This window comes from Homo sapiens, chromosome 13 (assembly GCF_000001405.40).
Source record: "Homo sapiens chromosome 13, GRCh38.p14 Primary Assembly".
Lineage (NCBI taxonomy): Eukaryota > Metazoa > Chordata > Mammalia > Primates > Hominidae > Homo > Homo sapiens.
In genome coordinates, this window is record NC_000013.11 from 67,888,563 (window position 1) to 67,960,651 (window position 72,089).

The 72,089-nt window shown below is 36.0% G+C and overlaps 2 pseudogenes; both read left to right on the forward strand.

Moving 5' to 3' along the window:
• OR7E111P (olfactory receptor family 7 subfamily E member 111 pseudogene) lies at positions 13,682–14,662 on the forward strand (annotated as a pseudogene).
• OR7E33P (olfactory receptor family 7 subfamily E member 33 pseudogene) lies at positions 22,348–23,555 on the forward strand (annotated as a pseudogene).

Here is a 72,089-nt window from a genome sequence, read left to right on the forward strand (position 1 = left end):
CCTGTTCTTGCATGCATGCATAAATTATGTATGTGTGCAGTCATGAGTGTGTCTCTATAATTTTTCTTGTTATTTTGTTATGAGAATTTTCAGATGTAAAGAAAATTTTAGGGACCAGGCGCGATGGTTCATGCCTGTAATTCCAACATTTTGGGAGGCTGAGGCAGGTGGATCACTTGAGGTCAGGAGTTTGATACCAGCCTGGGTGACAGAGTGAGACTGTCTCAGAAAAAAATAAAAAGAAAATTTGGAAAAAGTTCTAAACAACTGACATTATGCTATGTTTGCTTTATTACATGTCTATCTGTCATGTCTTTATCCTCCAGCCCTCTGTCAAATCATTTTACCCTTTCAATGCATTTTAAGCTATGATGCAGATATCAGTATACCTTGTCCTTAAACATTTCGGCATGCAAATCATTACTCAGGGTTCAATATCTAGTCACTATCCTTTCTTTTATAATTTTAAAAGTAAGATTTATTAATGCATAATTTAGATACAGTAAGACTTACTCTTTTAAGATGTATAGTTCTATGAAGTTTGACATTTCTGTCAAACTCAAGTTGTAGGATTTTCCCATTACCCCCAAAAGTTCCCCTGCTATCTCTTTGTATTTAGTTATTTTCCCCATTCTTAGCTCTAGCAATCACTCTTCATTTTTTTTCTTTTCATTTTTTGTTGCTGGGTCAAATAAATGAAGTCATAGGGTATCTATGTGCTTTGCCACATTCTGAAATATGAACTTTGTATTCCCTAAAATCGGCTTGTGTAAAATTCATTCTTTCATTTTCAGTAATCTGTTAAAATTTCCTTTTAAATTCTCTCTGTTCAATTCTGCTTTCCATTTAAATCCAGTTCTGTTTTCATACCACTACCTAGTTTTTACATTTAAGTAAGATCTCCATTATAATAGGATAAAGCCCAGCTTTAAAGGCCCTACCAGCTTGCTTTTGCCTTCCAATCTAACCAGAAAAATTTGTATTTCCTGAGGGCCATTATTGGTTTAGCTCTAACATCTTATAACTTTTATTCAAGACAGCCTATAACTTTTCATTGTCTTGGTGAATCTCAGAATGCTTTGTTTTGCATTCTGATACCCCTTGATGAAGAGGAGGATCTGTTCAGTCTGTTGGGGGGCTGAGGATCTTATTTTTATTTGTCACTATTCTTTATTGAGGCAGATGAGATAAACAGTAATACCCACTGTAAGGTTTTAAAAGTTTGCAAGGATCTACACATTTTTCTAAAAGCTAAATTTCATCCAAATTTTAGACTACAAACTATATTTCAGTAAATCCACATAGTAATAGTGACTATATATATTTAAGTGAATGGATACCTTGTGCATAATTTAGGAATTTGGACTCATAATGTCAAATAATGACATGTACATTCTTAAAGATATGATCATTTATATATGAAATTTTATTCATATTAGCTAAAGATAGTTATGAGAAAGCAAACCTTTAAATAGTTATCATATATTAAAATGATATTTCCATTGGGTTTTGTCCATGAGGCAAAAAGACTCAGAATCGTGAACAGTCAGCAAACAGATGAAGGTGGGATTTGGGGGAAGCTGTAATAAGTTAAAAGCCTGGTGCACATATGAGCATGAAAATAGGACAGAAATCTCAATAAAACCAGGAATAGGTTTGAATTAAGTCAAAAGGCCAGAAATCAAATGGAATAGGTGGTTGTCAGAAGAAACACTATACAGATTCAGGAGTTCATAAATAGGTTATTGAGTTATAATCTTTACAAAGTGTCAAATTTTGACACTGTGGAAGAGGTTTGGTCTATAGAATTAACAATAACAGTGGGTAAGAAATTGTAAGTAAGATTCTAGAGTAAATTTTATTTGCCTATTGACATTTCCTTTTCTCTTGCACAGATTTTCTCCTTATTTCTTTTTTTGTTTTATTCACACTTTGTTCTTCAATATTGCTATGTATTCTCATTAGTTTAACATAAGAATAAAATAATTTTGTTTTTTCAACCTACAGAAATATGAGTATACAATTGTAGAGTATACAAATATAAAGCAATATACTATTAGTAAACATCGCAATTGCACAGAGAGTACCTTCCTTTTGATAATTAAGAATTACTTTCTAGGTTGAATACAATTAGTTTTTATTATTTAGTATTTCATTAGGAAAGGACATTGGTCTATGAAACACCTCTATCAATTGTGAAAACTGATAATTGAGTGTACCTGCATGGTTTGATAATTGTTATCTAGGAATAACAGAATAATAAATTCATCTGTCTTCTAGAAATTTTTATATTTGTGCTTTTCCTGTTGTCAATATGATATCACTATTCTCAGCATGACCACAAACAGAAAAGGCAAAACTAAAAGGACATTTTACCTGGCTTACTTTAAGTGCGTTTTCTTTTAGTCATGTTGAGATATCTGTTTCTTACTTTTTCTATATTATGTGATTTGGTAAAAATTTATGTACCTCCACGTACCTATAGTTACAAATTATGGGCATGGTATGAATTGCAACTTTAAAAGAAAGGCACAGTAATGTAAGAACTTTTGTAATCTTTTCCATGCCTTTCAGGTTAACCATAAAAACAAAAAAGAACTGTTTACTAAATTTTAATTGAACTTATTTGCTTCATTGTATTGTAGTTTTAATAACGTAACAATAAACAATTTTAGAATGAAAATCATTATTGCAAAGCATAGAATACCAAAAATCATAATATATTTTAACCCTATAATTCTACAGCTGAACAGCAACAAGATGCATATTAATTCCTGTTGAAAATAAGCTCTCTGAGGTACTGAAACATGATCTCCTGGGTCCATGCTTGGGCTTGGGCCACAGTGTCCCTTGCCTTCTGTTTCAGTCAGATGGCTGCCAGTATTTTTAAAAGACAAAAAAACTGAAGTGATGATAATTATAAGTAATACATTCAAATAACACAATCAAATTTCACTTAAGTAGTAGCTTTCTGAAAATACACTCACTAACTAGAAAAAGCATAATCATAAACAATCATTAGTGACTCTGTAAACTAACCTGTGTTTCCAGCATGGCCAGTTGTTTTTTGCTAAGTTTTGGATACACATTTCTTTATTAACTTAAAGAATATATCTCAGTTATCATAGATTATAGTGAGCTGAAATTAGGTTAAAATTAACAAGGTATGATAAAGGTCATCCTATCTAAAGAGTCAGCACTAGCTAGGCACTGGAATTGCTGAATCTGTGGAAATCCAATCCACAGAAGACTGGAGTGGTGATTGTCAACAGAGTCCCTAGCAATAGGATGGTGATTTTCAATTAACCTAGAACAGCAGGGATTTTAGTAACTATGCAAATTACTTTATGGTGCAACTGAAAAGTTGATCTATTTCTTATTTGTGTGTGTATAATATACTATACATACACATGCACATAAATGTATGTGTGTAAATACATGTAGCGTGTGAGATAAAAATGTAGACCACAAAGTATTTTCCGGCTCTGTGTTAAACAATGCTAATAATTAGAAATAACTTATCAACTTGCTCCAGGAAATAACTATTTCTAGAAGACAAGTAAAACAACAAACAGCTTACCTGTCAGATACATGTGCTCACCAAGACTGAGTTCGAGGCCCTCTCCTCTCTTTTATCTTCAATCCAAAGATATTATGCCAAATTCTGACCATCTCAAATAATTGTTTTCCCCTCTAAGACTCTCCTTAAAATCATCCACTCTTGAATCTAAAACCCAGTAAACACTTTTTCCTAACCTTTTTTTATTTTGAAACATTTCCAAGATTATGTAAAGGTGTTCTTCTCCTAACTGCAGTAGATTGAATACACACTGCTTCACTGTTGGATTTTCATGTTTTCAGGGAGATTGTGTGAATGAGTGTGTTTGCATGTATACATATATTTATATATTTTACATATGGCCATATTTAAATATAACCATAAATAACAGCTAAAACTATATGCATGTATTGAATGTTTATAAATTGCCAAAACACATGCCCCACACTTTGTCTCTTTAATTCTGTCATAAACCTTATCAAGTAGGTATTAATGTTACAAACATTTTATAGATGAAAAAATTTAGACTTATAGATGTGAAGTGATGTGCCTACTATACCAGGAATACATGCCAGAATTGGTGTCTAAGCTTTGCAACTCTAGAGTCCAAGTGTTAATCCGCACATCCATTGCCATGAAGAAACATAACAGTAGCCTGGGGCAAAAGGAAAAAAAGATGTGTCTTCTGTGTGTTTATTGCCACACTATTACAATTGCAAAGACATGGAACCAACCCAAATGCTCATCAATGATAGGCGAGATAAAGAAAATGTGGTAAATATACACCATGGAATACTATGCAGCCATAAAAAAAGAATGAGATCCTATCCTTGCAGTGACATGGATGAAGCTAGAGACCATCATTCTCAGCAAACTAACACAGGAAGAGAAAACCAAACCCCACAAGTTCTTACTCACAAGAGGGAGTTGAACAATGAAAACACATAGACACAGGGAGGGGGGACAGCACACACCGGGGCCTGTCAGGGTGTGGGGTGCAAGGGGAGGGAGAGCATTAGGACAAACACCTAATGCATGTGGCGCTTAAAACCTGGATGACGGGTTGATAGGTACAGCAAACCACCATGGCACATGTATACCTATGTAACAAACCTGCACCTTCTTCGTAAATATCCCAGAACTTAAAGTAAAATCATAATAATAAAAAAAGAATGCATCTTCACTTAAAATTTTGATATTTGTTCATCATGGATACTTTTATTGATTTTTACTTTTAAAAATACTACATTAAGTATTTACATTGATAATTGAATTTAGCACCCCATTTTTTTTAAAGGACTCTCATGTACCTCCTGTTTAAAGTACATCATTAAATTTTGTGCCCAAAGCAAATGCCTCATTCACTTGTCTTGCCCAACCCTAGTACTGGCTCCGTGACATATTCACTGCCATTGGCACTGGAGGAATGAAGGAATCTCATGGAAGTTTCTGACCAACTACTACTGGTGAATGATTATGAGCAACTCATAAAACTTACCTGGGCCTCAGTTCCTTCATCTAGGAATTGAGAGTCATAATGTAAAATAGACAATGTCACTATGGAAATTCAATCTGTAGTATAAAGTGCTTTATACAGATTACTTAAATATTATGAATTTAATTTTAACTAGATCTAATAATACAGTAAAAGAACAATGAAGAAAGGTGGGTTTGCTGGTCATTAGCCCTTACCTTTGAGCATTATCTTAGCACACTAAAATAAACCCTAGAAAGATTTCCTGCATGGCAGAATGAGGAGTACTATGAACCTGGTCTCCAGTGACATGACCACAACTGTTAATATTATAAAGACAAAGGTAAAACCAAGCAGTAAAACTCTCTGAAAACTGTCCTTAGTGTATACACCAAACAAAAAAGTATTTATTCAAGAAAATGTACTGAAAATAAGTTAATTGGAACTTTTGTTATTGAGCTGCAACTCACTTCCCATTGCCTAGCTCTGCATGAAAGATAGTCAACTTCAAGTGAATACAGCCAAGGAGATGAAGATATTTCTGCCCTGAGCTCTAAGTCAAGGGCTACAGTGTCTTCCTGGAAGGGGCAGACATCAAATATTTATTATCTGCTGCAGTTCACATGGCAAAGGCTAAATTCCGGGATAGTGCAGCTGAGAGGTATGATGATCTCTTTTTTCACTTAGCCTCCCTGGTAGGTAAGAATTTCTGTGCCAGGCATGACAGTCCAAGAGAACTGGAGCAATAATTTTCTTACCAAAGCTTGTTCATTAATGTAGAGTTCAACGTAGGGAGAGAAAGGCAATACTACCAGAGAATATCTCCCCTGCTCAGCACCCTACTCATGAAACAGGAATGTCACTTCAAGAAAGCTAGGCCACTATGCCTGCCCCCTGTCTAGGAGCAGTGGCTTGGAGATTTTTCCAATAAGAGAAAGGCCATAAGAATTGAAAGCTCGGAAGCCTTCCTGAAATGTATTGACTTTATTTGAAGAGGAGTGTTAGGAAGTTTATGCCTTAAGATGATATCAAAAACAATGGATATTTTTGTGAGATGGACATAAGAAAATATGGGTAGTTTCATGACAGCAATAAGCTAAACTGTAGTCTTGTTAGTTTACCAAACAGAACCAGGGAAAGGTATTCCTAAGAGGAGACCTTCTGGGGTCAAAGCAAACTTTAAAGATTATTCTCAAAAATTATTCCTGAAAAGTAGTATGACTTTAATTGGGTCAGACTGTGGAGAAATTTATACCCCAGTGCATTGATAAAAAATAGAACAATAAGCTGGCAATTAGTGGAGCCTAACAGCTGTGTGTAAGACCAGTGGAAAAGATGGCTTAACAGAGAAATCAGAGAAAAATAAAGTCAAAGAGAGCCCTGCTAACAAGTCATCTCAGGGCAACTGTGCACATGTTCAACGCTATCCTCGGAGAAGCAACATCAGATGTTTCACACTGCAGGGGAAAAATTGCCTTCTCTAAAATAAACCAGTTAAATTACGAAGGAAATGCATTTTTAAACATTAACAATAAAGTTTGAAGGTATGAAAATCAGTATCTAGAAGTATTAAAATATATTATCTAAAATTTACAGATTTCAGGAAAAATATATGGATATGCAAAGAAATAAGAAAGTGTGAGCCATAAACAGGAAAAAAAACAATAAACAAACAAAAACAATAACAAATCACCACCACCACCACAACAAAAAATACCTCAAGCAACAGAAGATGCCTGTGAGAGGGCATAGGTGCTGGACTTACACAAATACTTCAAAGCAGCTATTATAAATATGTTCAATAACTAAAGAAAAATCATGTTTAAAGAAGTAAAAAAAAAGGAAAAATAAAGAAGTAAAGGAAGTAAAGGAATTTCTGGCAATGTCTCATCAAGCAGAGAACATCAAAAAAGTTATTTTTAAAGAACTGGAAATTCTGTAATTGAAAAGTATAATAATTTTATTAAAAAATTACCTAGTCGGCTCAACTGTACCTGCAATCTGGCAGGAGTCAAAAATCCGCTAAGTTGAATATAGATCAAAAACTATTATGCAATCTGAATAACAGCAAGAAGAGAGAAATAAATATAATGAACAAAGCCTCAACAAAATGTGTAACACTTTAACCACATCAATATATGTGTAATAGGCATAGCAGAAGAAGAGGAGAAAGAAATAGAAAAAAAATAAGAAAATTATAACTGAAAACTTCTAAACTGTATGAAAAAAATCAATCTACACATTCAAGAAGCACAATAAACTAGCAGTAAGATCAACACAAAAGAGATCAACACCCAAAGACATCACATAAAATAATGTCAAAAAAACAAGGAGAAATTCTTGAAAACAACAAGAAAAAATGACTTACGCACAAGGTAACTTCAATAAGATCAGCAGCTGTTTCATTAATATCATCGCAAGCAATGGAGACCTGAGCAAGTGAGAAAATAATTGAACAGAGGACTAAGAGAAAATAAAGCAAACATAAAAATCAACCAATAATATTACACCAGCAAAAATTGTCTTTCAAAAATGAATGGGAAATAAAGATATTCCCAGATAAAAACTGAGATAATTAGTGGCAAGAAGACAACCTTATAAGAAATTGTTCGGGAATTTCTTCAGAATGAAAGTCTGTTCTTCAGGGCAAAATTAAATATATAAATGCATATTTTGTATTCTTTCTTCTTTAACTAACATAAAAAGCAATCATGTAAACCTATATATATATCAATAAATCATTGAGCTTATGACAATAAAAATGTAACATATTTGACAACAGAGTTGAAAAAATTAATAGGACAAAATCTAATAGTATGTTTGTTCTTCCATCTCTCAGTGTCTTTAAAATTCCTAAAATTATATAAAGTAATAACTACAACATTAAATTTTGGGGATTATGATGCATATATGTAATATGTATGACAAAGTTTTCAAAAAAGGGGAGAAAAGAAAATAGAGATATATAAAGTAAAACATCTATGTCTTTTGTGGAATTGAGTTAGTATAAATCTTTAGCTAATTCTGAAGAACTGCTTTATATGTTAAGCCCTATAATAACTACTAATAAAATAACTAAAAATATAGTTAAAAAAATTAAAGAAATAAAATATGTCGTCATAAAATACTCAGGCAAAAAAATCAGTGAAGAAGAAATGGAGGAACGAAAAAAGCCGTGACATAATAGAAGCAAATAGTAAAATGACAAATGCAAATAAATCAATTACAACATAAAACGTGAATGGAGAAAACAATTTAATCAAAAAAGATTGTCAGACTGGATAAAAAAGATAATGCAACTATATATTGTCAGTTTGTATTTTCAAATACATGGAGAATAAAAGTGTGAAAAAAGATAATATCGTTCAAAGAGTAACCATAAGAAAGCTGAAATGGCTGTAACATGATCTGAAATGACAGACTTAAAAATGTTATTAAAGATAAACAGGGACACTGTATAATGATTAAATGGTTAATTCATCAAGAAAATTTAATAACTATAAACATATTGAACATATATTCACCTAAAAACAGGGTTTCAAAAAACATAATGCAATAATTGATTGAATTCCAGGAAGAAATATTCAATTTAGGAATAATAGTGAAGATTTCAATGTACCACTTTTAATACTGTTTTTAATACTTCACTGACAGTCATGTATAGAATGCTCTACCCAAATACAATACATACTCTTCTGAAGCTATCATTGAATGGTCTCCAAGAGACAGGATATGGTAGGCCATAAAACAGGGCTAATGAATTTAAAAGATTTGAAATTATACAACTATATTTTGTGACCAAATATAATGGAAATATAAATCAATAACAAAAAGAAATTTAGGATTTGTGATGATTGAAAATGCGACACAGCATACCAAAACTTAAAGGTTACAGCTATAGCACTCATAGGAGGAAAATATGTGTCTGTAAATTTCTACATAAAAATAAAAGGAAAGATTTCATGTGTATGACCATATGTATAATTCTTTTTCTTTAAGAGTCTGGACATGTAGAGCAAAATGAACCTAAAAAATCAGAAGGAAGAAGATATTAAAGATGATAGTATAAATACATGAAATAGAGAATTGAATAACAATAGAGAAAATCAACAAAGCCCAATGACCATTTTTTGTCAAGATCAACAAAATTAACAAAATTTTGGCTAAACTAACAAGAAAACAGCAGAGAAATATCAAATTACCAAAATTAGTAACAAAAGGAGTATCACTACTGACATTAGAGAAACAGAAGGGATTACAGAAGGCAATATTATAATCACTCTACACCGACAACAACAATGAAAATAAATGGAAGGGACGTATTTCCAGAAAGACAGAAACTACTGGAAAAAAACTCATGAAGAAACAGAAAATCTGAAGAGACTTATACAAGTACAGAGATGAGATTAGTAACTATGAAACTAACCATCAATATTAGACAGATCAACAACACAGAAAATTAACAAGGATATTCAGGACTTGAACTCAGTTCTGGACCAAGTGGACCTAACAGACATCTACAGAACTCTCCTCCCCAAATCAACAGAATATACATTCTTTTCAGCACCACGTCACACTTATTCTAAAATTGACCACATACGTGGAAGTAAAACACTCCTCAGCAAATGCAAAAGAACAGAAATCATAACAGTCTCTCAGACCACAGTGCAATCAAATTAGAACTCAAGATTAAGAAACTCACTCAAAACCACACAATTACATGGAAACTGAACGACCTGCTCCTGAATGATCACTGGGCTCCTGAATAATAAAATTAAGGCAGAAATAAACAAGTTCTTTGAAAACAATGAGAACAAAGACACAATGTACCAGAATCTCTGGGACACAGCTAAAGCAGGGTTTAGAGGGAAATTTATAGCACTAAATGCCCACATCAGAAAGCAGGAAAGATCTAAAATCAACACCCTAACATCACAATTAAAAGAACTAGAGAAGCAAGAGCAAACAAATTCAAAATCTAGCAGAAGACAAGAAATAACTAAGATCAGAGCAGAACTGAAGCAGATAGAGACATGAAAAACCATTAAAAAAATAAATCCAAGAGCTGTTTTTTAAAATAATCAACAAAATAGACCACTAGCCCGACTAATAAAGAAGAAAAGAGAAAAGAGAGAAGAATCAAATAGACACAATAAAAAATGATAAAGGGAATATCACCACTGATCCCCCAGAGATACAAACTACCATCAGAGAATACTATAAACACCTCTATTCATCTAAATTACAAAATCTAGAAGAAATGGATAAATTTCAGGACACATACACTCTTCCAAATCTAAACCAGGAAGAAGTCAAATCCCTGAATAGACCGATAAAAAGTTCTGAAATTGAGGCAATAACTAATATCCTACCAACCAAACAAAGCCCAGGACCAGAGAGATTCACAAATTCTATCAGAGGTACAAAGAGGAGCTGGTACCATTTCTTCTGAAACTATTCCAAACAGTAGAAAAAGAGAGACTCCTCCCTAACTCATTTTGTGAGGCCAGCATCATCCTGATACCAAAACCTGACAAGACATAACAAAAAAAGAAAATTTCAGGCCAATATCCCTGATGAACATCAATTCAAAAATCCTTGATAAAATACTGGCAAACTGAATCAGCAACACATCAAAAAGCTTATCCACCACGATCAAGTCGGATTCATCCCTGGGATGCAAGTCTGGTTCAACATACACAAATCAAAAAAAGTAATCCATCACATAAAGAGAACCAATGACAAAAAACCACATGATTATCTCAATAGATGCAATAAAGGCCTTTGATAAAATTCAACACCCCTTCATGCTAATAACTCTCAATAAACTAGGTATTGATAAAACATATTTCAAAATAATAAGAGCTATTTATGACAAACCTACAGGCAATATCATACTGAATGGGCAAAATCTGGAAGCATTCCTTTTGAAAACCGGCACAAGACAAAGATGCCCTTTCTCACCACTCCTATTCAACATAGTATTGGAAGTTCTGGCCAGAACAATCAGGCAGGAGAAAGAAATAAAGGGTATTCAAATAGGAAGAGAGGAAGTCAAATTGTATCTGTCTGCAGATGACATGATTTTATATTTAGAAAACCCCAGCATCTCAGCCCAAAATCTCCTTAAGCTCATAAGCAACTTCAGCAAAGTCTCAGGATACAAAATCAATGTGCAAAAATCACAAGCATGCTTATATACCAATAATAGACAGAGAGGCAAATCATGAGTGAACTCCCATTCACAGTTGCTACAAAGAGAATAACATACCTAGGAATACAACTTACAAGGGATGTGAAGGACTTCTTCAAGGAGAACTACAAACCACTGCTCAAGGGAATAAAAGAGGACACAAACAAATGGAAGAACATTCCATGCTCATGGATAGGAAGAATCAATATCATGAAAATGGCCATAGTGCCCAAAGTAATTTATACATTCAATGCTATCCCCATCAAGCTACCATTGAGTATCTTCACAGAATTAGAAAAAAACTACTTTAAATTTCATATGAACCAAAAAAGAGCCTGTACAGCCAAGACCATCCTAAGCAAAAAGAACAAAGCTGGAGGCATCACTCTACCTGACTTTAAACTATACTACAAGGCTACAGTGACCAAAACAGCATGGTAATGGTACCAAAACAGATATACAGGCCAATGTCACAGAACAGAGGCCTCAGAAATAATGCCACACATCTACAACCATCTGATTTTCGACAAACCTGACAAAAACAAGAAATGGGGAAAGGATTCCACATTTAATAAATGGTGTTGGGAAAACTGGCTAGCCTTATGCAGAAAACAGAAACTGGACCCCTTCCTTAAGCCTATACAAAAATTAACTCAAGATGGATTAAAGACTTAAACTTAAGACCTAAAAACCATAAAAACCCTAGAAGAAAACGTAGGTAATACCATTCAGGATATAGGCATGGGCAAAGACTTCATGAATAAAACACCAAAAGCAATGGCAACAAAAGCCAAAATAGACAAATGGGATCTAATTAAACTAAGGAGTTTCTGCACAGCAAGGGAAACTATCATCAGAATGAACAGGCAGCCTACAGAACGGGAGAATATTTTTGCAATCTATCCATCTGACAAAGGGCTAATATCCAGAATCTACAAGGAACTAAAACAAATTTACAAGAAAAAACCAACCCCATCAAAAAGTGGGCAAAGGATATAAACAAGCACTTCTCAAAAGAAGACATTTATGTGGTCAAAAAAACATGAAAAAAAGCTCATCATCACTGATCATTAGAGAAATGAAAATCAAAACCACAATGAGATACAACCTCAAGCCAGTTAGAATGGCGATTGTTAAAAAGTCAGGAAAAAACAGATGCTGGAGAGAATGTGGAGAAATAGGAAGGCTTTTATACTGTTGGTGGGAGTGTAAATTAGTTCAACTATTGTGGAAGACAGTGTGGCAATTCCTCAAGGATCTAGAACCAGAAATACCATTTGACCCAGCAATGCCATTACTGGGTATACACCCAAAGGTATAAATTATTCTACTATAAAGACACATGCACACAGATGTTTATTGCAGTACTGTTCACAATAGCAAAGACTTGGAACCAACCCAAATGTCCATCAGTGATAGACTGGATAAAGAAAATGTGGCACATACACACCATGGAATACTATGCAGCCATAAAAAAGGATGAGTTCATGTCCTTTGCAGGGACATGGATGATGCTGGAAACCATCATTCTCAGCAAACTAACACAAGAACAGAAAACCAAACACTGCATGTTCTCACTCATAAGTGACAGTTGAACAATGAGAACACATGAACACCGGGAGGGCAACATCACACACCAGGGCCTGTCGGGGGGTGGGGAGCTAGAGGAGGGATAGCATTAAGGGAAATACTTAATGTAGATGATGGGTTGATGAGTGCAGCAGACCAACATGGCACGTGTATACCTATGTAACAAACCGACACGTTCTGCACATGTATCTCAGAACTTGAAGTATAATAATAAAAAAAGGATGAAAAAAATTGTAAAAAAAAATCCCAGCAAATTGGATCCAGCAAAATATAAAAAGGCTTATACACAATTATCAAATGGGATTTATTTTAGGAATGAAAAGTTTGTATAACACCAGTTTGTATTAGTTTGGTGCAAAAGTTATTGCAATTTTGCCATTACCTTTTTTTTTTTTTTTTTTTTTTTTTTTCTGAGACAGAGTCTCACTCTCTTGCCCAGGCTGGAGTACAGTGGCTTGATGTTGGCTCACCACAACCTCCACCTCCTGGATTCAAGTGATTCTCCTACCTCAGCCCCTTGAGTAGCTAGGATTACACGCACCCACCACCACACCCGGCTAATTTTTGTATTTTAATAGAGACAGGGTTTCACCATGTTGGCCAGGCTAGTATCAAACTCCTGACCTCGTGATCCAAATGCCTCGGCCCCCCAAAGTGCTAGGATTACAGGCTTGAGCCACCTCATCTAGCCGCCATTACTTTAAGGAACCATCTAGGAACAAAATATACACACAGCATTATTTTGTGTGTGTATTCACAAAATATACACACAGCATTATTTTGTGTGTGTATTCACAAAATATACACACAGCATTAAGGGCTGGTTTTTATCTTTTATTTTTCAAATCCTCTTTTCTTCCCTAGGTGTCCAAGTCACACAGAGCCATGGAATCTCACAGGTGTCTGAGAATTCCTCCTCCTGGGACTCTCAGAGGATCCAGAACTGCAGCCCGTCCTCGCTGGGTTGTCCCGGTCCATGTATCTGGTCATGGTGCTGAGGAACCTGCTCATCATCCTGGCTGTCAGCTCTGACTCCCACCTCCACACCCCCATGTACTTCTTCCTCTCCAACCTGTGCTGGGCTGACATCGGTTTCACCTCGGCCATGGTTCCCAAGATGATTGTGGACATGCAGTCTCATAGCAGAGTCATCTCTTATGCGGGCTGCCTGACACGGATGTCTTTCTTGGTCCTTTTTGCATGTATAGAAGACATGCTCCTGACTGCGATGGCCTATGACTGCTTTGTAGCCATCTGTCGCCCTCTGCACTACCCAGTCATCGTGAATCCTCACCTCTCTGTCTTCTTAGTTTTGGTGTCCTTTTTCCTTAGCCTGTTGGATTCCCAGCTGCACAGTTAGATTGTGTTACAATTCACCTTCTTCAAGAATGTGGAAATCTCTAATTTTGTCTGTGAGCCATCTCAGCTTCTCAACCTTGCCTGTTCTGACAGCGTCATCAATAGCATATTCTTATATTTCGATAGTACTATGTTTGGTTTTCTTCCCATTTCAAGGATCCTTTTGTCTTACTATAAAATTGTCCCCTCTATTCTAAGGATTTCATCGTCAGATGGGAAGTATAAAGCCTTCTCCACCTGTGGCTCTCACCTGGCAGTTGTTTGCTTATTTTATGGAACAGGCATTGGCGTGTACCTGACTTCAGCTGTGTCACCACCCCCCAGGAGTGGTGTGGTGGCGTCAGTGATGTACGCTGTGGTCACCCCCATGCTGAACCCTTTCATCTATAGCCTGAGAAACAGAGACATTCAAAGCGCCCTCTGGAGGCTGCGCAGCAGAACAGTCGAATCTCATGATCTGTTCCATCCTTTTTCTTGTGTGGGTAAGAAAGGGCAACCACATTAAATCCCTGCATCTGCAAATCCTGCTCCTTAGTCACATTATTTTTGTGGCTTGATGGCTTTTATTCCTTTCCGCATTTCCTATGTGAATATTGTTTTCTTCGTTATGCCTTTAACTGGAATGGGTGAGTATTCTGGGATCCTTTGTTTAGCAGAAACCTCATGACTGAATCCTCTATACCTAGGCGGCCTCCTTTAGTTTCTGAGCAATAACCCTGTCATCCAGGTGGAATCACAACCATCTTTTTATATACGTGAAGTCCTCACTTCATTTTGGAATTCCCTGAAAGTTGACTTTATGGAAACAATGTACAGCAGGTCCTCCAACACCATTGGTGTATTCAAAGTTGTGTAGTTATAATGTTGGTGAGGAATAAGTGGTTTCACTATACCTAATTTTGCTTCAAGGTGAAGTTTTCAAGAGACTTTCAAAGATGTTAAGTGAGGACATGCTGTACATCTAATTCATATCCTCTTCCAGAGTTCACATGTAATTTCTTTATAAACTGCTTCTAGAGAATCTATTTAGGCAGGTTATGTGTAGAGATCCATGTGACCAGTCCTCAATCTTGGCTTTGAGTCAAATCACCTGGGGAGCTTAAAAATGATGAGGCCTGGGTCTCATTACCTGAGATTCTGATTTCCCGGCACCTGTGTGAGTATGTGGATTTTTTTTTTTTTTTTTAAAGCATCAGAGGTGGTTGCAATGACGAAGTTTTTAAGGCATCAAGCTCCAATGAGTAAGAACAGAAGTTAATTGTAATATGATTTCTTCAAATATTATCTTCAAATGCATTGTCCATCAACACCATACAAATGTCTATTATGCTGTTGTTTCTTACCATTTAGCATTTTCTATTTTTTTCTTTTTCTTTTTTTTTTCTTTTTGAGGCAGAGTTTCACTCTTGTTGCCCAGGCTGGAGTGCACGATCTCGGCTCACTGCAACCTCTGCCTCCTGAATTCAAGCGATTCTCCTGTCTCAGCCTTCCAAGTAGCTGGGATTACAGGCATGCACTACCATGCCTGGCTAATTTTTTTTTTCAGTGTTTTTAGTACAGACAGTGGTTCTCCATATTGGTCAGGCTGGTCTTGAACTCCCGACCTCAGGTGATCCGCCCGGTTCCGCCTCCCAACGTTCTGGCGTGTTACAGGTGTGAGCGACCACGCCCAGCCACCACTTAGCATTTTCATTTTACATTTGTTGAAATTATAGATTTATACACACTTTGATTGCTGCTTTGTGATACACTTGCATATACATAAGATGGGAAATAGAAAAGAATAAAACGGGCACAGTATCCCTGAAGTTTCACATTCCGAGACACGTTAAAAATATTTGCTCTTTAGAAATTTGTTTCAATTGAGAAACTGTGGTATACACACCCAATGAAGCATTATTCAGCCTAAAAAGGAATAAACAAAATCCTCTCCACTGCAGACAAAATGGATGAGATTGCAGGTCTGTATATTAAGTGAAATAAGCCAGGCAGAGAGTGACAAATATTTCATATCCTCACTTCTATGTAGGAACAAAAAAGAAAATCTTGGCCAGGTGTGGTGGCTCAGGCCTGTAATCCCAGCACTGTGGGAGGCCGAGTCACACGGATCACTTGAGGCCAGGAGTTCGAGACCCACCTGGCCAACATGGTGAAACCCCGACTCTACTGAAAACACAAACAATTAGCCGGGCGTGGTGACCCATGCCTGTAGTCTCAGCTACTCGGAGGGCTGAGGCCCAAGAAGCACTTGAACTCGGGAGGCGGAGGTTGCAGTGAGCCCGGATTGTGCCTGTATACTCCAACCTGGGCAACAGAAAGAGACTCCATCACACACCTACACACAAAAGGAATCTCAGGAAGGTGGAAAGTATAAAGGTGGTTAGCAGACGCTAGGAAGAAAACGGGTGGGATGGGGAATGAAGAGAAGTGGATAATGGGGTCCCAAAATACAGAAAGATGGAATAAGTGAGTTCTAGTGTTTGATAGTACAGTATGAAAATTTTAGTTCACAAGAATTTCTGGCATATTTCCAGATGCTTTGGTAAGAAGCTTCCTAACTTTCTCATTATGCTGGTTTTTCAGCTATTCTCTTTCTGCTCTCGAAATCATGCTGGATTTTTCGTTTTTGGTTTTTTGTTTTGAGACAGAGTTTTGCTCTTGTTTGCCCAGGCTGGAGTGTAATGGTGCAATCTTGGCTCACTGCAACCTCTGCCTCCTGGGTTCAAGCTTTTCTCCTGCCTCCATCTCCCGAGCAGCTGGGATTACAGGCATGCCCCAGCACGCCCAGCTAATGTTGTATTTGTAGTAGAGATGGGGGGTTTCTTCCTATCTGTCAGGCTGGTCTTGAACTCCTGACCTCAGGTGATCCGCCCTCCTCGGCCTCCCAAAGTGCTTGGATTACAGGCGTGAGCAACCGCGCCTGGCCCATGCTGCATCCTTATCTGTTGTCTGTTGTTGTTTGTTTGTTTGTTTTTGAGCCCAGAAATAACTTCTCATCTATGTGTTCAAATGATTTTTAACATGAGTGCTAAGAAAGTCCATTGGTGGAAAAGCAGCCTTTTCAAGAAATGGTGTTGGAGAAACTTGATTTCCACATGCAGAAGAATGAAGGTGGACTCTATGTCACACCAGGTGCAAAAATGAACACAAACTGGATCAAAGACCTAACCCCGAGTGCTGAAAGTATAATATGCCTCAAAGAAAACATTGGCCACACTTTCATGACATCAGATTGGGCAATGCTTTCTGGGATATGACACCAAAAGCATAGGCAACAAAAGAAAATTAGATTCCTTGGATGACATCTAAATGACAGACACTTTTGTGCATCAGCAAACACTGTGAACTGAGTGAAAAGATAACCCATGGATTAGGAAAAATATTCAAAAATCATATCTCTGAAAAGAGGCTGATATGCGTCATATACAAAGAACAGCTAGAACTGAACAACAAGAAACCCAAAGCATCCCATGAACAACGGTCAGAAGACTCGAGTAGACGTGTCCCTAAAGAAGACACAGCAATGGCCAATAAGCATCTAAAATGATGTTCAAAATCACTAATCATAGGGAAGCGCAAATCAAACCAAGAATGTGATACCACACATTTGGATGGATATGATAAACAAAGAAGCATTGGTGAAACTAGAGGGAAGTAGGAATGCTGGAATCTGATTGGAGGGAATGTAAAACCATGAAGGAACAGGGAAACTACTATGGCGTGTACTGGAAAAAGTAGAAACAGGATTATCAGATGTTCCCGCAGTTGCACTGTGGGTACCTGCCAAAAAGAATTAGAAGCCAGGAGTGGAAGAGAGATTTGTACACCCAAATTCATAGCAGCATTACTCACAACAGCCAAAATGTGGAAGCAGCCCAAGGGTTCGTGGACAGATGAATTACAAGGCACACTGCAGTTCATTCTTGCGATGGAAGACTATTCAGCCTTAAAAAGGCAGGCACTTCTGGCCGGTGCGGTGGCTCACGCCTGTAATCCCAGCATCTTGGAAGACCCAGGTGGGTGGATCGCCTGAGGCCAGGAATTCAAGACCAGCCTGGCCATCTTGGTGAAACCCTGTCTCTACTGAAAATGCAAAACATTAGAGGAGCGTGGTGGTGTGTGCCTATAGTCCCAGCTACTCGGGAGGCTGAGGCACAAGAATCGCTGGAACCCGGGAGACGGAGGTTGCAGTGAGCCCAGATTGTGCCACTGCACTCCAGCCTGTGCGACAGAGTGAGACTCCATGTAAATACAAAACAAAACCAAAACAAAAAAAAAAAAAACAAAAAAAAACACACCCAAACAACCAGACAGGCACTTCTGACACAGGCTGCAACACAGATGAACCTTGAAGACATTCTCGTCAGTGAAATAAATAAATCCCAAAAGGATAAACACGACCAGGCTCAGTGGCTCGCACCTGTAACCCCAGCACTTTGGGAGGCTGAGGCAGGTGGATTACTTAAGGTCAGGAGTTCGAGACCAGCCTGGCCAATATGGTGAAAGCTCATCTCTATTAAAAATACAAAAATTAGCTGGGCGTGGTGGCACACGCCTGTAATCCCAGCTACTCGGGATACTGAGACACAAGAATCGCTTGAACCCACCATGTGGAAGTTAAGGTCAGCCGAGACCACGCCACTGTACTCCAGCCTGGGCGACAGAGAAAGACTCTGTCTCCAAAACAAACAAACCAAAAAAATTATACACCATGTGATTCCACTTATATCACGTGTCTAGAGTAGTTAAACTTATAGAGTTACAAAATAGAATGGTGGCCCCCAGGGGTGGGCGAGAGAGAGAGGAATGGAGAGGTTGGTTAATGGGTGCAATTTCCATTTTCAAGGATAAAACTGTTCTGGAGATGATGGCGGTGATGGTTGCTAAACAATGTGAATGTACCTAATGTGATTAAACTGTAAACTGAAAAATAGTGGAAATTGTAAATGTTTATACTGGCCATTCTATATGAAATAATCTATATTTATAATTTATAACATTTATACGTGGTATACTTTCCCATAATAAAAGGTGAAAATTAAAGCACTTGGATCTTGTGAAAGAAAAGAAAGAAGCGAATAATACACACAAGCTCTCTCCTGATTAGAGGAAGAGCCCCAAAGCTTCTATGGACACTCACTTTTCTTCTTCCTGCATGATGATGAGGAAATCCTTAGAGCTTGGGGAACTTGGGTGACTGGCTAATGAGGAGCTCTGTGCCTTTAGCCCCCCAGGCCATAGAATAGTAAATACTCAGTCTGTGCCTCCAGCCCTGCAGTGTGAGGTTGCAGTCCTGTGGGCTCCACAACCGTCACCTGTATCAGGAGGCTCATGTCTCACCCTGTCTTCTGGCCAGCCTTGAGGATGGAGTCTGAGCCTCCAATGTGCACCACGCAGGGAGGACAGTGGACCTGTTCTCCGTGGTCATGGCCCAGCAGAGGGGAAGGGCAGTGCAGTGAGTGCTGAGGGACGGTCGGGAGCCTTGTTTGTTTCCTCATCCTCAGGACAAACAGGAGAGTGCCGTGGGCAGATGGGAGGAGACCAATGTGCTAACTGTCAGCTCAGCAGACTGTGGAGTTTCTGTTCTTGGTTGTGGTGGGGGGTCTCTCTCAGGAATCTTCTTCAAAATTTTGCTTCCCTCCCCCACTGGTTGTCCTTTTCATAGACGTCTCACCCACGATAGCAGGGAATGAGCCCCTCTAAACTATTCCCTCAGAACAATAAAAAGATGATGAAGGTGATGATGAGGATAAAGAGGATGGTGACAGACACCACGACATCATGAACCCTTACTGAGGGCTTCCTAAAGGCCAGGCTCTGAGCTCTGTGCTCTCTGCAGCTTGTTTCATTTCATCTGCGTAGTCTCCCAGTTATTAGTGCACATTTCAGGATTATTTTACAGACTAGAAAAGGAGCAACACATTTTCATATAACTTGTACCAGATCATGAAGTCAAAAAGGGTGAAGCCCAATTTGAACCAGGCAGTCTAAGGCCAGACACATGGCATCTGGCCAGTCCTCTCCCTGCATCCACCCTGCCCCCTCCAATCCTTGTCACTCAGGACAATGCCCCTGCTCACTGTGCCCTTCCCTTTGGGGGTTCCTTGTAGACCACAGCTAGACCAGTGGGTGCCACAATCACTGTGTCAAGTATGGAAAGGGCAGCTGAGATCACATCAAAGATTCCAGAAAGAATTGGCACAGGATCATTCGGGATGCATCTCTCCCTTGCCCCTGTTCCTGGCTTTCCTTACAGCTCTCAACTTCCTCAAAGGAGTCATAAATTCGGGGTTTGGCTTCCGTTCCTATTGAGGAAGCTGGAAACCATTTCAAAAATGCTCCTCAGATGTGCCTGTGGTTAAGACCTCTGAGCTCTGTTGAAAACTTTTGGAAGCTGGGCGCGATGGCTCACGCCTGTAATCCCAGCACTTTGGGAGGCTGAGGCAGGCGAATCACAAGGTCAGGTGTTCGAGACCAGCCGGGCCAATATGGTGAAACCCCGTCTCTCCTAAAAAAGAGAAAAAAATGAGCCGGGCGTGGTGGCGGGCTCCTGTAATCTCAGCTACTCGGCAGGCTGAGGCAAGAGAATAGCTTGAACCTGGGACGCGGAGGTTGCAGTGAGCCAAGATGACTCCACTGCACTCCAGCCTGGGCAACAGAACGAGACTCCGTCTGAAAAAAAAAAAAAAAAAAAGCAAAAACAAAAACAAAAAAGAACGCACAACATTTTGAGGGTTGGGGACCATCAAGTATAGCGCCCGGGACTTAGAGTCTGGCCATTAATTTTCAATACCACCCTTTCTACTTCTCTGTATGGCAAGGGGTGAGACGTCCATCCTCTGAGACTCAGCACTCTCATCTGAGTTGATTTCTAGTTGATCCAATGGAAGCGAGCGATGATTAAACCGATCGTGGGTGCCCGCTGCGTGATCTCTGTGTGATGGATGCGTAAAGTCAAGGCAAAGTGAATTTTAGATACATTCGTTAATATTTTCAGCTTAAATTCCATACGGTTCAACGTAAATATCCCCTGACCTGAAGTTCTGGTTTCCCTGCATTCCAGACAGGACATTTTCTTTTGTCCTTATCTCAGTAAGTACTGAGTATTGTGAGAGGAACAAGTGAGTCTCTTTTGTTTCTGATTCCCCAGAGCCTGTATCTTGCTTGGCACATAGGAGATAGCAAAAGTAAACATCTCTGTGAATTATTGAATTGACACTTCCTTGGTTCACAAAAATTGGCTGTCATCAGTGTGACGTCAGTGTGACAGAGCATGTGTTTTTAGTTTTTTGTTTTTTGAGACGGAGTTTTGCTCTTGTTGCCCAGGCTGGAGTGCAGTGGTGTGATCTCGGCTCACTGTAGCCTCTGCCTCCCAGGTTCAAGCCATTCTCCTGCCTCTGCCTCCCGAGTAGCTGGGACTACAGGCGCGCGCCGCCAGACTGGGAGAAGTTTTTGTAGTTTCAGTAGAGGCGGGGTTTCACCATGTTGGCCGGGATGGTCTTGATCTCCTGACCTCGTGATCCGCCCTCCTCGGCCTCCCAAAGTGCTGGGATCACAGGCGTGAGCCACCGCGTCTGGCCAAACTTTCTGATGAAAATTCTAAGTCCACCGAAGCTAAGGACAGGAGTTATAGCTTCCATGAATTTTAAAACAAGACCCACCGATTTGAGTAAGCAATTACTCTCTTGAAGGAGAAAAGTCAGAAAACTTAATGAGGAAATCACTAGGACCTAACTGGCCTGTGGAACTATTTTCTGCTTATGAACTATCAACTTTAATTTCATTTCCAGATGGCATGGTCTCAGCAGTTATACAGTGTTTACAGATGTTCTAAATCAAGGGAATTTGTATCAATCTATTCGAATAAAATAAAATAGTTGAGTTCTTAATTTCCTTTAACTAGGATAACCTTTTTCTTATAGTGAAGAGAATGGTTTTATTACATAGTTTCCTTTGGTAAAGATAGGCTGTCTTTTCTAGCAGTTAGGAATTTCTTATATATGATGATCTGGTTCTTGGAACATTCTTGAATCTAGTGTCTCTGAGGCAGGTGTGTACAGCAAGAAGTGAAGAACACAGAAATCAATGATGAAAGCATTAGAAGACAATTGAGTTTGTCAGAACTGCAAAATATTGCTGAGTGTGGATTGCTCTGAAATCTGAAAACATTACTTGTGAATTGCTTCTATCCAAAATGCAGACACGATGCTGGGTGTTGGTTTACTTGTTTCTGATTTCTCAACCCTCTTTTCTAGGCAAAAGGTGTCCAATCTCTACAGACCCACAGAATCTAACAGATGTCTCTATATTCCTCCTCCTAGAACCTCAGAGGATCCAGAATGACAGCCGGTCCTCGCTGGGCTGTTCCTGTCCATGTGCCTGGTCACGGTGCTGGGGAACCTGCTCATCATCCTGGCCGTCAGCCCTGACTCCCACCTCCACACCCCCATGTACATCTTCTTCTCCAACCTGTCCTTGCCTGACATCGGTTTCACCTCCACCACGGTCCCCAAGATGACTGTGGACATCCAGTCTCACAGCAGAGTCATCTCCTATGCAGGCTGCCTGACTCAGATGTCTCTCTTTGCCATTTTTGGAGGCATGGAAGAGAGACATGTTCCTGAGTGTGATGGCCTATGACCGGTTTGTAGCCATCTGTCACCCTCTATATCATTCAGCCATCATGAACCCGTGTTTCTGTGGCTTTCTAGTTTTGTTGTCTTTTTTTTTTTCTCTCAGTCTTTTAGACGTCCAGCTGCGCAACTTGATTGCCTTACAAATGACCTGCTTCAAGGATGTGGAAATTCCTAATTTCTTCTGTGACCCTTCTCAACTCCCCCATCTTGCATGTTGTGACACCTTCACCAATAACATAATCCTGTATTTCCCTGCTGCCATATTTGGTTTTCTTCCCATCTTGGGGACCCTTTTCTCTTACTATAAAATCGTTTTCTCCATTCTGAGGGTTTCATCATCTGGTGGGAAGTATAAGGCCTTCTCCACCTGTGTGTCTCACCTGTCAGTGGTTTGCTGATTTTATGGAACAGGCGTTGGAGGGTACCTCAGTTCAGATGTGTCATCTTCCCCGAGAAAGGCTGCAGTGGCCTCAGTGATGTACACGGTGGTCACCCCCATGCTGAACCCCTTCATCTACAGCCTGAGAAACAGGGATATTAAAAGTGTCCTGCGGCGGCCGCACAGCAGCACGGTCTAATCTTGATATCTTCTTATCTGTTCCATTCCTTTTGTAGTGTGGGTTAAAAAAGGCAGCAAGGTCAAATAAGAATGATATCACAGGGTGAACACCCACTGTGATATTAGAGTAATACCTCCCTAGGATATAGAATATACTGTCACAGAGTATACACACATGGGGTACACCCACTGTGATATTAGAAGGAATATCTCCCTAAAGTATGATGAAAAATATCACAGGGTGTGCACACTGTGTGATATGAGGAGTAATATTTACCCTGCATATTACGACTAATATCAAGGGTGTACACACACGGGGTACACGCACTGTGATACCAGGAGTTGTATCTCCCTAGGATATTATGAATACTATCACAGGGTATACACTATGTGCATACATCCACTGTGATATTTGAAGTAATATCTCTCTATGAGATTATAAATAACATCAAAGCGTGTACACCCCTGTGACATATTAGGAGTAACATCCTTCCAGGGTATTACAGATAATGTCACAACGTGTACACCTTCTGTGATGTTTTGTACACTCTTTGTGACATTAAGAGAAACATCCCCTTTGGATATTATGAATAATGACACAGGAGGGGTACACACATGGTGTACACTGCCTGTGTCATCAGGAGTAACATTCCCCTAGGATATTACGAATAATATCACAGCAGGTGTACACACATGGTGTACACTCCATGTGACATTCGGAAGAGCATGCCCCTAGGATATTAGGAATAGTATCACAGGCGTTGAATACCCATTTTTAATGCATAATGTCACCCCCGGTGACATTAAAAATAACATCCCCCTTGGATATTACGAATAATATGACAGGGAGTACACCCCGTGTGACATTAAGAGTAACATCCCCCGAGGATATAACGAATAATATCAGAGGGTGTCCATGCATTGTGACCTTAGTAGTAACATCTCTTAAGGATATTACAAATAATATCACAGGGCGTACAGGCATTGTGACATTAGTAGTAACATCCTGCTGGGATATGACGAGTCATATCACAGGGTGTACATACCCGTGACAATAGTAGCAACATTCCCCTAGAATATTAGGAATAATATCACAGGAGTTACAGCCCCTGTGATTTACGAGTAGCATGTCTATAGAATATTACAACTCATATCAGTGTGTGACTCTGTGTACACCCTGTGTGACTTTAGGAGTAACATCCCACAAAACTATGATGAAAAATATCACAGGGTGAACACCCCTAACATAGTTTTAGGATATCGTGAATGATGTGACAAGGTGTACACACCCTGTGACATTAGGAGCAATATCCGTCTAGGATGTTAGGAAGAATATCACATGGAACACACCTCCTGTGACATTAGGATATGACAAATAATATCACAGGGTGTACACACATCGTGACATTAGTGCTAATATCCCTCTGGTACACTATGAATAATATCACAGGGTGTACATCCCTGTGACATTAGGAGTAACATCCCCCTAGAATAGTAAGAATAATAACATGGGGTGTACACCCCCTGTGACATGAGGAGTATCATCTCCCTAGAATATTACAAATAATGTCACAGGGTGTTATCGTCTGTGCCAATAGGAGTATAGACCCCTGGGAAATTATGAATACTATCACAGGGTGTACAGCCCTGTGACATTAGGAGTAATATCTCTCTGGAATATCATGAATAACATCACAATGTGTACACCCCCTGTGTCATTAAAAGTAAAATTGCCCTAGGATATTACGAAATAGAACACAGGGAGGACACCCCGTGTGACATTAGAAGTAACATCCCCCGAGGATATAACGAATAAGATCAGAGAATGCACCTGCATTGGGACATCAGTAGTAACATCTCTTCAGGACAATAAGAATAATATCAAAGGGTGTACACGCATTGTGAAATTAGTAGTGAACTCCCGCTAGGATATTAGGAATTTTATCACAGGGTCTACATGCCCTGTGACATTAGCAGTAATGTTTTCCTAGAAGATTACGAAGAATATTAAAGGGTGTACAGGACCTGTGAATTACGAGTAACATTTCCATAGCATATTGCATGTAACATCACTGTGTGTACACGCCGTGTGACATTAGGGGTAACACCCCACAAAATTATAACGAATAATTTCACAAGGGTGCACCCTCTGTGACATTAAAAGTAACATTTCCCTAGAATATGACGACAATATCACAGAGTGTACACCCTCTGTGATAGGAGGAGTGACATCTTATGAGGATAACACGAGTAATTTGACAAGGTGTACAAACCCTGTGACATAAGGAGTGACATCCCTCTAGGACATTATGAATAATATCAAAAGGAACATACCCCGTGTGACAATAAAAGCAACCTCCCCTTAGGAGAATAACACCACAGGGTGTACACACAATGTGACATTATTATGAAGGTAAAGCTAGGCTATTGGGAAAAACATCACAGCGTACAGAATCCTGTGACATCAGGTTTAACATTCCCCTACAAAATTGCGAATAATATTGAAGGGTGTACAACCCCTGCTACTTTAGCAGCCGCATCTTGCTAGAATATGGAAGGTAATGTCCCAGGGTGTGAACCGAGGGTGGCAGTATAGAAAGGATCCTAGGAAAAATAGGGGAGTAATATCACCCGCCTCTCGCCCCCTGGATATTACGGTCCACATCGCAGGGGGGCGGGCGACCCAAGCGATGCGGGGAGTCATAACACCCCCCACCTCCCCCCTGGATATTACGATCCACATCTCAGGGGGGCGGGCGCCCCCGCCCCATGCGGGGAGTAATATCACCCTCCTCTCCCCCCAGGATATGACAATCCACAACGCAGGGCGATAGGCGCCCCCCGCGACGCGGGGAGTCATGTCACCCCCCTCTCGCCCCCTGGATATGACGATCCACATCGCAGGAGTGTGAGGCACCCCCCGCGATGCGGGGAGTAAGAGACAGCCCCTCTTCCCCCCTGGATATGAAGATCCACATAGCAGGGGGGTGAGGCACCCCCCGTGATGCGGGGAGTAAGAGCCAGACCCTCTCCCCCTCTGGTTTTTAGGATCCGCGGTGGACTCTCAGCCTGTTTACCATATTGTGAGTAAGATCATCTCCCCCTCTGGAGATTATGAACTGTTTCACAGACGGGTGTACTCCCGTCTGTATTGGGAGTAATATCATCCTCTTCCTCCCTGAATATTAAGAACAGTGTCACAGGGGTGTTTCTACTCCCTGGGATATCGCGTGTCATATCCTCCTCTCCCACGTTGCAATTAGAGACAATATCAGTGGGGGCGTGTCCACCTTCTGCGATATTGAAAGTAATATCATGCTCTTCCCTCCAGGATCATGTGAACAATATCCATGGGGGGTGTCCACTTTCTGCCACATATGTAGTCATATCACCCCCTCTGCCTTGGAATATTATTAAGGACCATCTCACACGGGGGTGTACACTTCCTGCAATATTGGGAGTACTATCAACCTCTCGGCCTCTGAATATTAGGAAGAATATCACAGGGTGGGTGTACACCTCCTGCTCTATTATGGGAAGTCATATCTATCTATTATGGGGAGTAATATCATCCTCTCCCTTTCAGGATATTAATAACAATTTCACAGGCTGGGTGAACACAGCCTGCGATGCTGGAATTATTATCATCCTCTCCCCCTCGGGATACTAGGAACAATATCACAGAAGAGGTGTACACTCCCTGCGATATTGGGAGTAGTATCATACGCTTCTTCCGTGTATATTAGGAGCAATATCACCGGGTGGCTGTACCTTGATTGCTATGTTGGCAGTCATGTCATACTCTACCCGCTGGGTATTATGATCGGTGTCACAGGGTGAGTGTACACCTACTGCGATATGAAAACTATTACAATGCTCTCGATCCCTGGATATTAGGAACAATATCACAGGTAGGTGTACACCCCCTGCAGTATTAGCAGTAATAATATTATGAATTATTAAACATCAGTCTTAGTAATAATCAATGGTAATATTAATAGCATAACGTTATTAATCATTAATGATTATTTTCAAGATATGATTATGCATGATTAAAATTAATTATTAATATTAATGTCACTTTTAATATTAGTTATTAATCTTAATATTAATTATTTTTTTATTACCAACATCACTTATGATTGATTGAAGTAACATTAATTACTGATATCATTATTTTATTATTAATAGTGATATTGCTATTAATTATTAATAGTAACATTAATATTTTTCATCCGTACTGTTTTACTGTCTCTACTGTAATTATTAATATCTATGATTACTATTAATTATTATATCTATTAATATTAATAATTAATATAACTGTTCCCGATATCCGTGGGGGAGAGGATATTACTCCCAATATCGCAGAAAGTGTACACCCCTCTATGATGTTACTCCTAATAGCCAGGGGGTAGAGGATGACATTATTGAAAATAGCGCAGTGGGTGTACATCCCTTCAGTCATCTTGTTCCTAGATGGTTCCTAAAATTAGGAATATTATTTTAATGCTATGATTCTAGCATTACTAGAATCATATTGGACACAAGCAGGGCCTGGACTTAGGCTGAGAAAAATGCCCCCTATGCTGTTTGACAGGGCACCCTGACGTCATGTTCTCTAGGACTTCTGACATATTGAGTCTTCTGGATCCTCCACTTCTTTTTTGGATCATTTTGTTTATTTCTTTGACCAAACAGATACTCGATAATTTCCAAGGATTCCATGCTCATTATCACTCTCCATAGGACACAACATTTCTTTACAAAAAAAAAAAAAAAAAGAGGAGTGGTTGGCTACCACAAATTTCTGGTTAGTAATAATTATCTAACTGAACTTTGCTATTTTGCTTTCCAGTGTAGTCACTTATGCCACTCTTTCTTGAGTGACCCTATTTACCAACCATCAGGACACTCCAAAACCTCTCTTAAAAACCTTTTTTTTTTCAGTTCCCCTTTCTAACTTTGTTTATGGACTTTCGTGTTTTCACTGTTCACCTGTACTACAAATGAGCTTTGTAATTCCTTGAACCTTTTAATTTGAATAACCTTTACATCCTCTACATTTTAGTTTCATGCCTACATATAAACTATCTATCTGATTTACCTCTTCAATAAAAAACAGACTCTTCTAAAATGCAGTGCACATCTGATGTCTGCACAGTTCAAAGCAAAGGCATGCAGACTTGAAATTTTGTTTTAACTCTATAGGTTTTCTGTAAGAACAAGACATAGAGTGCCTTTGTTTTATATCATTAATGCACACATAAAATGCTTTCCTTATCTTTTCTTCACCTGATACCAAAAGCATATAAGCTCTTTCTTAAAAAGAGCATATAAAGAAAAGAATATGTTTAAAAACTACAAATTCTCATCCACTAGTAAAAACTTAAGAATTAGTTTTTTAAAAGAGACTACACAGACAAAATTAGTGCCTTTCATGGTCCGTCATGCCTTTCTTGGAAATGTATCCCTTCTATATTTTCTTTCATGCTTTAGAGGTTGACACCATATAGGACTGTCAACTCTTGAAGCTCTGATTATTGCAATAATGTTTAATGAGTCCAAACACAATTTCTGTATCCTGTAATATATTCTGAACACTACAGCTTTTGTAACTTCCTAAAATAACCATGATCATGTAATTTCCTTGCGAAAATATCTATAAAAATTTCTAATAAATTAAGTTTTTGTCACTTATTCATTGAATAAATATTTGATGCTTACTAAGGTCTATTCTGTACTGTAGGTCACATGGATACAGTAATAAATAAAACGTAAAATGTCTCTGGTGTCATGAACCTTAAATTCTAATTTTACTAAGTACAGAGTAATATGATGGAAAGTGATAGGTGAAGGGTACTTTCTTTGACCAAAGAAAGGCCCTCTAAGCTGTTGACATGCTAGTTAATTTATCTAGGGAGACAGCCAGGAAAACGAATGGAAGCAGCATATTGTAGACAACATGCAAAAAGTAGGGTCGAGATGCTAGGGCAAAAACAGAGATGATCTTTCCAGCCCTAGAACATACAGAGGAGACTGGCAAAAGATGATGTAAAAAAGGGAAGGCAGGGCCAGATCGTGTTGGAATTTCAGGCTGTAGAAAAGGCTTTGAATTTCATTCAAAGTGCAATATGATTCATTCTAAGTGCAATGTAATTTCAATATGATATTAGGATTTTTTAAAAATTCCAACATACAGATGCTCACTTTGAACAACTTTTATGGAAAAAAGGGAAATTTCATGGAATATTATTAGAATATCTCACAAAACTTAAGGCTAGCAATGGAGCTGTGTCTCAGGAACAAAAACATAGATTAGAGACTTAACTGTGAATAGATGATTTCCACTTTATCTTTGCCTCTTTCAGTGTGTCTGCTTCCTTATTTTCTCTTTTTCTGGAACAGATTTTCTTTTATCCCCCTGAAACATAGTCATCAACAACTCCCAAGTGGCACCATAGTTACAAACAATACTAACATATAACTCTTCTACCCATGCTTCTCCCCTGACTCAACCTCTCTCTTGTCTCCCTCTTCTCTATCTGTCTCTGTCTTCATCTCTCTCCCTCTCTCTCAGTTGCTTCTAAAATTTACAGCTAGGTCATAATTGCACAACTGTGTACATCGAAAAAGCAATCAGTGAAGAAAACATTGTAAACAGAAGTCCTGTGTTTGAACATCCAGAAATTTATGAAAATAGGGAAGAAGATAACAATAAATAAATAGCTACATATTTTAATAATGACATGATTTCTAAGCACTTATAATTTTATTTGTTTTCCTCTAAGAAATAGTGTCAAGTGGACAAGAAATGAGTTATTGTACCAATTTTAGAGATAAGCTGAAAATTAAACAGGTAATATTCTTCTTAAAGTTAACAGGTAACTAAGAGTTGTCTGGGAGATGAATTCTATTTTAGAGACAAAGTCTTCTTCATATCCGTGTATCTAATGCAATCCATAGGATTAAATTAAGTTTTTTATATGAGCTTTCAAGGCCCTCCATAGTTCTTTCCAAAATGATTCCTACATGAACCAGACATGCAATTTTTAGTGTGTTATTCAGGGGCTCTTGAGGAACCCTACACTCTACATCTACACCAGGATCTATTTACTCGGGCTTGTAGTCATGTTTATTTTAAGGAACACTTAGTATACGTCTTCTTGATAATGAATTTTTATCCACATATGACTCAGTACCATTAATCTGATAAAATTTGCCAAATTTTAACTTTATACAAACTTAAAACTGTATCCTCAGGCTTCCCCCCTAGGGATTACAAGAGTCTAAGATCCTCATATTATTTGTATACATTCTCCAAGCACTTTTCTTTAACCAAAATATGGCTATTCCATAATGATGCTATTTCCCAAGAGACACAAAAGTAGAAGATATTTAGCTCTCTGACACAATATAATTTTGGAACAGGAGGTAGAATAGCTGCCATTCTTCATTAGAAATATTTGTCACTGGTTCACAGCCTTTCTATGATATCTCTTATCCTCATTATTGGCGACTTCAGCATCTATATTAATGGACCCTTGGAAGAATATTTGTATCTATCTTCTTCTCTCCACTACCTTGTTTTGGTGACCATCACTCTAATCAGTTTCTCAACTTCCTTGTTTCGCCCCTCCAGTTCATCCGTTCCACACAGATCAACATGAATATTCCTTTTATGTCCCAAATAAGATCATATAAATATCCTTCTTAAAATCTATACATAATCTTTTACTCAGAACAATATAGCAGATTCTCAAATGTTGTCATTTCATTATAACATAGATGAGATATATACCCAAAGGAAAATCAATTATTCTACCTAAAAGACACCTGAATTTGTATGTTTATTATAGCAGTATTCACATTAGCAAAGACATGGAATCAACCTATGTGCCTAACAGTGGAAGACTGGATAAAGAAAATGTCGTAATATACGCTGTAGAATACCACACAGCCATAAAAAAGAACAAAATTACCTCATTTGCAGCCATTATCCTAAGCGAATTAATGCAGAAATGGAAAACTAAATGTCATGTGTACTCACTTATAAGTGGGAGCTAAACATTGGCTACACAGGAAAATAAAGAAAAGTAACTGTAAAGACCTTGGAGCAGGAAGAAGATATGGCATTATCCAGAGAATGTCAGAGGGTTTTTAAGACAAGAAAATATAGAGATTATGGAGAGGACTGTAAAGGGCATCAGACCGTCTTTGGAGGTTTGATCCACCAGGACTTGCAGACAGTAGCAACCAAAGACCTTGCAGCAGGAAGAAAATGGAAACAACAAACAGTGAAGATTTCAAAAGAAGGGAGAGAGGGGGACAAGGGTGGAAAAACTTTTTATTGGGTACTATTTTCACTATTTGGGTGATGGGGTCAATAGAAGCCTGAACCTCAGCATGACACAACATAACCTTGTAACAACCCTGCACATGTATCCCCTGGATCTAAAATAAGAAAAGAAAAGAAAAAATAATAACATTGATCAGAATAAATAAATCTATTCCCAGCAGGGGCCATTGTGTGGAGTCTTGACATTCTTTCCGTGTCTGCCTGGGTTTTCTCCTCAGGTATTCTCTTTTCCTCTCACATATTAAAGATGTGCATGTCAGGCTGGTTAGTGTGTCCAAGGTACCCCAGTCTGAGTGGGTGTGGGTGCGTGTGTCAATGTGCTCTGCCATGGCCTCCTGTGCAGCGTGGATTCCCGTCTTGTCCTCTGAGCTCTCCAGATAGACTTGGACACCTGCAACCCTGAACCGCAACTAACACGTGGGTAATTACCTTACTTGTTTTTATTATTCTTTCTCAAATGTATTTATAGCTCACATTTATTTCAATGTTCAATATTAGACATGTTTTGGGTCTTTATTTAGAAGTTTGGTGATGTATTTGTGACCAGAAATACGCCATAGGAACTTAACTCTTGCTTATATCAATTAGCCTATCGTAAAATTGGTTTCATTAGACATTGCTTCACTCAAAGTCATAGTTTTCAAGAACCTATCAAAGACGTTAGGTGTGGACTTACTGCATCTAACTCCGTGCTTTATTTATACAAAGCCTAGCAAGTCCTGGTGGATCAAACCTCCAAAGATGGTCTGATGCCCCTTACGGTCCTCTCCATTATCTCTATATTTTCTTGTCTTAAAAGCCTGCTGACATTCTCTCAATAATGCCATATTTTCTTCCTGCTCCAATGTCTTTACAGTAACTTTTCTCTCTGTCTTTTAAATACAAAATATAGTTCCCCTAGATTCCCCTAGATAGAGATATCGGTTAAGATAATCTTATCACCTTTCAACTTAAATGCCAGCCCTAGAAAGGACTTCCTAGCGAATAAGTTCCTTTTTATAAGTATTTTTATAACACCATGTTAATGTATTAGTTTCAATCTGTTGTAAACTGGCATAAGGCAAAGAGGCATTGAAATATTGCTTATCATTAATATCATTATTATTTAATAGAGGAAAATGAGGGATATACATGTCCTCTTTCCTTTTTTTTTTTTAACTTTAAGTTCTAGGGTACATGTGCACAACGTGCAGGTTTGTTACATATGTATACGTGTGTCATGTTGGTGTGCTGCACCCATTAACTCATCATTTACATTAGGTATATCTCCTGATGCTATCCTTACCCCCTCCCCCCACCCCACAACAGGCCCCAGAGTGTGATGTTCCCCTTCCTGTGTCCAAGTGTTCTCATTGTTCAATTCTCACCTATGAGTGAGAACATGTGGTGTTTGATTTTTTGTCCTTGCGATCGTTTGCTGAGAATGATGGTTTCCAGCTTCATCCATGTCCCTACAAAGGATATGAACTCATCCTTTTTTATGGCTGCATAGTATTCCGTGGTGTATATGTGCCACATTTTCTTAATCCAGTCTATCATTGATGGACATTTGGGTTGGTGCCAAGTCTTTGCTATTGTGAATAGTGGTGCAATAAACATACGTGTGCATGTGTCTTTATAGCAGCATGATTTATAATCCTTTAGGTATATACCCAGTAATGGAGTGGCTGGGTCAAATGGTATTTCTAGTTCTAGATCCTTGAGGAATCGCCACACTGTCTTCCACAATGGTTGAACTAGTTTACATTCCCACCAACAGTGTTAAAGTGTTCCTATTTCTCCACATCCTCTCCAGCACCTGTTGTTTCCTGACTTTTTAATGATTGCCATTCTAACTGGTGTGAGATGGTATCTCATTGTGGTTTTGATTTGCATTTCTCTGATGGCCAGGGATGATGAACATTTTTTCATGTGTCTGTTGGCTGCATAAATTTCTTCTTTTGAGAGGTGTCTGTTCATATCCTTCGCCCACTTTTTGATGGGGTTGTTTTTTTCTTGTAAATTTGTTTGAGTTCTTTGTAGATTCTGGTTATTAGCCCTTTGTCAGATGAGTAGATTGCAAAAATTTTCTCCCATTTTGTAGGCTGCCTGTTCACTCTGATGGTAGTTTCTTTTGCTGTGCAGAAGCTCTTTAGTTTAATTAGAACCCATTTGTCAATTTTGGCTTTTGTTACCATTGCTTTTGGTGTTTTAGACATGAAGTCCTTGCCCATGCCTATGTCCTGAATGGTATTGCCTAGGTTTTCTTCTAGGGTTTTTTTATGGTTTTAGGTCTAACATTTAAATCTTTAACCCATCTTGAATTAATTTTTGTATAAAGTATAAGGAAGTGATCCAGTTTCACCCTTCTACATATGGCTAGCCAGTTTTCCCAGCACCATTTATTAAATAGGGAATCCTTACCCCATTTCTTGTTTTTGTGAAGTTTGTCAAAGATCAGATGGTTGTAGATGAGTGATATTATTTCTGAGGGCTCTGTTCTGTTCCATTGGTCTATATCTCTGTTTTGGTACCGGTACCACGCTGTTTTGGTTACTGTAGCCTTGTAGTATAGTTTGAAGTCAGGTAGCGTGATGTCTCCAGCTTTGTTCTTTTGGCTTAGGATTGTCTTGACAAAGCAGGCTCCTTTTTGGTTCCATATGAACTTTAAAGTAGTTTTTTCCAATTCTGTCAAGAAAGTCATTGGTAGCTTGATGGGGATGGCATTGAATCTATAAATTACCTTAGGCAGTTTGGCCATTTTCACGATATTGATTCTTCTTATCCATGAGCATGGAATGTTCTTCCATTTGTTTGTGTCCTCTTTTATTTCATTGAGCAGTGGTTTGTAGTTCTCCTTGAAGAGGTTCTTCACATCCCTGGTAAGTTGGATTCCTAGGTATTTTATTCTCTTTGAAGCAATTGTGAATGGGAATTCACCCATGATTTGTCTCTCTGTCTGTTATTAGTGTATAAGAATGCTTGTGATTTTTGTACATTGATTTTGTATCCTGAGACTTTGCTGAAGTTGTTTATGAGCTTAAAGAGATTTTGGGCTGAGACGATGGGGTTTTCTAAATATACAATCTTGTCATCTGCAAACAGGGATACATGTCCCCTTTCTAACTTCATAGATAACAATAAAAATAAGCTTCAAATCAAATTCTGTCACACACTACACATCTAATTGTAAAATAACAATAACAAATACCCCCAAACCTAACAATTGAACATTCACTTCCAAGACTCAGTATCATTTCATCAGCTAATTGCATAAAATGTGCACTAGAATCAAATTAAATAATATCAGATTGTCAATTAACCATACAATCAAAGGTAGTTAACAATAATCCTCTAAGTCAGTGGCAAATGAAATACCATTTCAGGTTCAAGTGTCAGGAGTCACCTCAAAGAATAGAGAAAACTAAACTCATCAGATCCAATACACTGTTCAGGTAAAGACAGATAAGCCTATACAACCATTCTAGCTAATACTTTATTTTGAACTCCACTCACTTCATTAACAGTAATCTATTTATAATTGTTAATAAAGCATCTTTATTAAGAGTTGCTGATCAGAAATATAGTGAATAAAGACTATTATGGCTTCTTCTGTAGTGCTTTTAAAATACTATTTAATCGTCTTTGTAAAATGTAATTCTGATCAGGATGTTAGACAATTGGGCATATATTAAACCGAATGCAAACATACCCACAAACAGGTGCAGGTATGTATGGGGACACACACAAACACACATTCATTCACACAGACACCATTAGTATAAGTTTGACATAACTCTCTTAGGTCTTATGACTGATAACTGAGACCATTTGTGTACTGTTTATTGTTTGTTCCAGGAAACTGCACAGGAAAGATAAGATTATAAGCCAGTACATAATATCACTCTTTTGCTTTCAGAAATTTTTGCAGATTAATTTATCTGTGACAACTTTCTGCTCTTCAAGGTGAATACTTTCTTTAGTCAAACAGAATTTTCCCTATCAAACAGCATGTTAAGATTGTTTCAAGATTCTCATTCCACAGGTTAACCAATCCTGAACTATCACATCACAGGCTTTGCTCAATCCCAGTCAGTTCACTGGCTTGATGAACCCTCTGAGATCATTTGATCTCAGGCCCAAAACCCTATAAATATCTTCCACCTACTACTCCTTTCCAAGACATGGCTAATAATCTGTCAAAGGTGTACTCACACTTTACAGAATTTTAATAAACAGAGCTTTGCTTAATTAACAGTTGTCTGGTGATATTATATAGTTCACTACCTATCGGGTACTATGCTTATTACCTATGTGGCAAAATATTCTGTACACCAAACTCATATGACATGCAATTTACCTAACAAACCTGCACATGCACACTTGAACCCAAAATACAAGTTAAAAAATAAATAAGTAAAAATAAAATGAAACAAACCATGGCCACCATGACTACCTGAGCACAGTTGGCACACATAATGAAAACTGTGAAACCTGGTACAGAATTGGTACTCAAATAATATTTGAATATCAATGCAGACATGAATCATTGCTATTTCTTTCATCGTGCCATCGTGGGTATTCTCTTGTCGTCCAAAGTATATTCTCCTACAAGTCTCATTTCAAATTCTACTTGGTTCAGAAGGTTTTCTGACTTCTCCAGTACAAACTGACTTTATTGTACTGTTACACACTATGGCATTAATTTATTACAAAATATGTATTTTTTTGTGTGTGTTACTATCCTTGGGGCATGGATTGATTTGGACAATTACCTTATTATGAGATTTTTGAGACCAATGTTGTCTTTTACACTTTTTGCTTTTATAGCCACTGTGTTGCTCCCACCTCCATCCAGATGTGCTTTAAGGTCTTGCAATCACAGGAATCTACACATTATTTTTTAAAATTTAATTACTTGTATTTTACCTTCCTTTCCTGGGTTGTGATTTTTAATGGCTATGTTTAATATAAAAACAGTTGAATGTAATTTTTAATTAAATATATCAAAAATAAATCTCATTGAGGATAGTTTTAACTTGGTTACACTGTTTTCATAATAATGAAGTACCCATGCTCTTAAATTTTATTATAGGTGATCTTGACTTCACATGTATATATTAAGTATAGTTATTAGTGTCTGAAAAGTTATTCTAAATTCAGAAATAGACAAAAGAAAATTCTGGGTGTTCTGTCGGTACAGTATTGAGACTGATGTATTATTGTTTGTGATACAACTCTGTAGGGACAGAGGTTAACTTGTAATTATTGGCCAGTAAAGATGAAAGTATGTTTCCTCCATTGGGACAAATAACAACATAGACAGTGGTTTATGGCCTTGTTGGATTTTAACCAGCTTTGTTAAAAATTCCAGTTTTGTATTTTATCCAAATATATTTTGTTAAATTGCTTAAAATCTCAAATGTTCTTTGGAGCAATTTTAACATCTTATTGGTTTTCTCAATAATTGATGATTTAAATAAAATCATTGGCACCTGATTTTATAAACTTACATAAAATCACAATATTACCTTTATGAAATTTTAGAAATTTACATAAAGTCGCAATATTACCTTTATGAAAAATACTCTTTAGGACACTAGTTGTTGAGTCATGGTTGATATTGGTATTTTATCCAACTTTATAGGCATTTTATGAGTAAGATAATACTTTTTGTTAGTAAAATCCAGACTAAGCAGTAACCTAATTTAACAATGGTGCTAATCTAATATTTTCCTCACACAAGTTGTAAGAGTAAAATAAAGAAAACCCCACTATGTATAAAAAGCCAGTATTTTAAGAAAATTTTCTAAGATTGTGCAATTACTCTTAGGGAGTGAGGAGCTCATCTGTTTGGGAAAACTTTGTTAAAATCTTTTGATTAAACAAAGATACGTACAAGTGTATTTCTTGTGTGAGAAGTATTTTAGGTGATTCTCTTGAAGTTTTCAAACTTTGCGTTAATTCACCTTAGCACTGTTTGTAAAATGCAGACTCTTCGGTTCTACTTCCAGGAAATTTGATGATTGAGTAGTCCTGTTTGAAATAAATAACTTCGAATCAGCCTTAAAAACACAGTACCCATGTGCTGTTTATTCTCCATCGACCTCCCAATGCATATGTTTCATTCTTTCTCTCCTGCTCTGAGCCCTGGGAGATTGAGTGCTATACAGATTGGATAACTCTCTTTCCTTCTGGATTCTGGTTGGCTTCAACCAATGAAGGCATAGAAGGAGGTAAAATGAAGAAAAAGAGTGAGTTCAGGTTACATAGTTCTTTACTGCCCTGCTTTTGTGTGTTTTTGAAAGTGGTTGCATCCCTATAGAACTATAGCTTCTGTAAGTTGACTAAATTCTTACTTGGGGTTCAGTGCTGGAAATGGTTTCCAGTTGTTACTGGTCCCTGAGTAGCTTGAAACATCCTATGAAATCACTTAATCCCATCTACAACACTTACTTATTTCAATATAGTAGTTTAAAAATATGGGTTCAATAGGCTGCCTTTTGAGGGAACTAACATTAAAAATAAATAAAATGCAATTGTCATTGTATCTACTTTTTAGGAATAGTTCTCTAACATGGCTGTGCATACTTCAGCAAATTTAAAGTTCTTTTCTCCTTACATCTGGTATGAGTAGCACATGTAAAGGGTAATTATAATAATTATAATAACTATTACAATTATAATAATGGTGGCTTCAGAATTAAATTACTTTAGATATTATTAGTTCTTAGCCTTTTTTGGCTTATCATCATTTATACAAAAAGATGACAACTGTGGTTTCCACACTACATAATACACATGGGCACACATGCACACACTCCACAAAATTTTGCATGAAACCCTGAAGGCTTTAGGCACCTCAGATTAAACAGAACACTTGCCGAGAATATAGACATTTTATCCAGCAGAAGAAATGCTAGCAGAGTAACGCATCTTTAGATCTGTGTGTTGGGGGTGTGTGCATTTAATCTCAACGGATTCATTACATATATTTAGACAAATATATTCTTTTATAGGCACGATAGGCACAACTACATTATAGGCATGCATAATAGGCACTTAAGAAATATTTAGATAAATAGAAAAAGAGATTATGCTTCTCGTCAAGTCTAGGATTTCTTTTTAATAAGAATTTTATGCAAATTTATAAGCAGTGCAATTCTTGTTAAATTTGTATAGAATCATATTTCTTAAATTCCTCTTTCATAACAATAAGAATGATGCAGGAGTCTATTGTATCAATATTTCCTCATTTCTCTGAATTATCAAATCCATATTTCATGATGATATTATAGAAATAAGAACAATATTTTTGTTTCTCAACTCTGCATAAAATGACTACACAATTAAACACTTTCCTTTTTTTCCCCCAGTATAACATAATAGTAGCATTTTGTTCCTGTCTATCAATTGTCCTATTTAGGGGAGGTCCCTTGGTATAATCTTCACTGCTATATCAACTGTACTAAAAATCCCACAGCACCTATGTACTCCAGTCCTGCAGTTTTCACATCTTCAGAGAAATTATTAGTAACAATTTGAATTAATTATACTCTGTTAAGTTTCAGCTTTGTTAATAAAAATATAAACCAGCCATTTAGAAAATATAACTAAAGTGTGAAGTATGCTGATACTGTCTTGCATATTGTAAAACAGCCTCAACTGGAAAAGGATGAGATGGGGGATCCAGGTAGCAAATTAGATTGATGCGCTATCCTCGACATAATGGCATTTTCATTTCTGAGCCCAACCAGGTCCAAAACAAAACAATTTTTTATAGTTGTTCGAAATCCCAAGAGAAATGAGTTCAGGTGATCTCAACTCAGTTTCTCATGTACAAGGGGACACATCAAAAAGCTGTCACGGATTGATAGTAATTTATCACTTTCACTTTTAAAAAGTCATGGGATTAGAAGCATGAAGCAAACAAAAGCAAAAAGAAGTATTTCTAGCAACATGTTTTTTTTATTTTTCTTTTTGTATCAGCTGGAAGTTTCTCCTTTATTTCACAAGCATAGTTTTCTAAAACAAATAATGAGTACCTTTTGTTATGACATAGTAATTAAAATTTTCTTTAATATTCAATTATTAACATTTAAAATGGAAAATTGGTGTCACTCATAACCACTGTTTACAATAAATGTAGCAATTAAATGTTATCATACATATTTAAAAGTATTGATATCAGACAGGCAAATAAAACTTAAATCTAGGTTTTCTTATATATTCCTGTCATCCAGATGAAAATTAGTAGATACCTTAAGTATATAAAATTCACAAATATTTGTGTTTTAAAGCTGTTGAATAATTTTATGTTAATGTGTTTTTCAAGGAAACCAAACAACTCTTGAAAATAATTACAGTTAGTAAAAATAATTATGTAACATTCTATAAAGTACGATGCCTTCTGAAGGGTAATGATGTGACATTACAATGTAGAAAAATTATTTTAGATGTTTGCTGTGGATATTCAACTTTTCATTCACCCTCAAATCTCTTGTGACACATCAATCTCTCAGAAATCTGAAATGTCAACTGTGTGACAGCCAAGAGAATATACCAGTATTTGAAACATTACAGAGATGTGGGTCACAAGGACAGGACATAGTGTAATTTATTTAAATATTATTTGGGTTCCTTCTCAGATATTGGCTAATCAAAAATTATTAAATTAGACAAGAAGTCAGAAGTATTTTAAAAATATAAAATCTAAAAGTATGCATATTATAATCATTTTCACTTTGAATACAAGGCATAAAGAATATATTCAGGTGTCCTTTAAAACAAATTAGAAGAAAGGTGGAGAATGTCATGGCTTATTAAAAAGCAACAGCAATTCTGTTCCCTTGAAAATGTCATAAAAAAGATAACGCAAAAATTAACTTCAGTTGATATTGAAAGAGAGAGAAAATTTCAGTAGAAATTCATTATGATTATCAATTTGATAAGAGTAAGCTATTTGGATAACATAATAGATGTTTTCATATTATGAAAGTTGTATATTAGAGCCAAGCTGTGCTCATTGATAATTTATTGCCTTTTAGTTATATATATTCAAGGGATCATGTGGTTCAATGGCAGAACTAATACAAAATGAAAGTTAATGTTAATATGCAATTTAAAAAACGTACCTTAGAAAGACATGTACTAAGGTACATACTAAAGAATGTGGTAAGCATGTGCTTTATTCATTATGGAATTTATGTAAATTTGTAGCTAATTTTTATCACATTTTGTTGAGGAGTTTTGTTTTTGTTGTCCCCTGAAGATATATAGCTTTCACAGTTCCTAACTTGGAAAATAACATCATTTCTTTTCAACAAGAAAAGGGCATTATGAAGAAAGAGAATAAGTGATGCACAGACCCACTCTTTTGTTTAAAATGAGATTAAAGAAACAAACTCTTCCACTTCAATCAGCATGCATAAAAATGAGAGAAGAACTAAAATCAAAGAGAATGAAATGAGTCATGTTTAATGATTTTAATGTTCTCCAAATGAGGTAAATGAGCACCCTTTTCATTAAGATGGTATAGAACTAACATGAATAAATTTTCTTAACAAATCAGTAATTGTGGAAAGAATCTTTTCATGAATCCCAGGACACCACATGTGATTGTTCAACAGAAAAACTAACTATTGTTATTCAGCAGAATTATCTCAATTTTTTAAGACAAATAACAAAAATATTACACAAACACATTGTTAAATTTAATATTTTACTTAAATTTTTCCAGGAGACTAAAATGTTTTATTCACACAACATCTGTCTTTTAGATATAATTAACATCACCATGATTCAAACATTCTATGATTCCTCCTGAACCTCAATTCTTTTTCATTTTTGGTCTCACTCTTTTATTCTCAGCATTAAATTCAACTTTACTTGCCCTGTTACCCTAAAATAAATATAAGAAAGAAATTTAATTGTAGGAGAAATTTTAACATTAGAGATAACAGAGAGTATTTACCTGATATCCACATTATTTCACCACTAAGTATAAGACGTTAACATAATTCCAATTGTCTCAGTTACCTTATGTAGTACTTGTAGGTTGTTTCTTTCCCACAGCTTTTTTTTTGTGGGAAGTAATCAGCCACAAAACATATTCAAACTGTTTCTCAGTTTCTAAAGACAATGTCCTATCTATGCCATTACTGTTTTCTTAATAATTTCAGTAAGTCTTGAATGAAGAAAAACTTAATACCCTAATGAAAGAGTTATGATTTCAATAAAATTAATCAATGTATTGCAATAATTTTTCACAAAAATATTTTGAAATAGAAACTTGAATTAAACAAACCTACTTTGGGTTAATTGATTAATTTGAACCAAAAATAAAATTACACTTACCATATATTTATTTGACAACATTATATTAAGCTCCAGAGAGGATACAAAGCTGAATAGGTAAAATATCTTTTAAGTATAATAATTAAGTACCAGTATAAGAAGCCGAAAATATGTGCATAGTAAGTTCATAATATGGCAAAAGCAAATCAATAGTAATAACCATTATTGATATAACTTACAGAGATGTAACTTAACTGTTTTTGAGATAACTTATAGTGATATAGCAACTGTTTTGACTGAAAACTGAAATCAACTTTAGGAAATTCTTGCTTAGGACAATAAGACTGCAAAGCATCCAACATCTTTGATCTTTACTTCAGGAAAGTTTGACACACAATTTATCTCTGAAAACTATTTTCTCATTTGGGCAAATAATTGGCTCCTCAAGACAATAGTGTGCTCACCTGGACAAAAAGCTTAATAGTCAGAATAAATGTTTTCTAATCAAACTTTGTCATCTTTTCATAACAATCAATTCTAACCTATTGTGTTACAAACTTTGCCAGCCAGTCCCCTGCCTGGGATGAGCTATGTTAAATCAAATCCAAATTCCCAAAACCCCATTCGTATATTTTCCTGGCTTCCACATTTTGAATTACTATTAAGACTCTGCCAAGATGTAGTTCTTTTATGATACTGTAAATTTAATATATTCAGCATTGCTTGATTAATAACTTAGGTAATTTTTTTTTTCCTAACTTAACTACTCCCTAGTCAATAGTAGGCAGCCCTGGATGTCTTGCCCAGTGGTCATCAAGTCTTAAGGCTCTCTCAGAAAATTGCATTACCTGCGGCTCCCTGAGTCTCTTGCTTAGAATGTTGTTCTGACTATAATAGTGAGGTAGGTCCCACTTTGGGTCTGAATACAATGCTGAGGTAACTTTGTCTCCTAAAAATAAAATAACATTTTAAAATAAATCTTTTGCTTAGCCCATCAGTTTTTAAAACTCTTTCTTTAGCATTTGGTCAGTAAAAATCTGTCCATTTACTTACGGCATTATTTTTTTTTTCCCTTGGATTGTCCTTTCAACTTTCTGTTTTGAGTTTATAAGAGGAATTTCGTAGACAAGAAAATAAACATAGATTATAATAAATCTGTCCCTTAATTGAGTTCCAAGGGTCAACAAGTCCCAAAAGTCTTGTCAGTTTGACATCTTTACACAACAGGCTTTGCTTTTGGTCAACTATCTTTCTAAATGACAAAGTTATAGTGGCCAGCTGGGGATACTGTTGATACGAACGCAATTGTTCTTTTGAGAGGTAACTTAGGACAAGAAATTGGTAACATGTAAAATATCATATGCTTTGCTTTTAAAATTTTTTGTGAGAAAATGTGAAAAACTGAAATTAGAAAATTGTTCTGCAAAGGATAATTTGACAAGGGAAAACAAAAAAGGAACTACACTTCAATATCCTATTCTTTTAGATCTTATGATGTTTAATTTTATATTTCAACTTGGCTGGGCCAGAGTGCCTAAATGTGTTCAAACACTATTCTGGATGTTTCAGTAAGAATGTTTTTGAAAGAGATTAACATTTAAATGAGTAGACTTTGGGTAAAATGGACATCCATAGCGTGGGTTAGCATCATCCAGTAAACTGAAGTCTGAATAGAACAAAAAGAATGACCTCTGCAGAGCAAGAATGAATTCTGCAGCAGACAGCCTTCATATTTGAACTGCAACATTGCCTCTCTGCTGGGTCTCCAGCCTGTTGGTTATTCTGCAGATTTTGGACCTGACTGCCTCTGTAATCATATGAATCAATTCCTTAAAACACAGCTTTCTCTTTATATATTCACATCCTATTGGTCCTTTTTCTCTGGGGAATCCAAACTCATACAGATAGATCCTCACAATATAAAATTGTCCTGTACTAGTTAAGAAACTAGAAGACTAAAATAATGTGGATAAATAATGTACTCTGAAATGGAACCAAGCACTTAACTCAGGTTTCTTTTAAATTCCTCAGAAGAAAGTTCTGTAAGCATTAAAGAACAATCTTTGAAAACATTTTATTGATAACATATGCTACAATATTAACCTTAAATCCTGCCACTATTACCCAAACTCACCCTTGGAAAGAAAAATTCTTCAGGGGGTAGAAAACAAACTTCAAACATTAACCATATTTCAGCCAATACATCTCACTAGCGTACTTCCAACCAAAGAATGTTTTTTTCTCTTGTGAAACCACACCTGCTAACTACAAAGATATCATAAATGGAACTACCTCTTTAACTGCTCTCCTAAAGTATTCTTCCTTAGATAAGTAATTTGAATCTCAACCTATTGTTTTCCTCCTATCTAAGTTGAAACTCTAATTGAAAATCTTCAGAAGTTCTTAGTCTTCTTATGGTCCAAGTATCCTGTTGATATTGACAGACTTATTGGTGTTGAATATATTAAAGTTTAGATTCTCTCACATACACATCTTCCCAACTTGTACATTTTCCTTCAAAACACTGTGTCAATATAGAACCAAAACCAACACGGAAAGCCTGGTAGGAACAAAGCCTCATGATACTTGTACCCATCTTTGTAATATTTATCCTCTTAGTCACCAAGTACAACAGGAAAGGATATCGAATTACTCCACACTCCTGGACCATAAAAAGAAAATAGTCATCTTCTGCTTTTCATGACACTGAACCCAAGTACTATTTTACCTTCAATGTCACTTAAGCCTAAATATTTTCCCATCGTGTATCTGCGCTCTGCTTTTACTTTTTAATCCAAAATAAGTGGATCGCCACTTGCTTTGGATTATTGGGGAAATGATATCTAAGATTGATTTCATGTATTTACCTAGTTCAAAACGTCAAAATACAAGAGACGTTAGGGAGGATGCAGAGGAAAAAAATGCTATACATGTTTGCTGGGAATATAAATTAGTACAACCTCTATGGAAAACAGGATGAAGATTTCTCAAATAACTAAAAAAAGAACTGTCATTTGATCCAGCAATTTCACTATTGAGTATCCACCCAACGGAAAAACAATCATTATATAAACAAGATGCCAGCCTTTATGTTTATCACAGAACTATTCATGATAGCAAAGATAATGAATCAACCTAACTGTCTATCAACAGATAAATAAAGAAAATGTGATACACACACACACACACACACACACACCACACACACAAAGGAATATATGTAATGAAATCATGTCTTTTGCAGAAACATGGATGGGACTGGAGGCCATTATCATGACTTACTGTTTCTAGTGAAACGTCCTAGAAACAGTAAGTCAAATACTGGATGTTCTCACTTATAAGTGGAAGCTAACTAATGTGACACATGGACATAGAGTGTGGAATAATAGACATTGGAGACTTGGAAGTGTGCAAGGGTGGGAGGGAAGTGAAGAATGAGAAATGAATGGATGCAATGCACATTATTTGGGTGATGGTTACAATAAAAGCTCCAAATTCACCACTACACAATATATCTGTATAACGTAACTGTTCTTATACCCCTTAAATTTATGCAGTTTGTTTCTTAAAAAGACCATAATGCTTTTAAGGAAAAGCTATAACTTTGTCAAAGCAAAGGATAGGACATAATATATCACAAGGGTGTAAACCTGTCACTTCAAACAGACATCAATTTTTTTCCATCATGGTCATCAAGAGATAATTACAGGATTCACTGGTGTCACTACAAACAATGGGTTTATTACTTTTCTGAAATCACTATGAGAATGCATAATTCAATTAAAGTTTGAATGGGCTAACTCCTAAGCAAGAGCTAATTTTTTATTATTTAAAATTAGGAGCCATGCACAGTGGCTCACACCTGTAATCTCAGCACTTCCATTTCTTAAGAAAAAATAAGTCTTCAATAGCATCTCATTCATCGATGAACAAATGGTCTGCACAGGCCTTCGGTGTTCTGGCTCAACTTCAGGGGAACTACTAGACACCATGAATTTATTATAACATGTCTCTTTACCTCTGACAAAGGCCTATTCACCCTGTTTCAGCTCAATAACAGCTTAAGCTGAAGTAATGAAACCCTCTATGGATTTGAATTTAGATTTTCTTTTAAATGTAATGCTTCCTAATGCTAAAAACTCTTTGTTGCTCATTTAAAATACTCAGCAAGTAGGTCTAAACAAATAGGTCTATTACCAACTAAGTTTATCTCCTATAAAATTCTATTACTCCCTCACATATTTGCAAGCATCAGCATTATTCTTAAAATCATGGTACTTTATTTTCATAATCAGCAAAAGGAGATGCAAATGACTGACTGGACTCTGCCAAGAAATATTTGTACCCCAACATATTTATTTGAAAAATTCTTATATAAAATATAGATACAATATTACTTGTTAGTGGGTCTTATTTTAAGAAAAGAACAAGAATTTGTCAGAATGTGTCAAAACAGATCAACTTACTCATCATATATGACCTCTTACTAAAGACCACATCAGCTCAGATGACAGAACACAGTCCACACTCCTGATCTTGACAAATGGCTAGAGATAACAGAGCTAATGTTTATTGTGACAGAAGACACATTCTGCATATAATATGTCATTTTGGAATTCTTTGGAAACAGTACTAATTCTTGATATCACCAGGAATTCCAATTCAGAATGTCCAATAGATTAAAGTACTCTTTATTCCCTGATGCTTTTGAAGTATATAGTCATTATAAAATTAGAAGTCGGCACAAAAAAGGATTACTTGAAGGCAAAGGGAAGGGTTTTAGTAATCATTATGAAAGACAGGAGCTTTAATTAAGATCTTGGCCCCTTGACATTGCAAAAGGCCATTTTTTTAAAGAAGTTCAAAGAAGCCCTTATGGAATGCCAGTAATTGCATACCATAATTAAAAAAAAAACATTTGGGAGAAATCTGGTTATATATTACTTTACAAGAAAATAAACTTTGTCACTTTCAGATCAGCCATTTTCTATCCCTCCAAAAAACTTGCAATAATTTTATACTACATTTTTCACCACAGCAAGAACACAACAAGCATATTATATGCAACAAATACTGGAGTGGGGGACTTTATCAAAATTGCTGATGGACCTCTGCTTTGTGTCTCACCTGTCATTTCACTGTAGTTCTGGTAAACCTACAGATGAAATATGTACAAGAGGCCCAGCCTTAGGGCCCCTTTGAACACATTCAAATGAGTAACATAAAGTATACCTTGCAATAAATTTTAAGAATGTTTTGGTCATTGTTTGCTTATTTCCATGATAGATTGAAGCTTTTGCTTGAGGGAGGGCTACTGATTTACTGTTAGCAAAAATATTGCATCATGTCTAGTCTGGGCATTTCCTGTCTATTTATCCAGAGAAAAGAGCACCAATTTGGCATGACAGAAATTACAGAGAAATGCAAAGCCTTGCTAATTACCCAGAAATCTCACTGTTTGAATTATACTCAATTTTCAGTACAGTTAGGAAGAGCAAACATAATCTGAAAGTAAAATTTGCAAAGCACTTAACAAACTTTGATCTTAGATGGCCTAAAATATTATCATTGGTTTTAATATCAAATAAATACATTTTTGTGCTGAATCTACTCTTACTATCACCTTATGATTTAGTAAAAGGCCAACTCACCCACCTAGAGATATCATGCTGATTATAGGCTCTGCCTTATTGCAAATCGGCAGCACATATACTTCAAAGGACTTGTGCAAAACACTCATTCTTATAATCAGGAGGTACAGCTGGCCCTTCCTCAACATTGTTTTAGACAACTCTTGTATGACCTAAATCCTGAAGATCTGATATTCCGGAAGAAAATCCTGAGGACAGCCTATAAAATCCTATGAATAGGACACATAAGTATATGAGCAAAGCTCCAAGAGGCTGGTCTTCGGAATGACAACTATCAGTTTAGGAGACACAGCTCTTCTCATGTTGGTGGAAGGACATTCTTCCTAGAGACTTCAAACTGAGAATACTCAGTTTCTCCAGAAGCAGCCACCTTTAGGCTCATGTAGAAACTATGTAAAGTTTCTGCCCAATACCCAGAAAACAGGATTCAGAGTATTATGTACAGAAACAGCAGAGTATTATGCCTTAATGTGTGTTAATGTTCTTTATTTTTATAACTATTTTTTCTTCTCTTTGTTAATTTATGTTTCTGACTTGCAGGGAACACTAGTTAGCTCTTAACTATGATGCCTTGAAGCCCTTTTACTTAATATTGCTTGTTTCATACCAGGTTACTTCTTGATATAAATCTAATATCTAGCTACAATGTGCTTATGATTTGGCTGAAATCTAAAATCAAATCATCTATTGGGACTCTCTCTCTCTCTCTCTCTCTCTCTCTCTCTCTCTCTCTCTATATATATATATATATATATATATATATATATATATATATTCCTCTGGGTGTGAGCCAGATCTATTCTAATGGAATGCATTGTTTCAACTTTAATTTTCCTAATCAGTAAACACACTTGTTAGAAGGTAAACATCACAAAAAGGCAAATAGCTAAAAAAAAATCCCCCTCACATGTAACTTGGGGAAAAATCTAGGAACCTTTTAGGGAGTTTGTCTTTGTAACTTAACTTTCATAATTATAGAGCTTGGCAGGGTGCTGTGGCACACATCTGTAATCCTAGAATTTTGGGAGGCCAAGATGGGTAGATTACTTGTGCTCAGGAGCTGGAGACCAGCTGGTAAAATCTCGTCTCTACAAAAGTTAGCCAGGCAGGGTGGAGGGTGCCTGTAGTACCAGCTACTCAGGAGGCTGAGGTGGGAGGATGGCTTGAGCCTGGGAGGCAGAGGTTGTGGTGAGCCAAGATCATGCCACTGCACTCCAGCCTGAGCAACAGAGCCACAGGCTTTCTCAAAATTAATAAATAAATAAATATAGAGCTTGTTAAGAAACTATGGAAAATACTGTATGTATATTAAAGCTGTCTCACTTTTATAGACTAACAGGAACACTCACTATTTGGGTGAATCTGTGTTTCAGATCCCTAGTTGATGATGCCTTACTTTCTGCTCTTATTGAATGACATTGAGAACATACAAGTTAGCTACCTTTAATGACCTTTTGCTAAAATCCAGATAATTAGGTAGCATCCAAATTAAAATCAAACTGGTATTTGATTTTAAGCACCAAAACCTATAAGCTCTTACACGCAAACTGGATAGGGACTTAACATGGGAGACTATCGCCAGCTTTGCTGATAGTCTCATATTCAAATGAATCCAGGCTTCATTTTTATATGTTAATTTATCCCCTCTCAACAAACAACAAAAAAAAAAAAGAGGAAGAGAGATCACTCAATAACTTAATTCATGAAGGTAAAATTCAGTCCTTGAGTTGTGACCCCAAATTTAAACCAACAAAAATGAATTCTGGACTGTCTTCAGGTCTCTACATTTCACACTTTACAAGGAGACCAGAAAGTGTGAAAAATTATACTTCTGTGGTTCAGATAATGACTAAGAAACCAGAAAAAAAGTCACTGAGGCCAGACAACAAGCCGTAGAAGTTCATCAATTAGAATAAACAGCTAACCAAAACAAAACAGCCCTTTCTCTAATTTGACGTTTTGAGAAGGAGCATGTGCCATCTTAGGGGATGAATGAAGTATTTACATCCCTAGAACTTTCCATGATCTTGATAATATGAAAAAGCTCCAGGAAAACGAATAAACAATTAAATTAGGCCATTTAGCTGATATCTATATCTAGTTCTGTATTCTGTTAATATTGGAATACAATCTGTTCTGTTGGTATAACTTAAATTCTGATAGAATTTTGTTAGGATTGAATATGACAATGGACAGGGACTGAGAATTGAGCCCACTGGCATCAACATAATTGTTGGGATGCATATTTGAGAATATCTGTATCAACATAACTACTTGCTCCAGGAAGTTCTTGCACAAGAGGCAAGGTTGCACATCATCAATAACTTTACTGTTTCTTTTAGAAAATTATTGGAAACCATTTTTTGGGCAGTTTTCTCATCTAGGCAATCAAGTGTCTAATTAAAATGATAGTTTGCACTTCAGTATAAACAGTTTACTTAAAATCACAAAATCGGCTTTTTAAAACTTGTCACAGAACACTTTTCTCACAATCCTAAAATATTGTCTTACACCTTGTCAAAAACAAACCCGTTTCTTTCCTTTAAACCACTTGATCTCAGACCCCAAATCCCTATAAGTAACCTTAACTATTTTCTCTCTTTTAACATAGTACTAAAATATCTCAAGATGGTGTTCTCACTTGCTTCAGCAAGTTAAATAAACAGCTTTTCTGATTGATGGGGTTCTCCAGTAGTTTACACGAGGAAGTCAGTATCAACAATAAAGACAGAGAAATATGCTGAGAAGACATAGCATACTTTGGTCATGTGTCTGAGCCTTTCCAATAGACTGGATGGGAGATAGAAAGATAGAGTTATCAGTAAAAAGATGATCATAGATGAAGAAGATGAAGAAGAAAATAGACAAAACAATGAAACAATGTAACCTTCTGGTGAAAACATGTTGCTGAATCGTAGTGGAAGAGAAGTAAGAGAGAATGGTAATAGTAAAAATTTTTAAAAAATCTCTGTAGAGGAAAAGTTAGTGCAATGAAGTAGCAGATTTGAATGCCAAACACGTTTAGTGCTACAGAAACACACTCAGAATTTAAGAAAAAAAAAAAAAAAAATGGGACTACTGTGATTTGAGCCTAGAGTTGTGTTTGGGAAAGAAAGTGTCCAGAGTGGAGGACAGGGTCATAGAAACAGAAGCAGAGCTTTAAGATGGGAAACATGTTGTCTTAGCACAGGGGCGCAATAATGAAGGTCTACTGTAGAGCAGCAGTGCGTAGAAGACAAAGGAGAGATTCGAGCCAACCTGTTCTATACAGGAATATGATTCAAATCTGATATACAATTTCTGAGCCTGGGCAATCTATTTCAGAGTTTTTAATTTCCATTTTCCCAACTGTTTCTCTATTACTTTTACCTGATTTACATTCTTTTTCACATTTTAAGCTTTCTTTTAGAAATGAAAAAAGTCATAGCTTTCATATCATACTCTAAGCAGTAAAATTTTATGTAAACATTAAAATGTAGAGACTATTAATATTTAACTAATCAAATTATGCATTTAGTAGTTAAATATATAATAGAGAATGAATCAAAATATATTCCTATACTTTTCTTTTTGCATGTTATTGCTCATGTCCTTTTCTTAGCCTCCTAGTGAGATGGGGCTTCAGAATAGAAAGAAGTTATAGGATTGCTGGACCAGAAATTTAAACACAAAAAGAGTAAATACTCAGTCTCTCACTTCCCAAATACCAGAGAATAAATTTGAAAGTCAGACTTCATTGGGAAATAAAGAGTTTTCAAATTTTTATATCTATCCTGGCCAACTGCACACTAGAGTTTTACAATTTGTCTAGGGAAGAATAAAAATATATAACCATGAAGAAATGAAAAAGACAAATTCAAACTCTTACGATCTTAGAGAATTACAGAAAAAGGAGAAAGACCATGGCATGAAACCTCTAATGATAGAGCAGGTAATGGTAAATCTGGCTATAAATTTTAGGAAAAATTCCAAAAAGCTTCATTTCCAACAGTGTATGGGAAACTGTTCAGTGATTTTGGCAAGTGAAAGTAATTTAGGTGACCTTAATCCCTCATGGGCACCTTCTGGGGTGCAGGGGACCCAGATTTCCCAATAGACCTAAGGGAACATGCCCAATATGTCCTGAGGGGACATGAAGGGAGAGAACTGTAGTCATGGTGAAGAGACCACAGTTTTCACTATTCATATGTGGGAACAAGAACAGAGGAAAGTGCCTAAGATCCCAGATGCTACCATTGAATGAAATTATATTGTTTTCTGCCTAGAACTATGCATATCATTTTGAAGCAGAAAAAGGATTCATGTTTCTTTATAATCTAAGAGATGGTGAATCCTCTTACATATTTTTCTACCTCTATTCTCACATAATTCATGCACTTGGTGGAAGGTGGCAGAGATTACCATTACTTTCAGTATTAGAATGAACTATTGTATTAAGTTGGAAAATTGAAAGCAATAACTGAGCAGAAGATTCTCTTGCCCTTACCCAGGTTCCAGTAGAATTCAATGTAATTGTGACTAAACTCCAAGTCTCTGGCATATTTATATCTCTCTGAAACATAGATATAGTGATGTTTCTGCCCTTGTAGAATTATCTATTTCAGGAATCTGTCCTTTAACTCCAGCAATCTGGGAATAGGGCAATGAAGGGAAAAGGTTACAGAATAGAATAACTGTGTGAATTTGGAATGCTGTTTTTAATCTTACTTCAAAAGAGTAATATATCCAGAGGAATTTTATTTAAGCAACATTCTAATAAATTTCCACTGTTAGGAAATTACTTGTATTTTATTTAACATGTCATAAAACATTTGGATACAAAGTCAAACTGTTTTCTTTCCAAATATTCTTCAACATGTCCAATTTATTCTATTTTGTTACTTTCACCAGTATAAAATAAAACAAAATGATTAGAATTTATATTTGGCACCCAGAAAGGTAATTTATTATTAAAATACTAATATATCTTTACCTCTTTCAAAAAAAAGTTCAAATTTTCAGAAGGAGAAAAGGAAAGAAGGAATGAAGGAAGGAAGGAGAGAGAGGAAAATAAACAAGTAAATAAATCTCGTTAGGCATTTTAGAGACATCTATTTGCATGAAAATAATAAATTGAGAACACATACAGAGCTTGTCATTATTTCAGTGATGTATTTACTGCATTTTAAAATATTCTTATGTAATTGTTTTATTAGCTTTTTCTAATAGGCAATACTATTTGTTAAACTGTCTCTAGATATTTAATAATATTATGTGGCTCTTCTTTTCCCCCACAAATGGCTCCAAGGTAAAGTTTTGTACAGCGCTGTAAAAAATATATAGAATATTCATTTTCAAAGTATCATTTGTGATGACTACAAAGAATAGTTTCATAATTACTCTAATCCTTGTAATGGAGTATAGCTTCCTGAAAGGAAGCCATGTTTCTTTATATGAGAGAAAAATTGAATATTATCAAGATACCTTGCCCGAAGCCATCTGCCTTTGTTTGTGTGCTTATCTTAAAATGCCAATTGCCAGAAACCCCAAAGATAGACCAAGTGTACTTATGGATGCTTTATTTGCCAAGAATATTGTGTTTGAAAGGAAAGATAGAATGGAAATAGTTGAATAAAACGTTTGGCAGTGTTAATGAAGAAAATCTGGAAATAATGATACAATTGACATAAATATCACCAGTTCCCCATTGTATTTGCTGATTCTTTGTAAGAATCAGGTATTGGAAAACACAGTCTCTAAGGTCAAAAGCCTGGCTCTGTGACTTTGGTAAAATCACAATACTGAATTTGTTTCCATTGTTAAATAAGAAGTTAAAACTAGATCATTTATGAAAACCTTCAGCTCAGAGATAATATGATACAATGTATTTTTGTTTTGCAATTTAATTATGCAACTCTTGCCCCATTTTCAAAAAATGTTCAAGTGATGTGAAAGAGACTCTTTTAAAAATGAACCTTAAGATATCAAGATGAAATTTGAAAACTGGGACTTGAGATGCTGATTCTTTTTATTACGATATGATTCTTTGAACGATCTTCTTTGTGTGAAATAAAATTGCTGTTAGAGGCATTCTTTTAATGCTGGCTTCATTCTTTCTGTGGAAATGTGACTTTGAATGTGTGTGTGTGTGTGTGTAAAACTCACCTTGTTGTAGAAAATATTCAAGGTAGTTTGGTAAAATACAAAGCATCTCAAAAGAAAGATGCCAGCTGTGAATAAAGTGGTCCAGATTTTATTTCAACTCAAATACATTAACTGTTTTTATTTTTTCTACTACACAAAATTTAATGTCATTGTCAGTCTTATGGGGATAAAATATTGATTGTTCACTTTTTTTCTACAGTTACTAGATTTAGAGATTTGCAAGCAATCAAGAAATGATTAAATCCATTTTAATTCAATTAAGCACAAAGAAGGTCAGCCATTTATACGAATGCAGTTTCTTTGCTTTAACTTTAAATTTGCGACAACATTTTTTGGAAACAATAATTTATCATGTGCTAAACTGGATAAAATGTCATAAGCTATGGTATAGTATGTGTAATGGTAAAGAAATAAAAGTCATGTGCACCAACAGCATATAATGTCAATCTCTTTATTTCAAAGTCACACATTTTGTCTGTATATACATAGACATTGGAGAATACACATTTTTTTCTTATTGACCATAATTATCATGATAAAAGAATACAGTTTCTTTTCTTTTTTATCATAATTATTATGTGTGATACACACATATATGTATGTACATGTATAACATATTCATTTATATATTTAAATTGTAGCCCTTAGCTATCACAGAAGTTTCAGGTGAAAGCTGGTGAAGATCTATTCACTCTCAAAGACCTGAAGACCTCCTGAAATTACTTTTAAAGGATCAGGCTAAAAGTAAAGAAGAGAATAAGCAGAGAGAAGAGGTAAAGGGAAGCAATCAATATTCACCTTGAATTATAGTTTTCCTTTGCTCATTGTAAATTCTAAGGTATAAAAGTGGAACTTATGGTTTGTAATAACGATGATAAGAGATGGCATTTATTCAGTTCTACTACTTATTATTTCAGCTGTGCTGAATTAGGAAAGTGAAATGACTCAACCCTTTGAGTGTAGACACACAGAAGACGCAATATGGCAAATAGAGATTTGTCTTCGTCAGTTCAGGCTACTATAACAAAGTACCATAGGCTATGTGGGTTATAAACAACAGAAACTTATTTCTCACCGTTCTTGAAGCTGGGAGTCTGTGATCAGTGTCAGCATAGTTGGGTCCTAGGTGAAGACCTTCTTTCAGGTTGCAGACTGCCAACTTTTCATTGCAGTCTCATAGCAGAAAGAGGGCAAGAGAGCGCTCTGTGTCTCCTTTGATAAGAGCACTAATCCCATTTATAACAGCTTCATCTTCATAATCTAATTATATCCCAAAGGCCTTACCTCCTAATAGCATCCCACTGGGGGTTAAGTTTCAACACATGAATTTTGCAATGATGCAAACATTCAGCCTATTACAATATTTGAAAATCAGCTTTATTTCCACTATGTTGTGTTTAAATTTTCTTTCTTCTTTATATCCAGCACCTTGATTCTATAATGAACAGTTTACCCTACTTGCACTATCGTATATCTATCCATCCATCATTTCCATCAATATCAATATAGTATTTTACTACATTTTGCAGTATATTTACATATTAATTTAAATAAATTTTATGGCTGTTACTAATGACAGTAGTGAAAAAAATACTTCAATTGCATATTGTCATTCAGTTGAGAAAAATTTTATTCAAAATAACCCCATGGTAAAAGATAGCACAGGTCAGACTTCATGCTGAGAAAATAAAACAATGTTATCTTTTGCTGGTAAGATTTCAAGGTTGGTATTAAATCTCTATATAATGTAATGTGTTTTTTATTTTAATATTTAATTACTTTTATATAACAATTTGAAAATGTTACCTTTTTGACCCAAAAATAATTAATAAATGGTTGCTATTTGCCTATTATCATTTAGGAAAAGGCACCAATTAAAAATAAGACTGTTAACTAGTAACATGCATCTGATTTTTGTGCTTGCACTCTCAAATGTGGTTTACAAGTTTATAATATGTCCTAGATGCAAATAGTATACATATCTAGAAGAAAAATAGAAGGCATGATATCTTTGTTCTGGAGTATTCAAAAAAGTGAAGAATACAAATTGATTTTGAGCTAAATTCTATTTACTCTGTATCAAATTACCTGATTATTTTTACTTAATAAAAGCTATTAAAATTAAAAAACAAAAACAAAAAGTAAAACAAAACAAAAATCAGCATTATTATTGATAATAATAGATAACCTGGCCTAGCTATGATGACACAACCAAGACCCCTAAACATTCCTTTCAAATCTTGACTCTTAAATGGTGACCTGATGAAATGCTTGCAACTGCAACATAGAAACACCAGCCACCCCATGCTGCCTCACATACACTTCTTACTTGGGGAGTGAGAGAAGATTGGCCTCCAGATCTGGAATCCAGAATGTACAGCTGGGGTCTGGGCCAAATATCCTCAAAAATGGAACAAGATCTGAAAATACCATCCCATTCTCTGAACAGGCAGACACAATATAAGAAAGAAATGAATCAAGCCATCTGTGCTTTGTTATTTTTTTTCCAAATTTTCCAAATAGGTAAGTCAGTCCTCAATCTCTGTTGATGAGAATTTGGATAATTTGGAATTCTATTTGAAGAATTTTGAAAAAAAATACAGCACAGATGGTTCTACAAAAGAAGTCCTAGTTAAACAAGATTGAGAAGGAAGAAAGGGAGAGATAAGAGGTGGCTCATTTCACTAAATACTTTGTATTTGCAGCAAGATGTCGATCTGGAGGTTTCTATTGAAATGTAAAATTACTAAATATTGGATGTCAAAACAGGGTCTAATACAGACAACAGTCTAGATAAATCAAAGTAAATACCCATAACTGTTTAAAACGCACAAGTAGCAATGATGAATCATGGAGAAGGAAAATATGAAGAGATGATTTTTGAGGGGGTACAAACTGTACACACTTATCCGAAGGGTTCTTCATTAGGTCCATTTGTGGAACTCATTATGTGTCCCTAGATGTTTTCAGAACATGGTGCACTGAAATTTAACTTGAACTCCAGGTGTCTAGAGCAGTGGTTAACAAACATTTTCAGTAAATGGCTAGATAGTAAATATCTTAGATTTTGCACACTATATAATCTCAGTCACAACTGTTCAACTCTGCCTTTATAATGCAAAAGTAGCCACAGACAATATGTAAGCAACTGGGCATGTGTATAAATAAAACCTTATTTACACAAACAGGCAGTGAACTGAATTTGTTATGAGCCTTACTTTGCTGATCTCGGATCTAAAAGGTAAGAATATCGCTATGTAGATCTATGTTTTAGAAGTGGAGCTAAGGAAAGTGTTGCTGATTGGGAATTAGTCATCTCTCCATATTTTATTGGATCAAAGCTTTTGAGATGTCCAAGAAATATGTATATATGAAGACCACAAGGGGAAAAAGCCAGGTTGAATCATTTTACATATTGCCAAAGAAACCACTTGGGGGAAACAATCATGGAATCCCAAATGAGATATAATTGGTTTGAAATGGATAACAGGAGAAACCATTCAGCTAGAGTAAAAAAGATCATCGGCCTTTATAGAAAATGTGAAATTTATTAAAATGTCATGAAAGTGAGTCAGCTTTAAACACTTGCCATCTTGAGACAGTACCACAAAAGTAAAATCTGTTCTCACCCTTTTCTTCTTCCCCTTCATTCTGATTTTGGCAGAATCAGAACTATGGTTAGCAACCTGGAGGTGGAGGTAAAATACTAGCCTGTGAAATAAAGAAAGGTCACCTGGGGTATCTGGAAAATTCTGTTACCCTGCGCTACAATTACACTTAGTTTCAATTGCTTGGAAAATGCTTCCAAACGATGAACAACTTAAATAAACCACATTGTCAATATTTTTAATTCTGTGTAGTTTCCTAATAAAATGGTCATTAGGCATTTACTCACAGTCCTTCTACTCTGTATTTAGTCCATGCCAACAACTTCAATTACAAGGTTTTCTTGCCCAGCATAGATTAGGAACAGTCCTCTAAAGGGGAAGGAAGTGAGCAGTGTGACTGCTAGGTATGAAGCATAAATTAAAAAATACTGATGTTGTTCTTTGATAGTTTGACATTCATGAAGAAGGCAGGAAACTCTCAGACAAGCAAGAAAAACATCCTATTACGATACATTTCAATATCGATATATATTACAGCTGTCGATTATCTTTTAAAACTATGAAGCAAGCTATATTAAATAAAACACACAAGTGAAACTATTTTTCAAATGTTTTGTTGTAAACAGGTGATTTATATTGCAGTGAAATAACAACTTGTAGTAGAGTTCAATTTTGAAAATATCTCTGATAATACACTCTTTCATTTAGGATCATAGCTGTTGCTTGTTTTTTAACTAAAAAGTAGGTTAGAGATCAACTGATTGCTTGTCAAGAAAGCGACTTTTATGAGAGCTAGAATCGTTTAGTTACTTTTTAGTCCTTTACATCTTGGAACTACATCAGTGTCCCCAGGTGTAACATAGACAACTCCCTTATCATGTTGGAGTCAATGGGTCACACGGGAGACAGGTAATATACCCTGAATGGTTGTCTCAAATGCCTGCCTCAAAGATGCACAATAATTATTCAATAATTACACAACTCTTTAACAAAGTATTACACAATATTTCCCTCAGTTTTATCCCCCCTCAAATAATCATTTTTATCTTTAGACAAGGCAATAAGGTATAGAAAAATTGCCAAAGGGAACAAAATTAATTATCTTGATAACTGTAGCTGAGATTTTTCAGCTCCCATATTACACTCTGAGGTCCTGTCAAAACTGTCATCATCTTTATCTATCCATCAGCTCTGAAAACTTTGGGCTTTACTAGAAATCTTGAAATTTGTCCTCCACAGTTATTTCTGGGTAAATAGTAAAATTAGATGGAATCTACATCAGTAACTATAGAATTTTGGGAGTCAATTAAAGATGAAAATAATTGAAATCATTCCCTAGTGGTTTATATAATAGAAAATAAAACTTTTTATACCACTGTCTCATTCATAATGAATAACCTGATCCTGAAACAGATATAATTTCAGACCTCTAATGCCTAAATAGCAAGTCCAGATTACATCTCTGATTCCAACTGTAGCCACTCTAAAAAAGTGAATTGCCAAGCCCACAAAAGCAGTTAGAGTAGAGGCATCTCAAGACCTCCTCACTCCCAGTTCTTCTTCACTATGCCATAGGGTAACCCCCACCTTATAAAAAAACTGATTCCCAATATTGAAAACAAAATTTTCTGTTCTGTATATTTAGAACATAAAACTTATAAGAACAATAATTCAAAACAAATTTTTCTGTATATTAAAATTTATCATTTTTCTTAGAAAGTCAATAAATTTAAAAGGCTAAAACTGCTTATTTCATTTTTATTTTTAAAATGACCTATATTGCATTTGCTAGCTGTTGTATAAGTGACCATTACTTGTTGAATAGGGTAAGCAATAAGCTGATGTCGCCTAGCTTTATTTACTTGTTTAATTGGGTACATTAGGCGAACGTTTTAATAAAGGACTTGCTGGATACTTTTAAAGGTAGTGAAATGCTCATATAGAAATTTTAAAAATAAAAATAAAAAAGATTAGGGCAGAGTTACAACTTTACTAATCAGTTACACATTATAAGTCTTTCAAATATATTTACTGAGATGACATGGGCAGCTTTATTCAGCGATGCCCAAAAGCAAATTAACCTTACATTCTAAGTTAATGCATCAGTGGTTTCCAATGTGTTAAAATTCTACAGCACAGTGAGCATTTCCTTTAATTACCACCCAACACGTGTTAATATTACAGATGTTCTAGAACCCTTGAATCATTTCCTTAGGACTCAAGACCTTCAAGGAAGAGGGCTGGAAACTACTGCACCACAGTGGGCTATGACTTACCCCTGCATCTTCCCTGAATTACTGTGATAAGGAAAAAGAGAATAAAGGCCAGCCTGAGAAAGAGACATATGATGGAAGAGCCAAATATGGACAACTAAATTTACCATGTGTGAATATTCATAAGGCATTTCTCTGACATTTTCTAAGAATTTCATTCTTTATAAAATAGCATTTTGATCTGTAAGTGTTGGGGAAACATGGGAAAGATAAAAGCAGGTGCCAGGGGAACTTTAGCTGACCCTGCCTCCCTCATCAGGCCAAGGAGGCTTCTTGGGTATTTGCAATTTTCAAATCCTTTCTTTATCTGAACATATGGGCTTAATAACAGTGACTACGAGAGTACAGTTTAGTGAGGCTGAGGCTGCTCTACTCCCATACATTTTAAAAATAATTATAACAAGGAAATAACAAACCTGAGAGTTACTTCATACTTCATATGTTGCAATATATCTTGACAATTTTGCATTTTGTCTACTTTGTACGATTTTTGTAAGCAAGTGGAGAAAACCCTCCTCCCAGCATCCCAAAAGAGCAAAAACATATATAATTCAATGTCATCACTGGCAATCATGTAGGTAAAAAATAAGGCAGGTCATTCCAGGGAGTAAAAATGAATGACAAAGTCATTTCTAATACGCTTGACTGTAAATGAAACTGTATTGCCTCCCTCTTCTAAAATAGGAAAGAGTTTGCAATTTTACTTTATCCAGTTAAGAATGAGAGCCTCACAAGTAGCAGGTAATGGCTATTTATTATTATTATTATTATTATCATCTTTATTATTAGTTTGAGATGGAGTCTCTGTCACCCAGGCTGCTCTGTCACCCAGGTTGGAGTTCAGTGGCATGATCTCGGTTCACTGCAACCTCCACCTCCTGTGTTCCAGTGATTTTCCTGCCTCAGCTTCCCAAGTATCTGGGATTATAGGCATGCACCACCACACCTGGCTAGTTTTTGTATTTTCAGTAGAGACAGGGTTTTGCCATGTTGGCCAGGCTGGTCTCAAACTCCTGGCTTCAAGTAATCTACCTGCCTCGGCCTCCCAAAGTGCTGGGATTAGAGGTGTAAGCAGGCGCAGCCCCATTTATTTATTATTATCTTCAGTAGGATACAAAGGTATTTTTCTGAGAAAAAAATTGTCTGACAATCACTTAGAATTCAGAATTTTTCAACATTGTTTTATAAAGGAATCAGTGAATTAATTTGGGGTCAGGCAAGAAAAAGGTATCTACTGAATTTTGTCTAAAAATTCCCCTAAGGTTCTCTGGTGCGGTGATATCAGGACATCATCTTAATATATACAAATCCCCACATCTAGCCATAGGCATTATAATGATTATGTTATTGGATCAAGACATTTATGGAGCAAGTCCCTGCAGATACAATTGGCAGAGATTTCTGAGAATACTAAAATCCTATATTCCCATGTAAATTATTACAACAAAGCTCCTGGAAGAATTCACACTGGAGCAATGTTGTTGATTTTATCAGAAGTCAGTGAGCCTCACAGCCAGGTTATGTGCAACAGAGTACCCAAGTGTGTGCAAGGTATACTGGGCACGGGGAAGAGAATCTGCCTTAGCATAGGTATAAGCCCAAGGTGTTTCTGTGGCAAAGACCACTTTAGGCAGTGAAACTTGGGAGGATACACAGTGCAATACTGTGCCAGAGGCAGTGCAAAACACCTTGTTCTTTAGTCTTCTCATTCTCCTCCCATCATACTACTACTTCTAGAGAATAAACTTATGTTTATGTTTAGCAATAAATTCATATCCAGATTAAGGCGCTGATTTCCCGGTAAAAGCAGTTACTACTGCAAATACCATTCAAAGTCTTGCTCAGGAAGTTGTTTAGAGATGTGTCAGGCATGCTCTCTAATAGTTTCTCGCAGCCCAAATAGTCCAAAAGTCGCTTTATAACATAATATGACACCTTATCCCAAGCAGCAGGTATACTAGGGTCAAAGTGTGTTCTAAATGTTAATGAGTAGGCTACAACTCCATCCTGAAACATTTATCTATTCAATACTAATGACATTTGTATGATTTACTCCTCAATCACAAATTTCCATGGTGGACTAGAACCAAAGAAAGTTAAAAAAACAGAAAAAACGTGGCCAGGCCCACAAGTGCATTTAACTCTTGTGAAAGAACCTGATGATTACAAATTAGTCTTGAGTTTTTATTTTGAAACAACAGCGAAGAAAGTAGGAGCAAAGGTGCTTTTTTTGTTCTTAGCTTGTTACAAAGATACAGAAATTATTATAAAAAACATTTTTGAGCAAAAATATAATAGAATTTCCATATTCTATCTCTGAGATATTTTATAACTTCGGTAATGAAACACTAGCATAATTATATTTCTATTTAAAAAACAAAACTTTTAAGTTCCAATAAAATCAGTGTTTGAAATCCAATAGGACAGTGAATTGCAGTTATATCAGCATTACTTGACCAGTTCTATTTTCACTGCACGACATCAATATATTCTCAAAAGAAATTAAGAGCTCAGAAACTTGAGTGCTATTCTTAGTCTCTCTGAAAGTTGCGTAACATACTTACGTTTCAGTACTTGCATCTTAAAAATGTTAATGTTCATATCCACATACTTTATATTAATTGTAGAGATATAGTTGGGGAAAAAGCAGGACAAAATAAAACTTGATGAAATAGGCCAGTATTGTTATAGCCTGCTTTTAATAATGACAGTAGTGGAATAATTGTTAAGGATAATTATTTCATAAAATATATATGAAATTACATAAAATAAAAATAAGTTGTGACTAATCAGTCTAATACAAAGAAATTGTAGCCAACAGTAATTGCCATAACAGACCAATTAATTAGACACACAGCTTTATTTTTATTTATTTTTTTTCATTAAAGAAAAGAGGTTTACTTGGATCATGATTCTGTAGGCTGTACAGGAAACATGGTGTTGGTATCTGCTCGGCTTCTGATGAAGTCTCAGGGAGATTTCAATCATGGTGGAAGGTGAAGGGGGAACAGGCATGTCACTTGTTGAAACCAGGATCAAGAGAGAGAGAGATGGGGGGTAGGTGCCACATAATTTTAAATGACCAGCTCTCAAGAGAACTCACTTACTATTGCAAAGACAGCACCAAACCATGAGGGATCCACCCTTATAATCCAAACACCTCTGTATTAGGGTTCTCTCTCGAGAGAGAACTAATAGATTATAGGTATATATGAAAGGGGGTTTATTAAGGAGAACTGACTCACATGATCACAAGGTAAAGTCCCACAGTAGGCTGTCTGCAAGTTGAGGAGAAGGAAGCCAATGGTGGATCAGTCCAAGCGCAAAAACCTCAAAATTAAGAAAGCCTACAGTGCAGGCTTCAATCTGTGATCAAAGGCCAGAGAGCCCTTGGCAACCACTGGTTTAAGTCCAAGAGTCCAAAAGCTGAAGAACTTGGAGTCTGATGTTCGAGGGCAGAAAGCATCCAGCACAGGAGAAAGAGGAAGCCTGAAGGCCCAGCAGCAAGTCTGCTCTTCCATATTCTCCTGTCTGCTTTATTCTAGCTGCACTGGCAGCTGATTAGATGGTGTCCACTCAGACTGATGGTGAGTCTGCCTCTCTCAGTCCCCTGACTCAAATGTTAGTCTCATTTGGCAACACCCTCACAGACACACCCAGGAACAATATTTTGCATCCTTCAATCCAATCAAGTTGACACTCACTATTAACCCTCACAACATCCCACCAGGCCCTACCTCCAGCATTGGGGATCATTACATTCCTTTTGTTAATTATTATTTCAATAGGTTTGAGAGAACAGGTGTTGTTTAGAATAAATTCTTTAGTGGTGATTTCTGAGATTTTGGTGCACCCATCACCTGTAGACACATAGCTTTAAAAAGAATAGTGTCTTTTCAAAAACACTAATTATATGTTAAATAAAGATTAGTGATGGATAGACCTTTTTTAAACATGGATAACTAGTTTGATAATTATTACTTAAGGAATAATTTATAATGACCAATTTTATTACCACATTAAATGGAAAGATGATTTTTGCATTATCATTAGTACAAGCAATTATTATCATTAAGAAATAAGATTTTTTAAAAATTTTAACATACAAGAGTATCATTTTACCAATATTGATTTATTTTTAATTTTTAGTTTTATAATTTCTCTCTACCTAATGCTTTATATTAAAAACAAAAAAGTATACCACAGTTCATATTTAGGAATTTAATAAAAGAGACAGAGAAAATGGTCAACTGATCAGATGAATTCCTAAGGTTATTAGTTTTTGTTCTATTCAGTTTCAGTTATTCTATTTGATCATTTCCAACATTGCTTTTGTGAGCACACAAGAGATAAACGTGACTGAATTGCATATAGACATTGCCTGACCATCTCAGATGTAGTGCAGCAATCTTTCCTGTGGCTATTTTGATGTACTTTAATATTCAGAAATCGAAAACTACTGGGTATTCAGCCATCTAATTTTTATATTAATTGTTATTTCTAAAATAATAGTAATAATAGTAAAAATGTATCAGGCCGGGCCAAGAAACAGTAACCAGTCCAGACCTTTTAAGCAAATGAAAATTTAACACACAGAAATAGTTATATAGGTGGTGGAGAAGCTGAAAAGCTAAACAAGTATTGGTAAGGAATTAGGAAACCCCAACCATCTCTAAGGCTAGAGAATTAGGTCTCAAACATGGATGTATATGAAAATACAATTTTAAATCCTACATTGTGCCCCAGAAATTCTAATGTAATTAGTCTTGATGTGGTCTAAGCATTGAGATTTTAAAATCTAGGGTGTAATCAACCTTGTCACCCAATGGGTTAGGCACAATCGGGAGAAGTGGTTTTTCCACAGCCCAGAAACCACAGCCAGGAGTTAGAAGTGGCTAGGGACTAGCCAATGGCAACTAGACCCGGGCAGGAGGTGCATCCACTACTAGAAGCACAAGAAGCAAAGACAGAAGGACGAATGTGTGGGCTTCTCCCCTTCTTCCCACCTTAGAAGTTCCAGCAGTGATTCCTAATGATCTAAACTATCGGGAAGCCAGAGAACAAGGGAGCTTGAGAAATGTTTTCTACAGCACAGGACAGAGCTGAAAAAGAAAGGTGAATACATGTGAGATACAGATTTTGATAACTGGCGGGCATTTTCTAGATGATCATTTAGAAAACCTTAAAACTGTGTTATTTGAAATTAACTTCCAATTTATTGTGCTATGATAATTAAGCACGTTAGTACTCTAGTTTCCACTAAATGATGATGAATTTCAACTTGGCATTTTTCTATACACACATATATATCTACATTGTTAAAACAATGCCTACATGTAATAATTTCATGCATTTCCTTTTTCTTTGCATTTTATTTCTGCTGTAAAATCTAGGGTATTTTTACATGCAATCAACTAAAATTATGTAAATAATAAAAACATTTATCACCTCACTTAGCAAGGAGACCTCATATAGATGACAGGTTGCAGGGTTTATTTAGTGTTTCAATGTTTTTTTCTCCCCATTTTTCTCCTCTGCTCTTTTTATTTTACCAGTGTTGTCACTTTCTCCTCTACTGGTTACAATATGGCTGTAGCATTTCCTAGTATCACATCAACAAATAACTATATTCAGAATAAAAATGAGCACTTCCTCTTGTGAACCTCTTGTTAATACAAAAGAAAATATCTTCCAGACATGATTTCTTAAATTCCCTTCTGACCTATTATTTAGAATTAGGTTACTTGCTTTCACCCTAGCCATGACTGTTGGTAAGAAAGTGTGTACCCAACAGTTTCAGCCTCTGAATTGGGAGATGGAATGTCGGGAGGGCAAAAAAGAGTCTCAGGCCACTTTATCTCCTTCAGCTTCTTCCACATTCATCTCTCTATGCAAACCTCTCCAACACCTGCCCCAACATAATCTATATAAAAAGAATACCTTCTTTTATTACAAGTGTTTATTCATAGCGACGGACTCCTATTGTGGTACACATACACATGTATTTTTATACGTATGTTGATACTATCATTCAACATAACTGAGTGAAAATCCCCTCAAGTTGGATCTTAGAACTCTCTTTAATAATTTAATAATAATACATTCTCTAGTAATTTGATGTGATATTAAATGATGAGGTATTACTCAACATGATATTTGATCTCATGTGATTAGACATATAATTCAGTTATTCTCAACATCTATTTCATTTCTAGCTTTATTTCCAATATAGACAATGCTATAATAAATATGGGTGCATACATTCTTCTATATATAAGTAATTTTATTCTTATGCATAAATTCATCAAAGGGGATTGCTTGATAAAAGATATATACTTTTATTTTTAAAGATGTTTTTAGATTATTTTTTCATATTTGTTTCAGTGATACAAATTCTAGACACATTAAAACATTATGTTTTTGTTCATTTTTGTTAATTTTATTTAGTTCGTGTTGTCCTAAATGCTGGTAAGACTGAACATCTTTTCTTGTAATTATTACAATTTCTGAGAATTGCCAGTTCATATTCTTTACACATCTTTATATCGAACTGAACTGTTTGTATTTTCATTGTGCATTCTTATAGAGTGTGTATAATTTAAATGTTTATATGTTATTTGCATTTTAAATATGGTTTATAAAATTTATGATATCTCCGATAAATCTGATGGTATATTTTATGATATAAATATTCAAATGTTATATATTTTAACATGTCCTGTTTTTCTGAAACAATCTGAGTGCCTAGTTTTGGCTGAGAAGGTCTTCTCTGCCCCTATATTATAAAAGCAATCACCGTCGTTTTCTGGTAAAATGATTTTGTGTTTTTAACATATTAATTTATTCTTTAGCACTATACTTTATATTACATAAGATATAAGCATATTATTATCTTTTCCATATAGACAACTGGATGTGTCCACACCATTAATAAGTGGTTCATGCTTTTTCTACTGAAATGGGCTTTCAATCTTTTAATTTAGTAAATAAACATATATATATATAATATAATTTATTCCTCAATTAGCTATTTAATTTCACCAATTTCTTTGGTTATTTTCAGACCAAAGCCAAAACTGTATGTTCCATCAACTATACATAAGTTTTAAATTTGAAAATAAAAAATGTAAAGTAGAAAGATGTAAAATCATATATGTCCTATGTAAGATAATATTTTTGGATCATGCATTTAACATGTATTCTTTGAAAATAGCATATGGCATGATTTTGTATAGTTTTGTTTTATGATAATCACCCAGTCTATGTCTTTAAATTGTAAAATCTAATCCATGTACATTTATTGCACATGGTATTATCATTTGTACATATACTTATGCATGCGTTAAATGTATTTTACACTGTCGTTCTTTCTTTTTAAGGCAAAAGAGTTGCTAGTTAGGTCAGGTTGCCATACTTTTATTTTTTTCTTTTGCTTTGGAAGATGTTTTAGTTTCCCCTTTACTTTAATGTTTACTCTTTTTATACTATATCTATTAGTTATACATGTAGTGTACTATTAATTCAAAATGGATAACTTTCTCTGCAATTAAAATATATTTTTTTCTATTAAGATGCTCTTTTATCAAATTAAAACTTTAGCCTGTTATCACTTCTTTTCTTCTCCTCTTTAAATCTGTCCTACCTTTTCAACTGAGACTTTTGAAAAACAGTTTTCTTCTTTCTTCATCTTTCTGACCCATAAACACCTAAGCTGTGCTTCAATTGATTAATAAGTATAATGCTAAAGTATTACCAAATGCTATTTTTCCTTAGATGTTTTCCTCATTTTGACCTCTTTGAAACTGGAATAAATCTTACAGTTCATGCCATGTCACAATTTAAATAAAAATATTATTTTTTTCTTAGGGTAACACAAAAATAGTGTACTTTACAGTAAAAAAGATACAAAATTACAATATCAGAATTTATCTTATAATGTTTATCTTCCGTATCAAGATTTCTCACTTGGCATGTATGTAACATAGATCCAGTCACTCTATTCTTTTACATTCGTGTGTGTGTGTAGGAAGTAAGAGAAAGAGTCAGAGAGACAGAGAGTAGGGGAGAGAGAAAAAAGGAAAAAAAAAGAGAGAGAGGAGAGCTATATTTTGCTTATCTTTTTTTTCTATATTGTCTCAAAGTCAGGTATTTGTTCTAGTTATTAGTTGGTTTTCAGAGAGACTTGAGTAGAGATATCCCTCATTATGTGAATGTTCTCTCACTGAACTTAGCAACTGAACAGACGAGAATACTTTTTTGAGATAATGTTTGTATTAGTTTTCTGCCACTATTGTAACACATTACCAAAAATGTAGTGTCTTAGGACAATACCACTATATTACGTTTTGGTTCTGGAAGTTAGAGGTTTAAAATGGTCTCACTGAACAAAAATCAAGGTGTGGACAGAGCTGCAATACCTTCTGGAGATTCTAGGTGACACTCCTCCAACTTCTAGAGGCTGCCCCCATTTCTTAACTCAGGCCCCTTCCATCATGAAAGCCAGCAAAATAATCACTCTTACCTCTGATTTCAATGCCACATCTCTTTCCCTGGCTCTCCTGTCTCCCTCTTTTACGTATAAAAACTCTTATTATGACATTGGACCCATTCGGGAAATTCTAGATTATCTTCCCATCTCAAGATCTGCACCATATCTTTTGTCATGTAGGATAACATATTTAAGGTTACAGGGATTGGACATGGAAACCTTTGGGAGGCAGCGCTGATTATTCTGCAAATCTTTGCTATCCAAACTCAGGATGAACAGATTTAGACAGTTAAACGTATTGTAGTTGTATTTTTCTCTAGGGAAGTAATTATATGTCATCTTCTCTGATTTACATTCTCAAATAATTTCTGTTTCTATCCTAACTTAATTATAATTTTGATAAGAATAGGATTTTCTTATTTTTTGAGTACATGACCTCACCTGTTTTCTATCTTGTTTTGTATATTAATCTGATGCCAATCTGATGCTCTTTTTTCTTTTTGGTTAGGTTTTTGTTTTCTGTTTTGTTTGGGACTATTATAATATACTTTCTTTTTGTATTTAAAGTTCGAAATTTTACTGGATGTGTATCTTTGATCTTGAATGTCTGTTAAGACATTAGAGATTTATCAAGTCTTTAAAATTTGCAGACTGTTTAAATTGTAAATTTCTCATTTAATCTGTTTCATTATTGCCTCTTTTTAATCTACCTTATATGTTTTTTTTAGAGTTTTCACCTCTTTATATATTTTCACAGTACTTGTAGGAGATAATCTAAGTGATTTATATAAGATTCCATAGTGTCTGTGCTTTCAGTCTTTTATCCACAAATTATTTATTTAATAAATCATAATTTTTGATCTAGAAATTTAATATTGTGCAAAATTTACATCTCCAAGAGTGATATAATTATTATAGTTATTATTACTAATTTAGTTCAAGTTTATATTTCTAACCTAGTGTTCTGTCCCCAAGAAAAGAAGAAAGTAAAAATACAATTTGAGTTTTCCCCTGTTCCTAAACTGGATTAGTATATAAACATCAGGGATTGAGGGTTCAATGAGGATTGTTAAGGTTCATAATGGCCTGGAAGATCATCTTGGTACAAATACAGGAAAAGTTTGCTTTTAACCACTTCTTTTACCAGCAAAATCCAACAGACCAAACAGTCAACTAAGAAAAACTGCAAATGACTTTAAGTAACTGCAGCCTCTAGCAAGAAGTATATCAATTAAAGCAAATAAAGAAAAATCCACTGTGGGGTGGGGGGACTGAAGAACACACACAAAACCATGAAATAAGTAAGAATAATAAGTAAAAATAATCACTTGGGAAGGCACAGCTCTCTGATAGTCAAGCCCTTATCAGAATCTGCTGAATTCCTGTATAAATCCTTGGCCCAGAGCTCTCGGTTGAACACATATCCCAGTTATGTTGGCATCAAATTCCTCAAAACCTAAGGTTTTCCATGCATATAAGCACCTAGGGACCCCAGGAGTCCTTGGAGTCAGGAATGCAAAAATGGTTTGAGGGTGGAAGTGGAGGAAGAGGAAAGTTTGCTCAGGTTAGCTCTTTTCCAGAATCCCTCTGTTTGTGAATCTTTTGAATCAACATCCACTAAGTACTTACTATTTGTCAGGACTGAGCGAGATCCTTCTTAAAATTAGTTATTCAGTGGTAGACCCAACAGACTCTGGATCCAGTTTTGGTATCATTCAATTCTTGGCTCTTCTACGTATTAGTTGTTTGAGATTGGGAAAGTTCTTGATATGGTTTGGCTGTGTTCCCACCCAAATCTCATCTTGAATTGTAGCTCCCATAATTCCCACGTGTTGTGGGAGCGACCCAGTGGGAGGTAATTGAATCCTGGTGGCGATTTTCCCCATACTGTTCGTATGGTAGTGAGTAAGTCTCACGATATATGATTATTTTATAAGGAGTTTTCCCCTTTCACTTGCATCTCATTCTCTCTTGTCTACTGCCATGCAAGACGTGCCTTTTGCCTTCTGCCACGATTGTGAGGCCTCCCCAGCCATGTCAAACTGTGAGTCCATTAAACCTCTTTTTCATTATAAATTACTCAGTCTCAGGCATGTCTTTATTAGCAGCGTGAAAACAGACTAATACAGTTCTGTTTATCAGTTTCAACATTTGCATATTGGAGAAAGTAATAGCACCCACCCTATGGAGCTATTATGAAGATGAAACACGCAGAAACACAACAAACACACACACACCTGTTTCTGGCAAATATTAAGCATTATAAAGGTATTTACCATTATTACTAATAAGCTATTTTATTCTCAAAACAAATAATGTTGTTAGCACCAGTTTTTGTTGTTGTCATTCTAATAAGAAAAAGAAAGAAAACCGAGGCTCAGGGAGATAAAGTACATGATCCAAATTCAAATAGTCATATGATGTAAAGCCTAGCTTGGAATCCAGGGTATCAGAAATGAAAGTCCGCATCATGGATTGAAGCTTTAAAATGACACAATGTTTATTTGCCATTCACTAATAGTATTCATTTACCCATTTGGTCAAATTGTCTTTTGGTAAAGGAATAAATAAACACATTTAGTCAGAAGAAATTTGAGAAAAACAAGGATATTCAATGCATTTGTTGTCACTTGGGAATGTGCCATATATTTAAGAAATAAACAGAACAAGTATCTCAGAGGGAATTTCATAACAAAAATTAGTTTTAGTTCCTCCTCTATCATCACATAAGATACTTTCTACCTCTAAGCATTTGCATCATCTTGTATTGACTACATTTCAACTGAATTTGTGACTCATTCTCCATAGTATTACTTAAGAAATCAATTTCTACATTTTTAGCTTTACCCCCTGACTATGTAGCCTAATCAATAAAACTTGTTTTTTTAAAGGAAGTTGAACAACTAGGCCACTGCACCAAAATTCCTTGAAATGGACTTAATTTGAGAAAGTACAAAATTGAGTATCTTCTTTATCCCTATCTTCTTTCATTTCATAGCTTCAATTGTTCTAGATATTGTGCCTTTCAATATTAACTCATATATTTCTCTTGATGAAGTGAATCATAAATTGTACTGTGACAATAGCTTATATATTTAGCATTTTAGTGCAAATTCAAAATCTAGAAAAAAATAGCAGGTATCAGTGCCACTAATGAGGAAAAAAAGCAGATATCAGTGCCACTAATTAATGTAACTACACATGTAAGTAGACATACAAAGTATATTCTAAGATTACATTAAATGAGATGCATAGGAGAAAACATATGCTTTTTTGTTGTTTTTTTTTTGAGACAGAGTTTTGCTCTTCTTGTCCAGGATGGGGTACAATGGCAGAATCTCAGCTCACTGCAACTCCTGGGTTCTCCACTTCTCGTGTTCAAGTGATTCCCCTGCCTCAGCCTCCTGAGTAGCTGGGATTACAGGCATGCGCCACCATGCCCAGCTAATTTTGTATTTTTAGTAGAGATGGGGTTTCACAATGTTGGTCAGGCTGGTCTTGAACTCCTGACCTCAGGTGATCAGCCAGTCTCAGCCTCCCAAAATGCTGGGATTACAGGTGTGAGCCACTGTGCCAGGCCTATGCTTTTGAAAAACAATTTAATTATACTACATTTATAAATGTTTCTCAACTGAAATGGAATATGGTAGAACTGGAAGTAGAATAATAATAAAAGAATAAATAATATTTTGCAGCATGAAAGTAAGTACATATCTGGCAAATATAATTTTCCCAGCCATATATTTGTTAAATTATGTGATGGGTTTAATTTATGGAACATTTATTACTAAAGGCTCTTGAAACTACTAAAAATTACAAATCAATAAAAATTCATATACATTTTCCATAGTAAGTAAAAATAATTTTATATAAAATAAAAAAGGACTAAACTTGTTAAAAATGAGAGTGACTTTAATATAA